The sequence below is a fragment of the Vulpes lagopus genome, chromosome X, assembly GCF_018345385.1.
Source record: "Vulpes lagopus strain Blue_001 chromosome X, ASM1834538v1, whole genome shotgun sequence".
Lineage (NCBI taxonomy): Eukaryota > Metazoa > Chordata > Mammalia > Carnivora > Canidae > Vulpes > Vulpes lagopus.
Window position 1 is genome coordinate 58,362,634 of NC_054848.1, and position 72,089 is coordinate 58,434,722.

The 72,089-nt window shown below is 39.6% G+C and overlaps 1 protein-coding gene and 1 pseudogene across 4 annotated transcripts; both read left to right on the forward strand.

The window, feature by feature from the left end:
• Positions 1–5,121: 5,121 nt before the first annotated feature.
• UPRT (uracil phosphoribosyltransferase homolog) lies at positions 5,122–44,984 on the forward strand. Of its 4 annotated transcripts, XM_041742194.1 has the most exons (8): positions 5,123–5,689; positions 13,040–13,099; positions 20,655–20,697; positions 34,873–34,942; positions 35,970–36,032; positions 39,899–40,060; positions 40,899–40,997; positions 43,648–44,984. In XM_041742194.1, exons 1-8 carry the CDS (start codon positions 5,316–5,318, stop codon positions 43,752–43,754), a joined length of 978 nt encoding a protein of 325 aa, XP_041598128.1. In that variant the 5' UTR covers positions 5,123–5,315; the 3' UTR covers positions 43,755–44,984. The 4 variants fall into 4 exon arrangements, with proteins under 4 accessions (XP_041598130.1, XP_041598128.1, XP_041598131.1 ...); XM_041742196.1 differs by lacking the exon at positions 35,970–36,032 and having other exon boundaries at positions 5,122–5,689; XM_041742195.1 differs by lacking the exon at positions 13,040–13,099 and having other exon boundaries at positions 5,126–5,689.
• On the forward strand, positions 36,954–38,544 carry LOC121483542 (annotated as a pseudogene).
• Positions 44,985–72,089: the final 27,105 nt, after the last annotated feature.

The following is a 72,089-nucleotide window of genomic DNA, read 5'->3' on the forward strand; positions in this document are numbered from 1 at the left end:
TTTATACCTGTTATACAAGGTATTTTCTTTCTTAGAACAAGTAATAGTATTTTATAAAAGATATGCCTGTTCTGCCCCATACATCCTACCAGAAATTGTTTAAGATTTACAGGAAGGTCTTTGTACTTACAAGTAAACTAACTTCAAAAGGCTGAAAATATGTATTTCAAAAGTGATTAAAAAATTCTGAAAGGTGGAGGAGTAAGTGGCAAAAAATTAAGGTATACATTTGAAAAGATATTGGAGTAGAGATTTTGAGACTATTAGAAGCCACAGAATTAAGGCATACATCTGAAAGTTGGTGTAGCTATTCATTTGGAAAGATACAAATCACAGTATTTGTTCAGAATATTGGCTATCCTTTTAAATAATTTTTTTTGTTCATAAGACATTTAAAATAATAATGCAATGGCTTAAGCATCACCAAAGTCAACTTGAATGAAAGAATTCTTGGAGCTTAGGGCCAAAGGGATTGTCAAGGAATTCATTTGAGAACTATTAACATAATTATATCAGGATTCCCCAGCTCAGTCATATAGTACAATTTTTGGTTCATAGGTTAAATCTCAAAATCTCTATTTGGATATCTTTTCAAATGTACTATGTAGATGTATGTGAAGGACTTCTATTGATACAAGCAATTGGTTTGTTGCTTCCCATAATTTTTAGGGATTAGATCAAATTTAGAGCTCACAACCTCAATTAAAGTTTACAGTCATCTCAATTGCTACAAGAGAATTTCCCAGCTTTTGCTTTATCTGGCTTCACGCCTCCACAAAAAATGTGCTTAAGAAAGCTAAATTCAGATTTGTCAATTCTGTTATTAGCATTTTGGCATAGGTTTCCATGCTGCTTAATATTGTCTTTTAGTTTTCAAAGATCCAAACTGTCTATGACCTCTATCACCATGGAGAATTTCCAGATCTTTTGTCTTTTTTCTTTGTATCTGTTTCAGCACCTAGCAACATGTATGGCAAACAGTAAGGGCTCAACTAGTATTTGTTAACTGAATGATTTCATGGTTCTGAGGGTATGTGTAAAGAAGGCTGCAATTGAAGTCAAAAGACTGGGGCTTTTGTCTTGGCTCTGCTTCTTTGTGGATGTTTGACCTTGGACAAGTCACTTTAGGAAAAGGAATCTCACAAATAGATCTATAATGGGGGTTTGGTAATCCTCAAGCTTTTTTTTTTGAAAATTAAATGAGAGAATGTATAGAAGTGTTTTGTAAATTACAAAGCACCAAATTTTAGGTGTTATTATGATTAATCATTAGTGAATTATACTTTAATAGTATCTTAAAAAACAGATATATAGATTTTCTAATGATTATGAGTTAATTACCATACATATAGGTAAGTGTATGTATGGATATTTGTGGGGAACCAGCTGCAGAGCCTATCTGAGAACTGAATCTCCTAGTCCTCAGCACATTGGGGACATGGGAGTCAGCACACTGCCTTTTTTAAAAAAAATTTTTATTGGAGTTTAATTTGCCAACATATAGCATAACACCCAGTGCTCATCCCGCGAAGTGCCCCCCTCAGTGCCCATCACCCAGTCACCTCAAACCCCCACCCACCTCCCCTTCCACTACTCCTTGTTCATTTCCCAGAGTTAGGTGTCTCTCATATTTTGTCACCCTCACTGATATTTTCACTCATTTTCTCTCCTTTCCCTTTATTCCCTTTCACTAATTTTTATATTCCCCAAATGAATGAGACCATATAATGTTTGTCCTTTTCTGATTGACTTATTTCACTCAGCATAATACGCTCCAGGTCCCTTTACGTCGAAGCAAATGGTGGGTATTTGTCGTTTCTAATGGCTGAGTAATATTCCATTGTATACATAGACCACATCTTCTTCATCCATTCGCCTTTCAATGGACACCAGGGCTACTTCCACAGTTTGGCTATTGTGGACATTGCTGCTATAAACATTCAGGTGCAGGTGTCACAGCGTTTCACTGCATCTGTATCTTTGGGGTAAATCCCCAGCAGTGAAATTGCTGGGTTGAAGGGCAGGTCTATTTTTAACTCTCTGAGGAACCTCCACAGTTTTCCAGAGTGGCTGCACCAGTTCACATTCCCACCAACAGTGCAAGAGGGCTCCCCTTTCTCCACATCCTCTCCAACATTTGTTGTTTCCTGTCTTGTTAATTTTCCCCATTCTCACTGGTGTGGGGTGGTATCTCATTGTAGTTTTGATTTGTATTTCCCTGATGGCCAGGGATGCGGAGCATTTTCTCATGTGCTTGTTGGCCATGTCTCTGTCTTCCCCTGTGAAATTTCTGTTCATTTATTTTGCCCATTTCATGATTGGATTGTTTGTTCCTTTGCTGTTGAGTTTAATAAGTTCTTCATAGATCTTGGATACTAGCCCTTTATCTGATACGTCATTTGCAAATATCTTCTCCATTCTGTAGGTTGTCTTTTAGTTTTGTGGACTGTTTCTTTGCTGTGCAAAAGCTTTTTTCTTGATGAAGTCCCAATAATTCATTTTTGCTTTTGTTTCTCTTGCCTTCATGGATGTATCTTGCAAGAAGTTACTGTGGCCAAGTTCAAAAAGGGTGTTGTCTGTGTTCTCCTCTAGGATTTTGGTGGAATCTTGTCTCACATTTAGATCTTTCATCCATTTTGAGTTGACCTTTGTGTATGGTGTAAGAGAATGGTCTAGTTTCATTCTTCTGCATGTGGATGTCCAATTTTCCCAACACCATTTATTGAAGAGACTGTCTTTCTTCCAATGGATACTCTTTCCTGCTTTGTCGAATATTAGTTGACTATAAAGTTGAGGGTCCACTTCTGGATTCTGTTCCATTGATCTATGTGTCTGTTTTTGTGCCAGTACCACAGTCTTGATGACCATAGCTTTGTAGTACAACCTGAAATCTGGCATTGTGATGGTTTTCTTTTTTAATATTCCCCTGGCTATTTGGGGTCCTTTCTGATTCCACACAAATCTTAAGATGATTCGTTCTAACTTTCTGAAGAAAGTCCATGGTATTTTGATAGGGATTGCATTAAATGGGCACACTGACTCTTGACCACATTGTTCTCTGGATACAGCTCCTCGACTCCCCCCTCCTTGAGTCAATAGAGTATTCTTTTACCTTTTGAAGTAAACATGTTTTTCTCTACTTCCCAAAGTTAATCATTCCTATAGCCAATCTGTTAGCTCTCTTAGTAAAAACTGGAGGAGACAGCCTTGGGGTCAGAGTCTGAGTCCGGTTTGAGTTGGAGTCTGAGTCTCAGTCCCCCTGTTCCCCACATTAAAATTCATCGAGACTCTGAGTCTTTCTTCATATTGTTGCCTCTGAGTATCCTGGATCTGTGTGAGATATTTCCTATAAGAGTGAAAACACAAGACACACTAGCAATTGTATAATCTTAATTCATAATCTGTGGCATTGAGAACAAAGCCACTTGCCTGATGAAAAACTAGACAAAAATGACTATAGTAGTTTTGTTCCTGGAACATCTCACAATACCATTTAAAATTCATTACTTCATTTAATTTACTGATAAACAATACTGTACTGCAGAGTTTTCCTTTAGAGCATCCATTGGCCAATTAGACAGATTTGTCTTTTAAACCCAGAGACCCTTTGAATTGTATTAAGTGTTAGGTGGAAAAATGCAAAAGCTTTTAAAAGTAACTGGGATTACAATTCCAGACCGCAATTCTTATCATCCAATCAGATTTAAACTCTCTATAATTATAGCTAATAGTGTACTGACCTCGAGGGTCAGGAACAAAGCAGAGATAATAGGAGTGAAGAAAAGGGATAAAAATACCATTAATACCAAAACCAAAACAACGAACAAAAAATTGAAAACAGAAAGCCAGATCAAGGCTTAAATCCCACTAAAGGCCTGCATATTCTTATCTGTTGCTCGTGTTACTCTGACTCTGTCATGTGTTGCTTATATGGTTCTGTGGAAAAGGGCATTTTAAGAGTTGGTTTTTTGAAAGGCAAAATAAAATTATAGAATGTTAAAATTTGAAGAACATTTAGGAGTCAAATAGGTAATGCATGTCACTTATAAATGAAGAAAGACAAGTCCAGAGAGTGAAAGGGACTTGTTAAATGCTGCTCAGTAATTTTTTAGAATTAGCAGGTTTCCGACTTTCACGTTATAGCTCTTTAGAAAGAAAGCCTGTAATTCCCTTTCTTACAGCATGACTTCGAGAAAAAAAAAAAACCCATAGGGACACCTGGGTGGCTCAGCAATCGGGCCTCTGCCTTCGGCTCAGGGCGTGATCCAAGGGTGCTGGGATTGAGTCCCACATTGGCCTCCCTGTGAGGAGCCTGCTTCTCCCTCTGCCTATGTCTGCCTCTGTGTCTCTCATGAACAAATAAATAAAATCTTTAAAAAATCAGAATTGCTAAGTTACTTGTTAAAAACAAAGATTCTTTGATCCCATCTCAGATCTAAAATCTTAATCAGAATCTTAAATGTAGGCGATGAGAGCTTACATTTTAGCAAACTCCACAATTGTTCTAATACACACTGGTTTTGAAAAGTACTGTTGCCTAGACATTCTTTCTCAAAAGAATAAAAAAAGTGTCTTCCTAAGTACTTAAAATAAACAAAGTGGTCAAGGATCTGAATTGCTGTCAGAGTCCCCATGGTAACTGTACAGTGTAGGTCCCAAAGAAAAAAGATAAGGAAAACTCTAGTGGTCAAGCACACTTGGGAAGCTGCAGTTTGTAGAAAGGTCTAGTAGAGGGCGGGCTCTTCAGCAGCTTGCTAGGCATTTCGAACTTCCCCTTTTGGTTACCCGGACAAGCTAACTGAAGATGGAGTTATTGAAGTATATAATCTCTCTGCCAAGACACAAAGTCTAAAACCAATGGGCCTTATATATGTAATCATTTTTATCAGTCTCCACCCCTAGATTTTCCTGGCTCTACCACTTACCCAAAGTTTTGCATACAGAACCCCTAAGGGCTCCCGGGAGACCCTGCAACCAACCATCCCTGGCTCCATCCCATCTGCCTGGCTAGCAACGTTCAGGAACCCACGCAGCCAGGGGACTCAAAGGGTTACCAGCAGTTCTCTGGAGAGTGACAGACAGAGAAGCCAATAGTGTCTAGGCAGGCCCTACGTCCGGTGTGGGCGGGGCAGGGACGTAGCGCGCCTAAGGAAATTTACGGAAGCCTAGGGGTGAGAGGGCCCACCTAGGTTAAGAGTTTGGAAACGTCCGGGGCGAACAGGAAGGCAAGTGAGAAGGAAGGCCACTTCTCCCCGCTCTCCTTTATCCTTAGGGGTCGGTACTTGCAGGGACAGCCCGGGGCCTGGTGTATAGCCATGGACTTACGGTATTTGGACTCCATGTCCTGTCACAACCAGAAAGTAAACTCTGTCTCTAACCCAATCATGGAGCCGCTGCGACCTGGCGACCTGATCTCAGACCCAGCCGGGGGAAACAGCGCCTCCAAGGCCAAGCCAACTCTCCTCCCAGGGCACGCTCATTCTAGCGTACCCGCTGAGCTGGATCCTCCTCAGGTGTGCAGCGTGGCCAGCCTCAACTCAGAGAGCAACGGTGGCAGTGGCAACTGTGACGCACCGACCGGCAAATTCCTCCTAGGGGACCACGAAGTCTTCCAGCAGATCGGGGCGCAGCTTAAATTGCTGCCTATGAATGATCAGATCCGGGAGCTGCAGACTATCATCCGTGACAAGTGAGCGGAGATCAGAAGGGGAAAGGGATGTGGAGGGTCTCTCAAGGCGGGGGAAGAGGGGACAGCGATTGGAAGTAAAAGAGCTAAGGGGTGTGGTTTTGGCGCGGGGAAACTAGTATGTGGAGATAGGGCGGGGCAGGGTGTCACGTGACTCAGCCCTTCAACCCAGTCTTTCCGAGTCCCTGAGTTAAACCACGCTGTGTATAAGGAAGAATACTTTTAAGCAACCCCCTGGCTCCGTCTTTGTCTCTTCTGAGCGAATTCTAATCCTCAGCCGTTCCTGGCTGTAAACGCGTCTACGTTGTCTAGTGCTGGTCTATATAAGCCAGAAATGGGTGCTACCCAAGGTTCTGTTCTAGCCCAAAGCACCTCAGGCTCACAAATTGAAATAAAGCAATTTCAAGGGAATTCTGTTGTGCTCAAATTCTCTGACCGTTTACTGTTTGCTATTGCAAATATGTCATTTTGTCTAACGTCTTTGTCTTGGAATTTGGGTTTTATTTGTCACGTGGAAATTTGTTCAACTCTGATCAGGACTGATTTTTGTAAAATTACAGAACTTCAGATGTTTTCTGTAGAGTTAATGGAGCAAAGGTAACCTAAAGAAATCTTTGGCGCCCCCTCCTAATTCCACAAACCAAGATAGCCAAAAACGTAATGTTAACATGCTATCTTGAGGAGATCTCAAGACTCATGTTGTAGATGGGGTTTTTCAAGGGAAATATGTACCATCATGAAATATAGCTGGTTTCTGTATTGGCAGCACCTTAAATGAGTAGCTACTGCATGTCAAAGCACTCGTTTTTCAGTGGATTCCTTAATCTTTTAAAATGGCTGGTGGGTCAAGATGCCATTCTTTAAATCAGACTGTAGTAACTTTTCTTCATACTATTGTTAATAGGCTCCCAATTGGTTTCCTTGCCTTCAGTTTTTCTGCCTTCCACATATTCCCACACATTACTGAACAATCTCAATATACAACTTTGCTTAGGTAACTCTCCTACTCAGCAGCCTTCCTTGGCTTCTTAGTGCCTGTCAAATAAAGTCCAGGATCCTGACCTTGACATTAAGGCCCCTCTTCATGGTTCCTGGGAACTATTATGAAACATCCCTGATTCTTTTTTCCTCTGAAATTCTTTTTTAAAAAATATTTTATTGATTTATTCATGAGAGACACAGAGAGAGAGGCAGGCTCCATGCAGGGAGCCCCATGTGGGACCCGATCCTGGGACTCCAGGATCACACCTGTGCGGAAGGCAGATGATCAACCGATGAGCCACCCAGGCGTCCCTCCTCTGAAATTCTCTTTACTCCTCCCTTTACTCCTTCTCTGCATTTTCATATCCTACCTACTTTTCAGGATCAAACCCAGCATTAAATGTCCACCTCTGTCGAGAGTTTTTCCTTTAATCATTCTTCCTTGCTGATCTTCCCTGGCTTTTTAAATGCACAACTCACCCGCTGTTTTGTATATTGTTATTGGTGTATCAGTCTTGTCTCACCTACTAGATTTTAATGAATCAATATTGAAAAGTACTGTGGTCATGTGATCTAATACATGGAAGTAGTGATCTTAAAAAGTAGGAGGCATAGGTTTGATAGTTGTGGTAGGGGAAGCTGAAATATAACTCATTTATAGAACAAAGAAAATAGGATGACGTTTCTTGTTTCTATAGATCAGGAGTTACTGACCTTGAGCCTTGGACACCACTGGGTTTCAGGGCCTTGGTGAACGAACGGTCAGAAATTATCTGGGAAATACTATTCATTATATGCATTTTTAATGGTTGTTTTTGAATAGCATCTTTATTGAGATATAATTCACATATCATAAAATACACCATTTAAGGTGCACAATTGACTGGTTTTTTTTTTTTTAATTGACTGGTTAAGTATGTTCATGGCTGTGCAGCCATTACCACAATCAATTTTAGAACATTTTCATTACCTCAGCAAGAAAGCCTGTACACAGGAACAGTCACTCCCCATTTCCCCTCAACCCATCAAACCAGTAATCTGGACAACTAATATACTTTCTATCTCTGTTAAGTTGCCTATTCTGGACATTTCACATAAATGGAGTCATATAACATATGGTCTTTTGTGTGACTAGTTTCTTTCATTTAGTGTAATGTTGTCAAGTTTCATCCACATTATATCAGTACCCCATTCCTTTTTTAGCTGAGTGATAGTCCACTGTATCGATATACCACATTGTGTTTGTCCATCTTCAGATGATGGATATTTGCATGGTTTCCACTCTTTGGCTATTAAGAATAATGCTACTATGAACATTTGCATATGTGCCTTTTTTATGGAGTGAGGATTCCTTAGCTTTCATTACATATCACAAAGGTGTCTTCGTGGGACACCTGGGTGGCTCAGTGGTTGAGCGTCTACCTTTGGCCCAGGGCGTGATCCTGGGATCCAGCATCGAGTTCCACATCAGGCTCCTTGCAGGGAGCCTGCTTCTGTCTCTGCCTCTCTCTCTCTCTCTCTCTGTCTCATGAATAAACAAATAAAATCTTAAAAAAATTAAAAAAAAAAAACAAAGGGGTCTTCGTGACAATGTAAAGGTAAGCCATTGCTGTAGGATATGGAGAGGGCGTGAAGTTCAGCACTCCTATAAGACGGTATCAATACTTGATTTTACTGCATTGTTCAGAAAATCCTGGGTTGTATAGTAAACTTGAGTGTAAGTGGAATCTTTTATTTTCTTTTGTGAGTTTGGAAAGAGACAGCAGGATCCAGAGTGATCTTAGGCAAAATCTTTAGCATCACTGTGCTTCAACTTTATCGTTTGTCAAATGAGGATGTGGTAATATCTCATGGAACTCTTGAGATGCTAAAACAAGATTCTGTCTTACATTTGTTATAAACTGTGAAGAGCTTTGCAAGCCTTCATGTTTCGATTTGTTCATCGTTCTAATTGCATTCATAAGGGCTAGTTTCTTAAACTTTCAGGAGACAGTGAACAGAATTTATACATAAAACTCACATTCTTTTTTTAAAAAGCAACATTGAGAGATCCTAGATAATTTTTAAAAAGATTTTATTTATTCATGAGAGACAGAGAGAGAGGCAGAGACATAGGCAGAGGGAAAAGCAGGCTCCTCACAGGGAGCCTGATGTGCGACTCAATCCTGGGACCCGGAATCATGGACCTGGGATCACACCCTGAGCCAAAGGCAGGCGCTCAACTGCTGAGCCACTCAGGCATCCTGATCCTAGATAATTTTTATCCTGCTGTGATAGTATAGAGGGACTCCTTAAAATTCTTGATAACTATTTGATGCTTAGTTATTTAGGCTGGAGACAGTGTTTTAGTTTTGTTTTGTTAAACAGATTTAACAAAACAGGCCTCTGTTCCTTTATCTTCAAAAATTGGAGTCTCCTCACACAAAGGAGACCTGTTTCATCTATTCCAGGGGGCTGGTATAGGAGGTCTTTGGTAAGAGGAGCTATATTTAGGTAGATTAAGTTATGGAAGTTGTCATCAGTTATCATATCCTGTCTTCCTCAGAGCTTAGGCTCTTCTCTGTTTTGATGTGACATCATATATGTGCACTGTGGAGCTGTCTGATAATAGAAACAATTGGAGTACTTGTTATTCCTTTATTGATCCTGGTCCTTAGTATATAGCTATTGAAGGAATTGCTTTCTGAATTGACTTTGCCAGTGTAGAAGTGTAGAACATGGAGCCGCGGGACTGCATGTTGTAAATATATAAAGCAGGCAAGATTGAGAACGTTGTCCTGATCTAAAATGCCTTTTTAAAAAAATGTGCAGTATTTGCAATATAATACGTTGGTTTTATTATTGAATTTCAAGTAAATGGTTTTCTCTCTCTTCAGAATGCAGTAATCTAAACATTGAAAGAGCAGATTATTTACTAAGTCACACATGGGTAACTGGTGAACCTGGAAAGAGAAATTACACCTTCATTTTCAGTTTTTGTAACAGGAAAAACATCCTTCTAAAAAAAAACAAAAACAAATCTTTCTCTTACTGTCTCCTTTATATAATAAACCTAGCAAAATCTGAGTATAGTTTACTTTTCTTTTGAACATAGTTCGTGACCTCATCTTTAAGGCAATGCAGTGTATTTAAAAGATCTCCCTTCCCCATTTTTTTTTCTGTTGTCTCCCAAAATGTTAAAGGAAAGCTGTTTCATAAGCTCTTGAGTGTTTCCTTATCCTTGTCCTTGGAAGGGCTTTGCCATGGCCTCAGCAGACAACTTGGATGAAAATTGAATATTCTCAGAGTATTTTAGTCCATGAAATAACACTAAAGAAGGAGCCAAATCAGCCTTGTGACTTTATTTATTTATTTATTTATTTATTTATTTATTTATTTATTTATTTTTTAGTCGCCTGGAGGGGATACAACCTCTGGAGTGATGAACATTCTCTTTAGCCCTAAAATGATTGCAGCCTAATGTGATTTGAGGCTTCTGACTAGGTAATTTTGATATTCCTTTTTTTAAAAAAAGATTGTATTTATTTATTCATGAGAGACACACAGAGAGAGGCAGAGACACAGGCAGAAGGAGAAGCAGACTCCCCGTGGGGAGCCTGATACAGGACTTGATCCCAGGAGCCTGGGATCATGACCAGAGCCAAAGGCAGATGCTCAACCACGGAGCCGCCCAGGTGCCCCTAATGTGCTGTTCTTAACCGAGGCTGTGCATCTGAATTGCCTGGGGAGTCTTTTCTTTTTTTCCCAAATAAAATTTTTGGTAACCTTTGGGTAGTCTTGTGTGGAACCTGAGCACCTGTAGCTTTACAAATACCACAGGTGATTATGCTGTGCTCAGGCTGGACCACTGTCCCTGGGAGAATGGCCATTCTCTCTTGCAAGGTAATTTGCCTGGCTTCGGATTTGGGATATAGGCTGAGCTAGGGATTCCAACAAAATCAGCCTAGACAGCCTAGCTTGGCATTACCCTGAGATTGGAGGAATCTAATATTTTCCCTACTTGTACAAAACCAAAATGATCACCACAGAAAAAGCCATGACCTGCAATTTGTTTAAAACATGGACATGATTTTGGTTTTACACATGAATTTTGGAACTGGCTTTTAGGCCAGGAAGGAAGAGTCACCTCTTTATGCATACCGTTGTCATCATATTTACTGGGCATATCCTAGAAATGTCTTACCAACTAGTATGTACTCCAGGGAAGCATAAAGAAGGTCTGGCCTGGCACAGTACCTGATGCATAAGGGAACTAATACTCAATCAGTATTAAAAAAATCACCTTCTAAGTGACTGCAGCCTGGGTTCTAAGGGAAAAATGATAGTTTCTTTTATTCTCCTACCTAATTTTGAATACTTATGTTAAACTCTGCTTTGAGGTGCAAGTAAATATTGACACTATTTTAATAGCTTTTTAAGAAGGTGCTATAGAGGTGTGGCCTTGCTGATGTATCTGGCAGGTAGTAAAATCAATATATATATGTATTTTCAGGTTTTCACATCAGATTAGTTTTGCTCCAAGTACTTCGTTGGGAGTTGTTTTTCTGAGGGTGAAAGGAGGCAGAAAATCATTTATAAAACATCTGCATACTATGAGAAACCTTGGAGTTATTCTTTATTCTAGTGATCACATAATAACGAAATGCCTCTGGAGTAGCGTTTATGTTTTCAGAGCTTTGACTAAGCATTAAACCTGCTGGAAAAGCTTTTATGTTCCACTTCCCTTCAATTTGTTACTTAAAAAATAAAAAAGAAACAAACACAATAGAGCTGAATTTGAGTCTATTTAGTTCTTTTTTCTTCACTTAGGTTACCAGGTAAAATACAGGACACTCAATTAAATTTGAATTCAGATAAACAATGAACTTTTTTTCCATATACCCTAAACATTGAATGGGTTATACTTCTAAAATATAAATTTAACTAGGTATCCTGTATTTTTTTAAGATTTTATTTATTTATTCATGAGAGACACACAGAGAGAGAGAGAGAGAGAGAGGGGCAGAGACACAGGTAGAGGGGAGAAGCAGGCTCCATGCAGGGAGTCTGATGTAGGACTTGATCCTGGGACTCCAGGATTACGCCCTGGGCCAAAGGCAGGCACCAAACCATTGAGCACCCAGAGATCCCCCATAGTTTTTTTTTATGCTAAATCTGGCAACCCTGTGCTAACCCTAACTTCTCCCACCCGAATGTTGAAAATAGCCTTAGTTTTTAATTTTTTTAATGTATTATTAAAATTTTTATTTAAATTCTAGTTAATTAACATATAGTGTAATACTGGTTTCAGGGGTAGAACTTAGTGATTTATCACTTGCATATAAAACCAGTGCTCATCATAACAAGTGCCCTCCTTAATACCCATCACCCATTTAGCCGATCCCCTACCCACATCCCTCCATTAAACCTCAGTTTGTTCTCTGTCTTTAAGAATCACTTATGGTTTCACTCTCTCTTTTTTGTTTTTTTTCCCCCTTGCCATATGTTCATCTGTTTTGCTTCTTAAATTCCACATATGAGTGAAATCATATGGTATTTGTCTTTCTCCAACTGACTTATTTTGCTTAGCATAATACTTTCTAGCTCCATCCACATCATTACAAATGGCAAGATTTCATTCTTCTTATGGCTGAGAAATATTCCGTTGTGTGTGTGTGTGAATATCTATATATATATCTATATATCTATATATATACACCACATCTTCTTTATCCATTCATCAGTCGATGGACATCTGGGCTCTTTCCATAGTTTGGCTATTGTTGATAGTGCTGCTATAAACATACAGGTGCACGTACCCCTTCAAATCTGTACTTTTGTATACTTTGGGTAAATACCTAGGAGTATGATTGTTGCTGAGTCATAGGGTAGCTCTATTTTTAACTTTTTGAGGAACCTCCATACTGTTTTCCAGAGTAGGTGCACCAGTTTACATTCCCAACAGTGTAAGAGAGTTCTCCTTTTTTGACATACTCACAAAATCTGTCATCCTGTGTTGTTAATTTCATCCATTCTGACAGGTGTGAGGTGGTATTTCATCAAGGTTTTGATTTGTATTTCCCTGATGATGAGTGATGTGGAACATCTTTTCATGTGTCTGTTGGCCATCTGGATGTCTTCTTTGGAAAAATGTCTATTCATGTCTTCTACCCATTTCTTAACTGGATTGTTTGTTTCTTGGGTGTTGAGTTTGATAAGTTCTTTATATATTTTGCATACTAACCCTTTATCTGGTATGTCATTTGCACTTATCTTCTCCCATCCCATAGGCTGCTTTTGTTTTGTTGATTGTTTCTTTTGCTGTGCATAAGCTTTTTATCTTGATGAAGTCCCAATAATTCATTTTTGCTTTTGTTTCCCTTGCCTTCATAGATGCATCTTGCAAGAAGTTGCTGAAGCCAAGGTCAAAGACGTTGCTGCCTGTGTTCTCCTGTAGGATTTTGATGGACTCTTGTTTCACATTTAGATTTTTCAAACATTTTGAGTTTATTTTTGTATATGGTGTAAGAGAATGGTCGGTACAGTTTCATTCTTCTGCATGTGGCTGTCCAATTTTCCCAACACTATTTACTGAAGAGACTGTCTTTTTTCAATTGGATATTCGTTCCTGCTTTGTTGAAGATGAGTTGGCCATAGTTGAAAGTCAATTTCTGGGTTTTCTATTCGGTTACAGTGATCTTTTTTTTTTTAAGTAGGCATATTTTTTTAATAAATTTATTTTTTATTGGTGTTCAATTTACCAATATACAGAATAACACCCAGTGCTCATCCTGTCAAGTGCCCCCCTCAGGGCCCGTCACCCATTCACTGCCACCCCCCACCCTCCTCCCCTTCCACCACCCCTAGTTCGTTTCCCAGAGTTAGGAGTCTTTATGTTCTGTCTCCCTTCCTGATATTTCCCACACATTACTTCTCCCTTCCCTTATATTCCCTTTCACTATTATTTATATTCCCCAAATGAATGAGAACATATAATGTTTGTCCTTCTCCGATTGACTCATTTCACTCAGTATAATACCCTCCAGTTCCATCCACGTTGAAGCAAATGGTGGGTATTTGTCGTTTCTAATGGCTGAGTAATATTCCATTGTATACATAAACCACATCTTCTTTATCCATTCATCTTTCGATGGACACCGAGGCTCCTTCCACAGTTTGGCTATTGTGGACATTGCTGCTAGAAACATTGGGGTGCAGGTATCCCGGCATTTCACTGCATCTGTATCTTTGGGGTAAATCCCCAACAGTGCAATTGCTGGGTCGTAGGGCAGGTCTATTTTTAACTCTGAGGAACCTCCACACAGTTTTCCAGAGTGGCTGTACCAGTTCACATTCCCACCAACAGTGTAAGAGGGTTCCCTTTTCTCTGCATCCTCTCCAACATTTGTTGTTTCCTGCCTTATTGATTTTCCCCATTCTCACAATGAGGTGGTATCTCATTGTGGTTTTGATTTGTATTTCCCTGATGGCAAGTGATGCCAAGCATTTTCTCATGTGCATGTTGGTCACATCTATGTCTTCCTCTGTGAGATTTCTGTTCATGTCTTTTGCCCATTTCATGATTGGATTGTTTGTTTCTTTGGTGTTGAGTTTGATAAGTTCTTTATAGATTTTGGAAACTAGCCCTTTATCTGATAGGTCATTTGCATATATCATCTCCCATTCTGTACGTTGTCTTAGTTTTGTTGACTGTATCCTTTGCTGTGCAAAAGCTTCTTATCTTGATGAAGTCCCAATAGTTCATGTTTGCTTTTGTTTCTTTTGCCTTCATGCATGTGTCTTGCAAGAAGTTGCTGTGGCCAAGTTCAAAAAGGGTGTTGCCTGTGTTCTCCTCTAGGATTTTGATGGAATCTTGTCTCACGTTTAGATCTCTCATCCATTTTGAGTTTATCTTTCTGTATGGTGCAAGAGAATGGTCTAGTTTCATTCTTCTGCATGTGGATGTCCAATTTTCCCAACACCATTTATTGAAGAGACTGTCTTTCTTCCAGTGGATAGTCTTTCCTCCTTTGTCGAATATTAGTTGACCATAAGGTTGAGGGTCCCCTTCTGGATTCTCTATTCTGTTCCATTGATGTATGTGTCTGTTTTTGTGCCAGTACCTCGCTGTCTTGATGACCACAGCTTTGTAGTACAACCTGAAATCTGGCATTGTGATGCCCCCAGCTATGGTTTTCTTTTTTAAAATTCCCCTGGCTATTCGGGGTCTTTTCTGATTCCACACAAATCTTAAAATAATTTGTTCTAACTCTCTGAAGAAAGTCCATGGTATTTTGATAGGGTTCGCATTAAACGTGTAAACTTCCCTGGGTAACATTGACATTTTCACAATATTAATTCTTCCACTCCATGAGCATGGAATATTTTTCCATCTCTTTGTGTCTTCCTCAATTTCTTTCAGAAGTGTTCTATAGTTTTTAGGGTATAGATCCTTTACCTCTTTGGTTAGGTTTATTCCTAGGTAACTTATGCTTTTGGGTGCAATTGCAAATGGGATTGACTCCTTAATTTCTCTTTCTTCAGTCTCATTGTTAGTGTACAGAAATGCCACTGACTTCTGAGCATTGATTTTGTATCCTGCCCCACTGCCGAATTGCTGTATGAGTTCTAGCAATCTTGGGATGGAGTCTTTGGGTTTTCTATGTAGAGTATCATGTCATCGGCGAAGAGGGAGAGTTTGACTTCTTCTTTTCATGGCTCTGACTTCTTTTGATTCTTTCTTTTATGGTGAATGCCTACACTTTGTCATTTTGTCTAGGTCACTGTTTTTTTTGTGTGTGATTGTAAGGAAAGCCTATTATATTCCTGCTGCTGTGAGTAATGGCTATATTAAGAAGAGGTAAAAAAAAAAAAAGAGTTAGATCCTATTTCCACTATAGCTGAAGTTTTGCAGCACTCTATGATCAGTTGACTTGGTGCCTGTGAGGAATTTGTGCTAGTCTTCTGGGGTATGGCTTGATGCATTGATTTTTAGGTGGATTTGCCCTGTTAGATATGCCCCTGCAAGGTGCAGGGTCTGGTGGGGGTCTTCACCCAGCAGTTGCAGGTATGTCTAATACTTCGTACTTTCAGCTCCATTGCTTGTGAAAACTTGCAGTAATCAGCCACTGTAGTTTTCCCAGTGAATGGTCTTGGACAAATCTCTCTCTGGTGCAGTTCTCTGCATGCTGCCTTCTCTCTCTATCTCTCTCTGTCTGTCTGTCTCTCTCTTTCCTGTCTCTGAGATTAAGGCTTCCTCCCCTCCACAGAACCCAAGATTCTTTTCTCCCCTCCCCCGTATATCACGTCTCCACACCTCCTACCTTCCACGTTGTGGCTTCTTTTTTCTCTAGTTTTCCAATTTGTTCTCTGACCACTCAAATTGATCAGATGTTTGGAATGTTTTGATATTTATCTGGGTATAATTTAGAGAGGAGGCAAGCCTAGGATTCCCCTACTGTTCCATCTTAATTCTCTCCTCAGGCCTTTTTAAAAAAATGACACCTAAATCAATGCTACTGGGATTTGATTGATTTATGTATATAATGGATTTTTAAAAAGATTTTATTTATTCATGAGAGACACACAGAGAGAGGCAGAGACATAGGCAGAGGAAGGAGAAGCAGGCTCCCTGTGGGGAGCCCAGTGTGGGACTCAATCCCAGGACCCCAGGTTCAGGACCTGAGCTGAAGGCAGACCTGAGGCGAAGGCAGACGCTCAACTACTGAGCCATCCAGGCGTCTCCTGGGACTTGATTTAAATTAAATTGTTTTAAGTTATGGGTCAGAAGTTTTGATTTAATAATTTTTGGAAAGGGTGTATTCTTCTTGTATGTGTTAACTTTTTTACAAGCCATGTTATAATGGCAGCTTTTCTCTCTTCCAAAGGCGCATTTTAATAATGTTTTATTTGCCTACCGGAGTCTATTTCATTGTTTGCATTGAGTGTCCATGCCAGTCTCGTTTGCAGGGAGAGAAATATCTTTAAAATACATTTAAAAGTGGTCACCATTAGAAAACATTGTCTTATTAGAGCAAAATAAATAATGGCTTTCCTCAGGGCCTTGGAATCAAAGAGCTTCAGGCTGGGAAGTACCTTGAAGTCCTTCACCTCTTGTAAACCTCACTGTTTTCATCACTAAAGTGGTAGTAATGGAATCTACCTCTTAAGGTTCTATGAGGAGTAGATCAGGTAATGCACAAGTGCATAATACTTGGCACCAAGGAAACTTTTACTAAATAGTGACCTGTGAGAAAGAAGGGAGTAATATGTGAGGTACCTGCTGTAACTTTCAGACCTTTTTAGAAAAGCTTTATAAATAAATTTTTGTATACTTAATGTATGTGTGTTGTTGTTAAAATGGTCTTTGTAAATAAAAGGGGGAGAGCTGTCAAGTTCATTTTGAATGGAGAGAAGTAGCAGACAGTGATCAAATGGCAATTTCTGTTATAGAAATTGAAGTTGTAATTGTCCCAGGGGAGAACATCTTCCAACACTCTATACATTCCCTCTAGTAGTAGTAGCAGTAAGGACTAGAAGGAATAGGGGAGAGGATCTCTACTTGAAGTTTTAATTTTTTAATATTATAAAAACATTCCTCTGTCATAGTTCTATATCTCATGCATGATAATTAGAGTTCAGTGAGATTCAAGAAGTTTCATCTTGGTCTGCATTTTCTGTGAGACATGAATGTTTTCCACAATTGCTGAAGCCTCTGTGGAATTTTTAAAGTGCTTTATAGACAGGCTTAAGTAGGGAAGAATCAAATATACCAAGTCCACATTAAAACAAGGATTTGACTTCCTGTATGATTCTCATTCTTTTGTTGTTTCATTGTAAAGATAACTTTTTAGAATGGCTGCCTTTGGCTTTCATTTTGTTTCTACAGATGTGTGACACATTTGTTGGGGGAAGTGTCAAGAAAAGTATATTTGCTGATATGATTAGGTCTGCACTGTTAATCCTATTTGAAGGTTGTACAATTTAAAAATGCTCAGCTTAACACTAATTAGATTTCTGTGTTCTGAATCAAAAGTGTCTGAATACCACTGTTTAAATCTTTGACATTTGATCATTTGGCTATAGTTTAGAATATTCCAGAAATGTGTGTCAGTTTTTGTTGTTTTGTGATAATTTTGCATTAGATTTTTTTACTGTTATTAGATAGAAGATGATTAAAATGACTTTCAGAACTTTGTTTTTAGTATGAGAATTTAAAAAAATGATTTTGAAGGGTACCTGGGTGGCTCAGTGGTTGAGCATCTGCCTTTGGCTCAGGGCATGATCCCAGGGTCCTGGGATTGAGTCCTGCATCAGGTTCCCCACAGGAAGCCTGCTTCTCCCTCTGCCTATGTCTCTGCCTCTCTCTGTGTGTCTCTCATGAATAAGTAAAATATTTTAAAAAATGATTTGAGACAAGTGAAAAGAGTTACAATTTGAAACAAAGTGTATGGAGTGAATAAGACCTGAGCTTACGTTGAAATTCCTTTATTAACAAACACTTTGGTGCAGTATTGAGCATAAAGTAGGGGTTCAGAGAATATGTGCAACTTGTTGATCTGACAAGTATATAACTGTTTGTGAAACTCTAGTGATAACAGTGTTAAGGGTTTAGATGTGAGTATTGAAGACCACTGTGGATTTTTTTTCAATGCAATCAACTTATTGTATTCTAGCTGTAGTTTAATTTCTAAATTGATTAAAAGTATACAGTATGGGTCTTGAACAGCAAGAGATGGGTTGGTAATTACTGTTTGTAGTGGGATGACTTGGAGCAGTAAATGCTTTAATTGGAAGTCAAATAGCTATCAAGAGATGACAGCTCTAGTGTGTATTTTTTTGGAATGTAGAGAAGGTGATTATTATGGAAAAGTTAGCAGTTGAGGCTGATATCTTGGGGGAGAACATGAAAGGTGTTAAAATGCCTGATTTCAAAGCCAAATAATAGATTTGGACAGCTCTGATCATTTAGCCTAATATGATTTTTCTGTGTAATAAATGTATGTGTACCTGTTCAGAAATTAAAAACAAATATTTCAGATGTGTTCCCAAGATATTTTACTGAGTATTTCTTATAAGGCAAATACAGATTTTTCCTCCTTATTGAAAAACTGTTCTGGCTGGCTACATTGTTTGTTTATATGGGTCTGGCAAACAGAAAGTAGGCTTCAGTATTTTTTGTAGTTCACTAACTTTTATTTCCTGACAAGTACTTTGTGAAGATTAAATCCAGAAATGAAAGGTGCTAGCGTAAAAGTGTAGTTTTATTTGAAAACCATGGTAAGAGTCTGCTTTATTAGTTAATTTATTTAATTTATTTGATGTGAGTATAGTTGACACACAATGTTATATTAGTAAAAGGTGTACAACAAGGTGATTCCACAAGTTTATATGTTATGCTATGCTCACCACAAGTGTAGCTGCTATCTGTCACCATACAGTGCTATTACAATATCATATACTATATACCTTATGCTGTGCCTTTTGTTCCCATGAATTGTTCATTCCATAAGTGGAAGCTTGTATCTTCTACTCGCTTTTACACAATTTGCCCATACCCCTATCCCCCTCCCCCTGGCAACCATTAGTTTGTTCTTTAAGTACAGCCTTTTTAAAAAATGTGTGTGTGTGTGTGTGTGTGTGTGTGTGTGTGAGTGTGTGCGTGTGTGGGTAGGTATGTGTGGGTAGTTTTCTGAGTTCAGGGAATATTTATATATAAAGAATACAGACCTGTATTTTTGCTATTGCTCAATCATGGTTCATATCTTGGAGATTTAATATCTATACATGATAGAATTGTGGTTACTCTAAGAAACCAAATATCATTTGTGTCAAGGATATTTCATTGCTTTTTCCTGTCAGAAAAAGTAAATACAGCTTGGGGAAAAAAAGGAGTAGTGGTTAATGGTATACCGAGATAATATATGCTTGCATATGCCATTTCTATGCTGTGTTGGGGGAATATTTTAGGTATGCTATGGATAGGCAGATAGGGATTTTTTAAGCACATAAACTGTAAATCAGTCTGTCAGTCAAATCATTTAACTTCTGTGGGAGAAGAGGGTAGAACAATACTAGATTTTTACACACAGAAAAAATGTAAGCCTTTTAACATTCCCTTTTGGTTGGTTAGGTGAGTAGGTGCAACCTTGGATATTTATTACTTGGGCGCCTCAGGATATGAAAGTGTTGACCAGAGGAAATGTATAGGAAAATGGCAAAATGGTCTAAGGAATAAAGCATCTGATTGGAAAAAACAGGCAAAAGGAACAAATAATTTGAGAAAGAGGTCTTGGAAATCAGGTTATGTATTCTTGCAAAGAGTGGCAAAAGTGGAAGATTTATTTGTTTGTATTGTATCATTCTCATTCCAAAAAGGATTAGAGACAAAGTAGATAGGTTACTTACCTTGGTAATGTGGGTTTTAGTTCAAGGTGAATGGATGGAGAGAATGGGAAGAACCCGGTTTTCATACTGTGAAAGTTTTTCTCTTGAGGTGTTGACTTGCTGCCATCTTGCAGGGGAAGCTTCATTCATCTCGTTGTGGAATAATATATACTTGGGCAGCTCAGTGGGATAATCATTTCAATTCCTGTCTCTAATGTTAATATCGAGTAAGCATTTTCAATAATATTTATCAAGTCATTCAAGTTCCTATATCCTAGTGAAAAATATCTTGCCTCAGTTATAGTTTATACATATAAGCTTTTAGGCTTTTAGTATGTAATAGCTCTTTTTTAAAAGGATTTTATTTATTTATTCATGAGAGATACAGAGAAAGAGGCAGAGACATAGATAGAGGGAGAAGCAGGCTCCTCAAGGGGAGCCTGATGTGAGACTCGAACCCAGAATCCTGGGATCATGCCCTGAGCCAAAGGCAGATGCTCAACCACGGAGCCACCCAGATGTCCCTGTAATAGCTCTTAATAGCATTGTTACTATATGTATTAAGTAATATTTTACCTTAAAGCTCTAATCTGGACTAAAATTTATACTATTTTCTTTCTAGGACAGCCAGTAGAGGGGACTTCATGTTTTCTGCGGATCGTTTGGTAGGTGGAGTCTTTCCTTTTTTGTTTTATTGTTCCTAGTGATATACTCATAGTAGGCCAACTGACTTTTTTGTTTTAGAGAATTCTGGGCATGAGAGAGATTGTGCCAAGTAATCGTCATCCTGGTAGACTTCTGAAGTATTGTTTCTGCTCTTTCATTAAGGCTGTGCCTCAATCCATTTAACCTCAAAGCATTGCCCATGAATTCATTCTCTATAATTCTGAGGTACTTCTACCTCTCAAGTGGATCTTGGCAACCCTTAAAGACCTCATCTTAGGGCAGTGAAGTGAAGTACGTTAAAAGAAAATCAAAGATACAAGGAGACCTAGAAGTTACCCTTGTGGTATACATTTAATACAGAAAAACTAATATCCTTCTTGTAGTTTTCATGGGAGGTTATTTATTTTGCCTTTTCTGTATTATCCTCACATGTGAAATACTAAGTTGGACTGTGTATACTTTCCGCAGGGGCTTCCTGTTAAGGACTGGTCAAGCCCAATTCAATTTGCTTATTTATTTTTTAGATTTGTGAAGGAAACCTTTTTTTAACATTTATTTTTTAATTTAAATTCAATTAGCCAACATATAGTAAGTACATCATGAGTTTCAGATGTAAAGCTCAGTAATTCATCAGTTGCATATAATACCCAGCGCTCATCCCATCAAGTGCCTTGCTTGGTGCCTGTCACCCAGTCCCCCTGTCCCCCCACACCTCCCCTTCTGCAACCCTTTGTTTTCCAGTCACGAGTCTCTCCTGGTTTGCTTCCTCTCTAATTTTTCCCCACTCATTTCCTGCCCCCTTCCTCCATGGCCCCTTTCACTATTTCTTATATTCCACACATAAGTGAGACCATATGATAATTGTCTTTCTCTAACTGACTTATTTCACCCAGCATAATACCCTCCAGTTCCATCCACATTGATGTAAATGCTCAGTATTCATCCTTTCTGATGAGCCCAATTCAGTTTAGCTAGTGTGATCTGAGAGGATCTCAGGCCGAATTGGGTTGTTTTCAGGTAAAGCATTGCATTTCCTTCTTGTGTGCTCAGTGCTTGGAATAAGGTTGACACATTTTCTACTGTGGTTATTAGTATTTATCTATTTACGAAATATTTAGTGAACTCGAGTTAGGCATTGGGCTAGGCTGTGTTGCAGGGGGAGGAGATAACAGCCGCAAAGAATATGGACATTGTTCGTGATCTCATGGAGTTTACATTCTAAATGCTGTGGTCAGTTTTTTTTTTATTTTTATTTTTATTTTTTTAAATTAATTTTTATTGGTTTTCAGTTTACCAACATACAGAAAAACACCCAGTGCTCATCCCGTCAAGGGTCCGCCTCAGTGCCCATCACCCATTCCCCTCCAACACCCGCCCTCCTCCCCTTCCACCACCCCTAGTTCGTTTCCCAGAGTTAGGAGTCTTTATGTTCTGTCTCCCTTCCTGATATTTCCCAACATTTCTTTTCCCTTCCTTTATATTCCCTTTCACTATTATTTATATTCCCCAAATGAATGAGAACATACACTGTTTGTCCTTCTCCAATTGACTTATTTCACTCAGCATAATACCCTCCAGTTCCATCCACGTTGAAGCAAATGGTGGGTATTTGTCGTTTCTAATTGCTGAGTAATATTCCATTGTATACATAAACCACATCTTCTTTATCCATTCATCTGTCAATGGACACCGAGGCTCCTTCCACAGTTTGGCTATTGTGGACATTGCTGCTAGAAACAGTGGGGTGCAGGTGTCCCGACGTTTCATTGCATCTGAATCTTTGGGGTAAATCCCCAACAGTGCAATTGCTGGGTCGTAGGGCAGATCTATTTTTAACTCTTTGAGGAACCTCCACACAGTTTTCCAGAGTGGTTGCACCAGTTCATATTCCCACGAACAGTGTAAGAGGGTTCCCTTTTCTCCGCATCCTCTCCAACATTTATTGTTTCCTGCCTTGTTAATTTTCCCCATTCTCACTGGTGTGAGGTGGTATCTCATTGTGGTTTTGATTTGTATTTCCCTGATGGCAAGTGATGAGAAGCATTTTCTCATGTGCATGTTGGCCATGTCCATGTCTTCCTCTGTGAGATTTCTCTTCATGTCTTTTGCCCATTTCATGATTGGATTGTTTGTTTCTTTGCTGTTGAGTTTAATAAGTTCTTTATAGATTTTGGAAACTACCCCTTTATCTGATATGTCATTTGCAAATATCTTCTCGCATTCTGTAGATTGTCTTTTAGTTTTGTTGACTGTATCCTTTGCTGTGCAAAAGCTTCTTATCTTGATGAAGTCCCAATAGTTCATTTTTGCTTTTGTTTCTTTTGCCTTTGTGGATGTATATTGCAAGAAGTTGCTGTGGCCAAGTTCAAAAAGGGTGTTGCCTGTGTTCTATTCTATGATTTTGATGGACTCTTGTCTCACATTTAGATCTCTCATCCATTTTGAGTTTATCTTTGTGTATGGTGAAAGAGAGTGGTCCAGTTTCATTCTTCTGCATGTGGATGTCCAATTTTCCCAACACCATTTATTGAAGAGACTCTCTTTCTTCCAATGGATAGTCTTTCCTCCTTTATCGAATATTAGATGACCATACATTTCAGGGTCCCCTTCTGGGTTCTCTATTCTGTTCCATTGATCTATGTGTCTGTTTTTGTACCAGTACCACACTGTCTTGATGACCACAGCTTTGTAGTACAACCTGAAATCTGGCATTGTGATGCCCCCAGCTATGGTTTTCTTTTTTAAAATTCCCCTGGCTATTCGGGGTCTTTTCTGATTCCACACAAATCTTAAAATAATTTGTTCTAACTCTCTGAAGAAAGTCCATGGTATTTTGATAGGGATTGCATTAAATGTGTAAATTGCCCTGGGTAACATTGACATTTTTACAATATTAATTCTTCAACTCCATGAGCATGGAATATTTTTCCATCTCTTTGTGTCTTCCTCAATTTCTTTCAGAAGTGTTCTATAGTTTTTAGGGTATAGATCTTTTACCTCTTTGGTTAGGTTTATTCCTAGGTATCTTATGCTTTTGCGTGCAATTGTCAATGGGATTGACTCCTTAATTTCTCTTTCTTCAGTCTCATTGTTAGTGTATAGAAATGCCATTGATTTCTGGGCATTGATTTTGTATCCTGCCACACTACCAAATTGCTGTATGAGTTCTAGCAATCTTGGGGTGGAGGCTTTTGGGTTTGTTTTTTTTTTTAATTAATTTTTATTGGTGTTCAATTTACCAACATACAGAAAAACACCCAGTGCTCATCCCATCAAGTGTCCACCTCAGTGCCCGTCACCCATTCCCCTCCAACACCCGCCCTCCTCCCCTTCCACCACCCCTAGTTCGTTTCCCCTAGTTAGGAGTCTTTATGTTCTGTCTCCCTTCCTGATATTTCCCAATATTTCTTTTCCCTTCCTTTATATTCCCTTTCACTATTATTCATATTCCCCAAATGAATGAGAACATACACTGTTTGTCCTTCTCCGATTGACTTATTTCACTCAGCATAATACCCTCCAGTTCCATCCACGTTGAAGCAAATGGTGGGTATTTGTCGTTTCTAATTGCTGAGTAATATTCCATTGTATACATAAACCACGTCTTCTTTATCCATTCATCTTTCGATGGACACCGAGGCTCCTTCCACAGTTTGGCTATTGTGGCCATTGCTGCTAGAAACATCGGGGTGCAGGTGTCCCGACGTTTCATTGCATCTGAATCTTTGGGGTAAATCCCCAACAGTGCAATTGCTGGGTCGTAGGGCAGGTCTATTTTTAACTCTTTGAGGAACCTCCACACAGTTTTCCAGAGTGGCTGCACCAGTTCACATTCCCACCAACAGTGTAAGAGGGTTCCCTTTTCTCCGCATCCTCTCCAACATTTGTTGTTTCCTGTCTTGTTAATTTTCCCCATTCTCACTGGTGTGAGGTGGTATCTCATTGTGGTTTTGATTTGTATTTCCCTGATGGCAAGTGATGCAGAGCATTTTCTCATGTGCTTGTTGGCCATGTCCATGTCTTCCTCTGTGAGATTTCTCTTCATGTCTTTTGCCCATTTCATGATTGGATTGTTTGTTTCTTTTGGTGTTGAGTTTAATAAGTTCTCTAGCTCCTTTAGGTGTAAGGTTAGCTTCTGTATTTGAGTTCTTTCCAGTTTTTGAATGGATGCTTGTATTGTGATATATTTCCCCCTTAGGACTGCTTTTGCTGCATCGCAAAGATTTTGAACGGTTGTGTCTTCATTCTCATTAGTTTCCATGAATCTGTTTAATTCTTCCTTAATTTCCTGGTTGACCCTTTCATCTTTTAGCAGGATGGTCCTTAACCTCCACGTGTTTGAAGTCCTTCCAAACTTCTTGTTGTGATTTAGTTCTAATTTCAAGGCATTATGGTCTGAGAATATGCAGGGGACAATCCCAATCTTTTGGTATCGGTTCAGACCCGATTTGTGACCCAGTATGTGGTCGATTCTGGAGAAAGTTCCATGTGCACTTGAGAAGAATGTGTATTTAGTTGAGTTTGGATGTAAAGTTCTGTAGATATCTGTGAAATCCATCTGGTCCAGTGTATCATTTAAAGCTCTCGTTTCTTTGGAGATGTTGTGCTTAGAAGACCTATCCAGGGTAGAAAGAGCTAGATTGAAGTCACCAAGTATAAGTGTATTATTATCAAGGTATTTCTTGAGTTTGGTTATTAATTGGTTTAAATATTTGGCAGCTCCCACATTCGGGGCATATATATTGAGGATTGTTAAGTCCTCTTGTTGGATAGATCCTTTGAGTATGAGATAGTGTCCCTCTTCATCTCTCACTATAGTCTTTGGGGTAAATTTTAACTTATCTGATATAAGGATGGCAACCCCTGCTTTCTTTTGAGGACCATTTGAGTGGTAAATGGTTCTCCAACCTTTTATTTTCAGGTTGTAGGTGTCCTTCTGTCTAAAATGAGTCTCTTGTAGACAGCAAATAGATGGGTCCTGCTTTTTTATCCAGTCTGAAACCCTGCGCCTTTTGATGGGGTCATTAAGCCCATTCACGTTCAGAGTTACTATTGATAGATATGAGTTTAGTGTCATCATATCTATTCAGTCCTTGTTTTGGTGGATTGTTCCACTGAACTTCTTCTTTTTTTTTTTTTTTTTTTATTAACTTTTATTGGTGTTTAATTTACCAACATACAGAAAAACACCCAGTGCTCATCCCGTCAAGTGTCCACCTCAGTGCCCGTCACCCATTCCCCTCCAACACCCGCCCTCCTCCCCTTCCACCACCCCTAGTTCGTTTCCCCGAGTTAGGAGTCTTTATGTTCTGTCTCCCTTCCTGATATTTCCCAACATTTCTTTTCCCTTCCTTTATATTCCCTTTCACTATTATTCATATTCCCCAAATGAATGAGAACATACACTGTTTGTCCTTCTCCGATTGACTTATTTCACTCAGCATAATACCCTCCAGTTCCATCCACGTTGAAGCAAATGGTGGGTATTTGTCGTTTCTAATTGCTGAGTAATATTCCATTGTATACATAAACCACATCTTCTTTATCCATTCATCTTTCGATGGACACCGAGGCTCCTTCCACAGTTTGGCTATTGTGGCCATTGCTGATAGAAACATCGGGGTGCAGGTGTCCCGACGTTTCATTGCATCTGAATCTTTGGGGTAAATCCCCAACAGTGCAATTGCTGGGTCGTAGGGCAGGTCTATTTTTAACTCTTTGAGGAACCTCCACACAGTTTTCCAGAGTGGCTGCACCAGTTCACATTCCCACCAACAGTGTAAGAGGGTTCCCTTTTCTCCGCATCCTCTCCAACATTTGTTGTTTCCTGCCTTGTTAATTTTCCCCATTCTCACTGGTGTGAGGTGGTATCTCATTGTGGTTTTGATTTGTATTTCCCTGATGGCAAGTGATGCAGAGCATTTTCTCATGTGCATGTTGGCCATGTCCATGTCTTCCTCTGTGAGATTTCTCTTCATGTCTTTTGCCCATTTCATGATTGGATTGTTTGTTTCTTTGGTGTTGAGTTTAATAAGTTCTTTATAGATTTTGGAAACTAGCCCTTTATCTGATATGTCATTTGCTGAACTTCTTCTTAAAGGGGAATTTTAAGAGTCCCCCTTAAAATTTCTTGCAGAGCTGGTTTGGAGGTTACATACTCTTTCAGTTCCTGCCTGTCTTGGAAGCTCTTTATCTCTCCTTCCATTTTGAATGAAAGCCTTGCTGGGTAAAGTATTCTTGGTTGCATGTTCTTCTCATTTAGGACCCTGAATATATCCTGCCAGCCCTTTCTGGCCTGCCAGGTCTCTGTGGAGAGGTCTGCTGTTACCCTAATACTCCTCCCCATAAAAGTCAGGGACTTTTTTTCTCTTGCTGCTTTAAGGATCTTCTCCTTATCTTTGGAATTTGCAAGCTTCACTATTAAATGTCGAGGTGTTGAACGGTTTTTGTTGATTTTAGGGGGGGATCTCTCTATTTCCTGGATCTGAATGCCTGTTTCCCTTCCCAGGTTGGGAAAGTTTTCAGCTAGGATTTGTTCAAATACATATTCTGGCCCTCTGGCCCTTTCGGCGCCCTCAGGAACCCCAATTAAACGTAGGTTTTTCTTCCTCAGGCTGTCATTTATTTCCCTTAATCTATCCTCATGATCTTTTAATTGCTTGTCTCTTTTTTCCTCAGTTTCCCTCTTTGCCATCAACTTGTCTTCTATGTCACTCACTCGTTCTTCCACCTCGTTAACCCTCGTCGTTAGGACTTCTAGCTTGGATTGCATCTCATTTAATTGATTTTTAATTTCTGCCTGATTGGATCTAAATTCTGCAGTCATGAAGTCTCTTGAGTCCTTTATGGTTTTTTCTAGAGCCAACAGTAGCTGTAAAATAGTGCTTCTGAATTGTCTTTCTGACATTGAATTGTAATCCATATTTTGTAACTCTGTGGGAGAGTGGGCTGTTTCTGATTCTTTTTTTTGAGGTGAGGTTTTCCTTCTAGTCATTTTGCTCAGTGCAGAGTGGCCAAAAACAAGTTTTATTGGGAAAAGGAGAAAAAGAGAGAGAAGGAAAGAAAAGAGAAAAAGAAAAAAGAGAAAGAAGAAAAAAAAGGGGAAAAAGAGAAGAAAAAGAAAGAAAAAGAAAGGAGAAAAAAGAAAAAAAAGGGGGGGTGGGGGAAGCAATCAGAAATCAAGAAGAAAGAGAGAGGAAAAAGAAAGCACAAAACAAAACAAAAACAAACAAACAAACAAACAAAAACAACACGGGGGAGTATCTTCCGATTCTGTATACTTTAAGTCCCTTGACTTCCCCTGGAACTGGTCCGTGTCGCTGGTCTTCTGGGGGAGGGGCCTGCTGTGCTGATTGTCAGGTGTTAGTACTTGGGGGAGCTGCTCTGCCCCTGCCTGGTGCAGGCCTCAGTGGGGGTTGTTCACCCCGTGAGGCCCCGGGAGGAAGCCACAGTGGCGGGGGCAGCTCTGGGACCCTGGAGTCAGCTCCCGCAGTACCTCCGGGGCTCTCCGTCTGCAGGGCCTGGGGGCTCCCGGGCGGGGCCGCTGATCTGCTCAGTTCCAGGCAGGAGCGTCCTTGCTGTCCTGGGCCCTCTCGGCCTCTGCCTGTCCCGGGGGAGGCCGGATCCTGGGCTGTGTCCCGGCGCCCTGTGATACGGGGCCTGCGCTGTTGGATTCGCGCCGCCGCCCGAGCCCCTCCGAGCTGTTCCCGGAGCCGCGCCGTCCCCTCCGCGGAGCTTCTTCCTCCGCCCGAGCCGCCGCCGAGCTGTTCCCGGAGCCCCGCAGCCCCCTCCGCGGAGCCGCCGCCCGAGCCCCTCCGAGCTGTTCCCGGAGCCGCGCCGCCCCCTCCGCGGAGCTTCTTCCTCTGCCCGAGCCGCCGCCGCTGAGCTGTTCCCGGAGCCCCGCAGCCCCCTCCGCGGAGCCGCCGCCCGAGCCCCTCCGAGCTGCTCCGGGTCCCGCCGAGCGCTGCAGCCCTTAGGGAGCTCGGCGCACTCTCCGGGGCGCAGTTCCTCTGTTACTTTCCCAGGGAGCCCGAGGGCGTCCCCGCCTTTCTGGGGATCCTGCTCCAATTCCCCGGGAGGCCTTTCCGCGGGGAAGGTCGGTGCAGCTCCTGCTCCTCCGGGACGGGGCTCTCCTGTCCTGGGGACACTCGCCCCGGCCTCAGCCCGGCTCCTCACGGGGCCCCTCCCCCTTGGAGGCCTTTTGTGTCTTTATTTCTTTTTCCCGTCTTCCTACCTTGATAGAAGCGCGAACTCTTCTCACTGTAGCGTTCCAGCTGGTCTCTCTTTAAATCTCAGGCCGAATTCGTAGATTTTCAGGATGATTGGATGGTTTTCTAGGTAATTTGTTGAGGACAGGTGACTTGGAGACCCTACTCCGCCGCCATCTTGCCCCTCCCCCCGCTTTTGGGTTTTCTATGTAGAGTATCATGTCATCGGCGAAGAGGGAGAGTTTGACTTCTTCTTTGCCAATTTGAATGCCTTTAATGTCTTTTTGTTGTCTGATTGCTGAGGCTAGGACTTCCAGAACTATGTTGAACAGCAGTGGTGAGAGTGGACATCCCTGTCTTGTTCCTGATCTTAGGGGAAAGGCTCCCAGTGCTTCCCCATTGAGAATGATATTTGCTGTGGGCTTTTCGTAGATGGCTTTTAAGATGTCGAGGAAAGTTCCCTCTATCCCAACACTCTGAAGGGTTTTGATCAGGAATGGATGCTGTATTTTGTCAAATGCTTTCTCTGCATCTAATGAGAGTATCATATGGTTCTTGGTTTTTCTCTTGCTGATATGATGAATCACATTGATGGTTTTACGAGTGTTGAACCAGCCTTGTGTCCCAGGGATAAATCCTACTTGGTCATGGTGAATAATTTTCTTAATGTGTTGTTGGATCCTATTGGCTAGTATCTTGTTGAGAATTTTTGCATCCATGTTCATCAGGGATATTGGTCTGTAATTCTCCTTTTTGGTGGGGTCTTTGTCTGGTTTTGGAATTAAGGTGATGCTGGCCTCATAGAACGAATTTGGAAGTACTCCACCTCTTTCTATCTTTCCAAACAGCTTTAGTAGAATAGGTATGATTTCTTCTTTAAACGTTTGATAGAATTCTCCTGGGAAGCCATCTGGCCCTGGACTCTTGTGTCTTGGGAGGTTTTTGATGACTGCTTCAATTTCCTCCCTGGTTATTGGCCTGTTCAGGTTTTCTATTTCTTCCTGCTCCAGTTTTGGTAGTTTGTGGCTTTCCAGGAATGGGTCCATTTCTTCTAGATTTCCTAATTTATTGGCGTACAGCTGTTCATAATATGTTTTTAAAATCGTTTGTATTTCCCTGGTGTTGGTAGTGATCTCTCCTTTCTCATTCATGATTTTATTAATTTGAGTCTTCTCTCTCTTCTTTTTAATAAGGCTGGCTAATGGTTTATCTATCTTATTAATTCTTTCAAAGAACCAACTCCTGGTTCTGTTGATCTGTTCCACAGTTCTTTTGGTCTCGATTTCATTTAGTTCTGCTCGAATTTTAATAAACTGTGTTCTTCTGCTGGGGGTGGGGTCCATTTGTTGCTTTTTCTCTAGTTCCTTTATGTGTAAGGTGAACTTTTGAATTTGAGTTCTTTCCAGTTTTTGAATGGATGCTTGTATTGCGATGTATTTCCCCCTCAGGACTGCTTTTGCTGCATCCCAAAGATTTTGAACACTTGTATCTTCATTATCATTAGTTTCCATGAATCTTTTTAATTCTTCCTTAATTTCCTGGTTGACCTTTTCATGTTTTAGCAGGATGGTCCTTAACCTCCACGTGTTTGTGGTCCTTCCAAACTTCTTGTGATTAAGTTCTAATTTCAAGGCATTATGGTCTGAGAATATGCAGGGGACTATCCCGATCTTTTGGTATCGGTTCAGACCCGATTTGTGACCCAGTATGTGGTCTATTCTGGAGAAAGTTCCATGTGCACTTGAGAAGAATGTGTATTCAGTTGAGTTTGGATGTAAAGTTCTGTAGATATCTGTGAAATCCATCTGGTCCAGTGTATCATTTAAAACTCTCGTTTCTTTGGATATGTTGTGCTTAGAAGACCTATCTAGTATAGAAAGAGCTAGATTGAAGTCACCAAGTATAAGTGTATTATTATCAAAGTATTTCTTCAGTTTGGGTATTAATTGGTTTAAATATTTGGCAGCTCCCACATTCGGGGCATATATATTGAGGATTGTTAAGTCCTCCTGTTGGATAGATCCTTTGAGTATGAGATAGTGTCCCTCTTCATCTCTCACTATAGTCTTCGGGGTAAATTTTATCTGATATAAGGATGGCTACCCCTGCTTTCTTTTGAGGACCATTTGAATGGTAAATGGTTCTCCAACCTTTTATTTTCAGGTTGTAGGTGTCCTTCTGTCTAAAATGAGTCTCTTTTAGACAGCAAATAGATGGGTCCTGCTTTTTTTTCCAGTCTGAAACCCTGCGCCTTTTGATGGGGTCATTAAGCCCGTTCACGTTCAGAGTTACTATTGATAGATATGAGTTTAGTGTCATCATATCTATTCAGTCCTTGTTTTGGTGGATTGTTCCACTGAACTTCTTCTTAAAGGGGAATTTTAAGAGTCCCCTTTAAAATTTCTTGCAGAGCTGGTTTGGAGGTAACATATTCTTTCAGTTCCTGCCTGTCTTGGAAGCTCTTTATCTCTCCTTCCATTTTGAATGAGAGTCTTGCTGGATAAAGTATTCTTGGTTGCATGTTCTTTTCATTTAGGACCCTGAATATATCCTGCCAACCCTTTCTGGCCTGTCAGGTCTCTGTGGAGAGGTCTGCTGTTATCCTAATATTCCTCCCCATAAAAGTCAGGGACTTTTTTTCTCTTGCTGCTTTAAGGATCTTCTCCTTATCTTTGGAATTTGCAAGCTTCACTATTAAATGTCGAGGTGTTGAACGGTTTTTGTTGATTTTAGGGGGGGATCTCTCTATTTCCTGGATCTGAATGCCTGTTTCCCTTCCCAGATTAGGAAAGTTTTCAGCTAGGATTTGTTCAAATACATATTCTGGCCCTCTGTCTCTTTCGGCGCCCTCAGGAACCCCAATTAAACGTAGGTTTTTCTTCCTCAGGCTGTCATTTATTTCCCTTAATCTATCCTCATGGTCTTTTAATTGCCTGTCTCTTTTTTCCTCAGTTTCCCTCTTTGCCATCAACTTGTCTTCTATGTCACTCACTCGTTCTTCCACCTCGTTAAGCCTCATCCTTAGGACTTCTAGCTTGGATTGCATCTCATTTAATTGATTTTTAATTTCTGCCTGATTGGATCTAAATTCTGCAGTCATGAAGTCTCTTGAGTCCTTTATGGTTTTTTCTAGAGCCACCAGTAGCTGTATAATAGTGCTTCTGAATTGGCTTTCTGACATTGAATTGTAATCTAGATTTTGTAACTCTGTGGGAGAGTGGGCTGTTTCTGATTCTTTTTTTTGAGGTGAGGTTTTCCTTCTAGTCATTTTGCTCAGTGCAGAGTGGCCAAAAACAAGTTGTATTGGGAAAAGGAGAAAAAGAGAGAAGGAAAGAAAAGAGAAAAAGAAAAAAGAGAAAGAAGAAAAAAAGGGAAAAAGAAAGAAAAAGAAAGAAAGGGGAAAAAAAGTGGGTGGGGTGGGGGGGGAAGCAATCAGAAATCAAGAAGAAAGAAAGAAAAAAAAGCACAAAACAAAACAAAAACAAAACAAAAACAAAAACAAAAAAAAAACACAGGGGAGTATCTTCTGATTCTGTATACTTTAAGTCCCTTGACTTCGCCTGGAACTGGTCCGTGTTGCTGGTCTTCTGGGGGAGGGGCCTGCTGTGCTGATTTTCAGGTGTTAGCACTTGGGGGAGCTGCTCTGCCCCTGCCTGGTGCAGGGCTCAGTGGGGGGTGTTCACCCCGTGAGGCCCCGGGAGGAAGCCACAGTGGCGGGGCGGAAGCTCTGGAGCCCTGGAGTCAGCCCCCGCAGTAGCTCCGGGGCTCTCCGTCTGCAGGGCCTGGGGGCTCCAGGGTGGGGCCGCTGATCTGCTCAGCTCCTGGCAGGAGCGTCCTTGCTGTCCTGGGCCCTCCCGGCCTCTGCCTGTCCCGGGGGAGGCCGGATCCTGGGCTGTGTCCCGGCGCCCTGTGATACGGGGCCTGCGCTGTTGGATTCACGCTCCCGCCCCGCAGCTCCCTCCGCGGAGCCGCCACCCGAGCCCCTCCGAGCTGTTCCCGGAGCCGCGCCGCCCCATCTGCGCGGAGCTTCTTCCTCCGCCCGAGTCGCCGCCACCGAGCTGTTCCCGGAGCCCCGCAGCCCCCTCTGCGGAGCCACCGCCCCAGCCCCTCCGAGCTGCTCCGGGCCCCGCCGTGCGTGCTGTAGCCCTTAGGGAGCTGGGCGCATCTCCCCGGGGTGCAGTTCCTCTGTTACTGTCCCAGGGAGCCCGAGGGCATCCCCGTCTTTCTGGGGATCCTGCTCCAATTCCCCGGGGGGCCTTTCCGCCCGGGAAGGTTGGTGCAGCTCCTGCTTCTCCGGGACGGGGCTCTCCTGTCCTGGGGACACTCGCCCCGGCCTTAGCCCGGCCCCTCGCGGGGCCCCTCCCCCTTGGAGGCCTTTTGTTTCTTTATTTCTTTTTCCCCGTCTTCCTACCTTGATAGAGGCGTGAACTCTTCTCACTGTAGCGTTCCAGCTGGTCTCTTTAAATCTCAGGCCGAATTCGTAGATTTTCAGGATGATTGGAAGGTTTTCTAGGTAATTTGTTGGGGACAGGTGATTTGGGGACCCTACTCTTCAGCCATCTTGCCCCTCCCCCTCCCCCCCCCCCCCCCCCCCGTTGTCAGTTTTTAGTTTGGGAAAGAAAGAAAAGTGGCTTATTAACTTCACAGGTGTAATCAGAGAATAGACAATAATTATTAAAGGGAACGTGATGGGGGAAAAGGCATGAAACTTTAGATTTTCCATGCGGAAAATCTTAATTCCCAAATACAGGCAGCTCCTCTTATGCTTTTGGATTTAAGTATTCCTGGTTCAGAGGCCACTTAATTTATAATCATTTGAGCTTCCAGGGGCAGTAATAACCCTTGGCTTGCATTAAGGTCAATGTAATTGACCCTCCTGGAGTGATAGGTCATTCGTTCTTTATGCTTTTATCAAACCAAAGGAATAGGTTCAAGGAGGAAGGAACTTGTGTCATTGGCTGTCATGGAGAAAACAGAAGTCTTGGTGTTCATTAGTAGAAAATGGTTCCTCTTCCTTTTGCTTTCTTTGCCTTCTGTCTATAGAAGGTAGGAGTTAAGTTCATGGTTATTGTAAAATGCTTACCTGAAAGGGCAGGCATTATATCTTGACCAAATAAGACAATAAGGAGCTGTGGCATAATTCACATGAGGGGATGGCAATTTGGACCTCTCTCTTCTCTGCAGTTGACTCTGAAGTTTCTGATATTGGGGATGTATGCAGAGGGTCTTTCATGGTTGTGGTTGGGACTGGAGCTATTTAGGTTTCTGGTGTTGAGGATTTCTAGTTCACTGTTCTAGCACAAGGGTTCCATTATAGTTGACATTAATTCTATCATGGATATATCAGGATTGGCTTCCCTGGCACTCAGCTCTTGAGTTCTTTATATTTAGTCACCCTTCTGGTTTTATGTTCTCCTATAAGGCACATTAATTTCTGTCCTAGAGATGCAGGAGATAGGCAGGAGGTAAGACTCTTTAGAATAGTGTTATTGGGAGGGGTGCCTGGGTGGCTCAGTCCATTAAGCATCCAACTCTTGATTTCGCTTCAGGTCATGATCTCAGGGTTGTGAGATTGAGTCCCAGGTTAGGCTCTGCGCTCAGTGGGAAGTCTGCTTGAGACTCCCTCTCCACCTGCCCCTCCCCTACCTCATGCTCTCTCTCCAAGGATGACTCTTGTCACTTGTAGTTTTGCATCTCTCATAATAATATCGGCTGGACTAACTGAATGAGAATCAGAAGGCATACTTGAGCCTTTTGGTGGCAATCATGTGCCTTCCCAAGGTTGGATCCCTAGCAGCAAGAAGCCAAACATTTGGGTCTATTTCTGCATCTAACCTATGATAGGTGCCCCCTTCCTACCTCCATAATCTAAACCCTTGCCTGTTGTGCCTAGTGTTCAGCTCCTGAAGCTAACAGCTAACAGTAGACCTAGCAGGTTCTCAACTTACTCTTCTTTTAACTCTGTAGATCAGACTTGTTGTGGAAGAGGGATTGAATCAGCTGCCATACAAAGAATGCATGGTGACCACCCCAACAGGTAACTAGGACTGTTACTCTCAGATTTTCATCATGAAAACTCTGAGAATTAGGGGGGAAATGGAAAACAGCAGTCTGAGTAAATCAGTATGCAAAATGAGGAGTCTAGGTGGAGCTGTTCTTTTAAATAACTTAATAAACTCAGAGACATTTAGTAAAAAATCTATGTGGGTGACTTTTTGTTAATGAATTGCTTGTCAATTCAAGTTAAAGGTTAATAAATATGCTTTAGCATGCAAGTGTTGCCTTTGATGACAGCCCATTGGGACCAGAGTTAAGAATTGCTGGCAGCTTATCTTCAACTCTGTGGGAGAAGCTACCAGTATTAATAAATGGGTGGGTTGGTTTGGCATTGAAACTCCAGGTAAAAGAGTGAGAAGTGAAAAAGACAAACTAGATATGATGAGATTTGAAGAGAATATTTTGTTTTACTCTAATAGAACACAGCTGAAGATCCTTATTTCAGGGATTTGAAATTCTGATTTTCTCCTTTAGTAAATAATGGAAGCTGTTCTATTCAAAGGTTAACTTTAGGAAAATTAGGGTCTCGAGCTTGTTGCATCATAATTGATACAAATTCAGGATGACACTAAGGGTTGAACATGTCTCGGTAACTACTTCAACCTCTGTCTCATGCTTTTTAAGGCAGAATGGAAGCTCATAAAAAGGGTTGGAATGAGGAGGCTCTCTGCTGTAGCTCACAGTGAGTTCCCCAGTTTGAATTGATGGGGTTTATAGCACTTCTGAGTGCAATGATTCCCCTCTGAATTCAAATTGAGGAATGTGTATGTGAATATCAGTCCTATTCCTAGTTGGTGAAGTCCACATCTCCCAATTCTCCCCACAGGTTTCTTATGAGGGATTAAGAAATAACTGAAAAATCATGACTTCTCATTACCTAAGAGGTTATACAGAATGTCTAGACAATGGTTGCTCTGTACCCACTGGCTTTAAGCTATAGACACTTTTAAAATATGTGGATTTCTCTAGTAATGAAAGATAAATTATTTGATTTTATTCCCCAATAGGATACAAGTATGAAGGAGTGAAATTTGAGAAGGGAAATTGTGGTGTCAGCATAATGAGAAGCGGTAGGTTTGCATATATGTGATTCTTGTCTCTTCGCACACATAGAAACAGTTGTCTAGGAAAGAGGTGGGCTTGTCTGCCATAATTACATCCCGCCTTCACAAAAATCTCACCACCTGTGTTGTCTGTCCTCATGGTGGCCTGTGTGTTGCTGAGCTTGACTAATTTTAACTATAAAGCATCTACTCTACTGGCCTGCCCCCATGGGTAAGCCACTTTCAGAGAGCTTCAGGGTGGGATAGGAGGATAAGATGGTGCTGTCTTGGGGAGAACAGGGGAGCTTAAAAACTGATAGAATATGGCACAAATTCAGGCCTGCAGAACTCTGAATACCTGACTGGAGAAATAATTTGTTTTGTTTTAATTTCTTTTGTAGGGAACAGAATAATCCTACCCCTAGTAGGAGCTGGAGTGAATGGCTTATTCAGTGTTTTTAGTTTTATAGTTGCTGTGTATGTGACCATATGGCAAAAGCACTTAACTGTTATTAACTCTAGGTATTTCCAATTGTTTGTCTTATAAATGTTGTATTTGTATTTGAGTCCAACTGATTATTCTTTTATTTTTTTTAATTAATTTTTATTGGTGTTCAATTTACCAACATACAGAAAAACACCCAGTGCTCATCCCGTCAAGTGTCCACCTCAGTGCCTGTCACCCATTCCCCTCCAACACCCGCCCTCCTCCCCCCTTCCACCACCCCTAGTTCGTTTCCCCGAGTTAGGAGTCTTTATGTTCTGTCTCCCTTCCTGATATTTCCCAACATTTCTTCTCCCTTCCTTTATATTCCCTTTCACTATTATTTATATTCCCCAAATGAATGAGAACATACACTGCTTGTCCTTCTCCGATTGACTTATTTCACTCAGCATAATACCCTCCAGTTCCATCCACGTTGAAGCAAATGGTGGGTATTTGTCGTTTCTAATTGCTGAGTAATATTCCATTGTATACATAAACCACATCTTCTTTATCCATTCATCTTTCGATGGACACCGAGGCTCCTTCCACAGTTTGATTATTCTTTTAAACCAGACTTTGTGCAACAAAATTATGTGCCGCTTTTTTGCAACGGGTTTGCCGCCAGAACACAGGTGTCGTGAAAACCACCACTAAACCTAAACCAAAATGGGAAAGGAAAAGACTCACATCAACATCATCGTCATTGGACTGGTAAATTTGGGCAGGTCTACCACTACTGGCCATCTGATCTACAAATGTGGTGGGATCGACAAAAGAACTATCGAAAAATTTGAGAAGGAGGCTGCTGAGATGGGAAAAGGCTCCTTCAAGTATGCCTGGGTCTTGGATAAACTGAAAGCTGAACGTGAACGTGGTATCACCATTGATATCTCCCTGTGGAAATTCGAGACCAGCAAGTATTGTGTGACCATCATTGATGCCCCAGGACACAGAGACTTTATCAAAAACATGATTACAGGCACATCTCAGGCTGACTGTGCTGTCCTGATTGTTGTTGCTGGTGTTGGTGAATTTGAAGCAGGTATCTCCAAGAATGGGCAGACCCGTGAGCATGCCCTTCTGGCTTACACACTTTGTGTAAAACAACTAATTGTTGGTGTTAACAAAATGGATTCCACTGAACTGCCCTACAGCCAGAAGAGATACGAGGAAATCGTTAAGGAAGTCAGCACCTACATTAAGAAAATTGGCTACAACCCCAACATAGTAGCATTTATGCCAATTTCTGGTTGGAATGGTGACAACATGCTGGAGCCAAGTGCTAACATGCCTTGGTTCAAGGGATGGAAAGTCACCCGTAAAGATGGGAATGCCAGCGGAACCACACTGCTTGAAGCCCTGGATTGCATTCTGCCACCAACTCGTCCAACTGATAAGCCCTTGTGTCTGCCTCTCCAAGACGTCTACAAAATTGGTGGTACTGGTACTGTACCAGTGGGTCGAGTGGAGACTGGTGTTCTTAAGCCTGGTATGGTGGTCACCTTTGCTCCAGTCAATGTTACAACTGAAGTAAAGTCTGTTTAAATGCACCATGAAGCTTTGAGTGAGGCTCTTCCTGGGGACAATGTTGGCTTCAATGTCAAGAATGTATCTGTCAAAGATGTTCGTCGTGGCAACGTGGCTGGTGACAGCAAAAATGACCCACCAATGGAAGCAGCTGGCTTCACAGCTCAGGTGATTATCCTGAACCATCCAGGCCAAATCAGTGCTGGATATGCACCTGTGCTAGATTGTCACACAGCTCACATTACTTGCAAGTTTGCTGAGCTGAAGGAAAAGATAGATCGTCGTTCCAGAAAGAAGCTGGAAGATGGTCCCAAGTTCTTGAAATCTGGGGATGCTGCCATTGTTGATATGGTTCCTGGCAAACCTATGTGTGTTAAGAGCTTCTCTGACTATCCTCCTCTGGGCCATTTTGCTGTTCGTGACATGAGACAGATGGTTGCTGTGGGTGTCATCAAAGCAGTGGACAAGAAGGCAACTGGAGCTGGCAAAGTCACCAAGTCTGCCCAGAAAGCTCAGAAGGCTTAATGAATATTATCCCAAATACCTGCCACCCCAGTCTTAATCAGTGGTGGAAGAACGGTCTCAGAACTGTTTGTGTCAATTGGCCATTTAAGTTTAATAGTAAAAGACTGGTTAATGATAACAATAAAACCTTCAGAAGGAGAATGTTTTGTGAACCATTTGTTTTTTTTTCTTTTTGTGCGTGTGTGGCAGTTTTAAGTTATTAGTTTTTAAAATCAGTACTTTTTAATGGAAACAACTTGACCAAAAATCTGTCACAGAATTTTGAGACCCATTAAAACAAAAGTTTAATGAGAAAGAAAAAATTATGTGCCTGTAATTAGAATGTCTACTTGTTGTATGGGGATGGTTACTTCCATTCAGCAACTTAATAAATACATAAATAAATTAATTAACAAATTAATTCATTAATTTTTTTAATTAATTATTTTTTTTACAAGATCCAAGCTTCAGTGGAAGCCTCATTTGCTTGCACTGGAGACGATGGATATTTTCACATATAAGCATTGCCTTTTCTCTGGCTGTGTATTTCTGTTGGTGAACAATTGAAGGCCTCAAAATAGGAGCTTTAAGCTCCTTTTTTAAAAAAATAGAAGATAGCTTTTAAGCAATGATAGGATTTTCAGGACAATGTTATTTAACTTTTTAAAAACTGGTGAAGACAATGGAGATGGGCTTTTAAGGCATTTTTTCTTCTATTTCAGTCCAGTTCCTGCTATAAAGGTAACAGCATCCTCACAGCCCTAGTATATAGCAGATGACCTTGGGGTAATGCATAGACAGGGTTATTTTTTAATCTTATTAGCTATTGGTTGATTTTCATATATTTTAGAAACTGTTTTTATGTTTACAACAGTGATAGAAAGTTTCCTCTTAAAATAAATGTAAATGAAAATAGTTAATTTAAAGAAAAATATTAAGTAAATAACAGTACAGATCGAATTCTGATATAGCCTAAAATCTTGAGGATGGTGTGAGAGTGATTCACTTTTGGCAAACACTTCCTTAAAGGAATTTAGACTAAAAATAACTGTGTTCAGAAACCAAGAGGGTAGTACTAGTGTTTGTTATGTTTCTTGGGGGAGGAGAAGGAAGGAACTTGAAAGCCAGCAATAAAACTAGCTTATCCTATTTTCATTGACCAGCCCTTAATCTGGTTTACTTGACCTGCACTAAGTATAAAATAAGAGCATATCAGAAATAAAAGTTCTTAGCTTAAGAAGAATTGCTCCCATCTTGACAATGTCCTTTTTGTATTAATAATAGCCACACACACTCTGCTTTGGTCTATTTTGGGACTTCAGTTCTGTCAACTCTTTTTTTTTTTTTTTTCTTTTTAAAAATTTTTGTCTTCAAGGTGAGGCAATGGAACAAGGTTTACGAGACTGCTGTCGATCCATACGAATTGGGAAGATCCTGATTCAGAGTGATGAAGAGACACAAAGAGCCAAAGTATATTATGCTAAGTTCCCCCCAGACATTTACCGGAGAAAAGTCCTTCTGATGTATCCAATTCTCAGTGAGTGGCTGGAGTTTAATTTGTATACTTTGTTTATGGTTTAAATCAATTCGACTTAGTGACTGCCTTTTAGATACCCTTATATAAAGGCAAAACTGATTCTAAATGTATTTTTCTCAGTTGGATTTGGAGTTGCCCTGGGCAGTTAACTGGGGAATTTTTATTGTGTAATAAGAGAATATACATTGTCTAAACTTTATTAGCTCCAAAGAACTTTTGTTTTAAAATGAATGAAAGCTCTAAAGCAAAGGATCTGAGGCAAAATATATAGAACACAGAAAATTTATTGAAATATGTCCCTTCTCTAGCCCAATTAATATAGCAATGAATTTCTCAAGGATTTATCCTCTCTAAAAGTAATTTTTTTCTCCCATTCTGTTTTATGAGCTTATTCAGATCACAAACAGCATTGTCTCCCAGGGTTGGTAGTGGAGGGTGGGTATCAAATTTGATATCTCAAATATCGAATAAATTTGGGGTTTGTTGTGTATTTGAAAGCTGAAAAGTGTGTGTATGATGTCCATTATTGAAAATAACACCATGGATTGGGCATCTGGGGTTAGGCATCCAACTCTTGGTTTTGGTTCAGAATCGTGAAATCAAGCCCAGCATCAGGCTCCGCCCCCTACTCTCTCGAATTAAGGAATGAATGAATGAGTAAATAAATAAAATCGTTAAGAAAAGAATGTCATTGATAAAGACCACGCACCTTCAAATGAAGCTTTGCCTCGTGTTTTATGTCAGATTTCTAAATTGCCTTTATTTAACAATAAACTTCAAATATGTTTTGAGATAAATGTTAAAGTTGCTAATGCATTTGGTTGTCTTTTGATTTCAGGTACTGGAAATACTGTAATTGAAGCTGTAAAGGTTCTTATAGAACATGGAGTTCAACCCAGTGTTATCATCCTACTCAGTCTGTTCTCTACTCCTCATGGTGAGTTCAGCATGAGGTGGTTACTGGGGCTCCAGATGGTCATGGGTTGGGTGAGTGTATATCTGTCCAGACTCTCATCATGAAGAAAAGTTCATTTGCTTCCTCCACATTAAATCTATATCTAATTTTGGTAGTTCATAACTTGTGTTTATCATCTCTAAGCTTAGTGATAACAGTATTTTTGTACCATTCTAATGTTCAAATTCGTATGGAAAAGTATGAACTAACCCCTTTGAGGGGGATTGCAGTTGTTTTCCTGGTATTTTTGTATGGGTAGAGCCTGCAAATGGCTGAAATGTCCCTGTTTCTCCTGACTTCTCACCTGAGCCTGAGAACTGCTTCCAAACAGTAAGAAACTTGAGGTTCTGTTTAGCCTTGTGGTCTTGTTACATAAACTTTCCAGCATGAAGCAAAGAACAGAAGTTTTCTAAGTTCTACTTCTGCCCAAAGGGCATAACAGTAGAACTGTGTGTTCTCCATTTCCTCAGGAAAGTCAGCCTAATATAAGGTCCTAGATTTTTGCTATACAATTGAGGACATATGTGAAAGTATCCTAAGAAAATAATCAGACATACATATAGAAATTTAGCCTTTGGGGTATTCACTGCAGAGTTATATTTAGTGTAAAAAAAATTAGAGGGACGCCTGGGTGGCTCAGCAGTTGAGCATCTGCTTTTGGCTCAGGGCATGATCCTGAGATTCGAGATTGAGTCCCACATCAGGCTCCTTGCAGGGGGCCTGCTTCTCCCTCTGCCTGTGTCTGCCTCTCATGAATAAATAAATAAAATCTTTAAAAAGAAGTGAAAGTTGACTTACAATAAAGAAGTGTTTAAATAAATATAGATTCAAAGGATGTAATATAATGTAACTGTTAACTCATATTTTCAAATAATATTTAATAACATTGAAAAATCTCCATGTAAATGTAAAAGAGCATGTTTAAAACATAACAGCATTAGAATAACGTAAAATATTATCACCAAGTTTAGAGAGGACTAATACATATTATGACTGTTATGACTACCAAAATCAGATTTGGACTTAACATAGAAGCTAATAAGTCTTTCCTTAGCATGAGAGGCTAGACAGATGCATAATCTATTTCAATTTTCATTTTAAAATACACACTATATCAATGGTGGTTATCTTAAGATGGTGAGACTCTAAGCAATTCATTTTATTTTTTAAGGTTTTTCTTTGTATTTTACAAATATTTGACAAGGAATTTGTATTTGTTTCATAATTGAAAAGAAAGAGAAATATATAGCTTCTAGCTAGGGTGTTTCCTCATTTCCAAAAGTTCCCAGTCTCAGCCAACCTTGAAGAGGCTGTAGTGTATCCAATCGGGAGAGCTGCTTTCAGTAGACCATTGATTATTTTGTTGTTTCATAATAAAAATTTACCTGTAGTTCAAATGTTGATGGTGACAAAGGGCAATTTGCTTTGTCATCTATCTATCTATCTATCTATCTATCTATCTATCTATCATCTATCTATCTATCATCTATCTATCTATCTACTATCTATACAGCAGAGGTAGCACTGTAAACATTGAGATAATCAAATAATTACTGGGTTTTCTGCCTTTGGAAGTTGAAAAGTAACTATTAGTTCTAAGAGTATACATTAGAATAATATACTATTCTTTGACATTACAGATGAAAAAAGTCTTATTCTGTGGCAGCATTGCTATGGTTTTTTAGTTTGTTGAGGCTACTAGCTAGTCCTTTTTCCTGCAACCCCAAAGCTAAAGTCTAACTTCTAAAAGCTAGCTCACTCTGACATACCAAGGAAGTTTTTACACTTGTTTTGCAGGGTTGCAGTTGAGAAACCATCATCTTATATATGATCCTGTTTCTGGAAAGGGTTGTATTCTTTCTATTCCATCTGCCTTTAATTTTTTTCTGGTTTTATTTATTTTTATTTTTTGTATATTTTTTTATTGGAGTTCAATTTGCCAACATATAACACCCAGTGCTCATCCCATCCAGTGCCCCTCCCCTCTCAGTGCCTGTCACCCACTCACCCCATCCACCTGCCCACCTCCCCTTCTACTACCCCTTGTTCATTTCCCAGAGTTAGGAGTCTCTCATGTTCTGTCACCCTCTCTGATTTTCCCACTCATTTTCTCTCCTTTCCCCTATAATCCCTTTCACTATTCTTTATATTCCCCACATGAGTGAAACCATAGAATGTTTGTCCTTCTCTGATTGACTTACTTCACTCAGCATAGTACCCTCCAGTTCCATCCAAGTTGAAACAAATGGTGGGTATTCATCTTTTCTAATGCCTGAGTAATACAATGGGATATTACGCATCCATCTGCCTTTAAAATGAAACAAAACAAAGCAAAGACTCTCCAGGGAGAAAGTTGCTATAACTGTATGTATTTTAAAAATCTTGGTTAGAAAACAATTTGATTCGAGAAATTTATCAGTGAATGGGTGGAGGCATAGTGTGATGATCGTCAAAGTTTTTCAGATATCAGACATGTAAACTAAGAGATTAGTCAAATCTGAGTAGGTATTTAAAGGTCATTGCTTTCTGTCTTCTGTCTATATTATACCTAGTGACTATAAAATTCCTGAATTCCAGTGACTGTTACCAAAAAGTTATACCATAACAGCAATTTTCCTTTTATTTTTTGAAGGTGCCAAATCAATCATTCAGGAGTTTCCCGAGATCACAATTTTAACTACTGAAGTTCATCCTGTTGCGCCTACACATTTTGGACAGAAATACTTTGGGACAGACTGAGTTACCAAAGGAAAATTAATTATCTTGTATAATATTACATTTAATGTTTGAGTTTCTACTTGTTTTATTAATTCACTTGAGGAATGGCAGAGAAAATTTTGCTTTGTAATTTTTGAGAGTGAGTATAGTAAAGAGGAACTATTTGAGGTTTATTTAATTTATTTGGTTATTTCTTTATTGTTGGTACCAAATTCAATAGGGAAGTATAAACAACTCTTAGAAAATATTTTAATAGTATTCTTATGCAAGTTGATGATCCCTCAGGGCATAGAAACTATTTCCTAATATATTTTTAAGTAGGCTCCACACCCAGCATGGAGCCCAGTGCGGGGGCTTGAACCCACAACCCTGAGATCAAGACCTGTGCTGAGATCAAGAGTCGGATATTTAATTGACCGAGCCACCCAGGTGCCCCAAAACTGTTTCATAATTTTTCAACCTCTCAGTTTGGAAATTGTTTGCTGCCACAGTAAAAGCCCAAGTGAAAGTCCATTCTTTGGTCCACATTTTGTTTAGTTTCCTTTTAGTTCCAGGGAAATTTCATGTTTATGGCTGTTGTCACCTGCTTCTCCTCTTTATTCCCAGTACTGTACATGCTGGTTACTTGGAGAGGATGAAAAAAAGAATGCTTCCTGGAATTTTACATTTCCATTAATATCCTCACTCAATTAGCAGACCCAGGTTATATGGTTACCTCTTCAGTCAAGCCATTATGTTTTTCATGGCTCAATTCCTATCCTGTGCATGGTTGGTAGATGCTTTGCCAAGTATAATGCAGTGAAGAAGATGGTGAGCATTTTCAACAACTGAAACTGTAACATTAATTTACATAGATAGATTGAATCAGGGATATCTGGATGCTGACAAGGGTGGGCTAAGTACTGTTAATGCCATCAGTGCCCTAGAAAGGAATTTGTGGTAGTTTTTTGAGGTATGGGGGAAAGAACAGTTTCTTGCTGAGTTTTATGACCAATAAGTACATTAAACTGCTACATTTTTAATTTGGATATTTCATTCAATTTGGAAATGAGTTCTTTTGCATGCTTGTCAACTGTAGCTGTATTAATGTTAAAAAACCATGATATTTTTTAAATCCTTAAGATTTATGTGTGTTTATATTTAGGCCTCTGAAAGGAAGACAAACTGTTGTAGAAATCAGTGTTTGTGTGCTGAAACTTGTTTGTGAAATCCTGATCTTATTTTACATTGATATTAAACATTTTAACAGTAGCTCTGACTGATGACCTGAATAATTATACTCTCATAGCCCCCTAAGCAGCTGTTGTGGGCCTGTGTTCCAAAAAATTCAGAAAGAGCATCAGGGAGTTTCTTAGAACCAAAGCTGAGGAAAGTCAGCAACAATTAGGGAAGAGGAAGGAAAGCTGGTGTACAATGGAATGCATTTTCCCTATAGAGCCTAGGAATGCTACAAAGGCTTTACTATATTTTTTCGCTTTATTTTCAGTTTTTTTAGTTTTTATTTAAATTCATTGTATGTTAGTTAACATATGGTGTAATATTAGTTTCTGGTGTTGAATTTAGTGATTCAGCACTTACGTGCAATACCCAGTGCTCATCACAAGTGCAGTCTTTAATCCCCACCATCTATTTAACCCATCTCCCACCCCCTGTCCCCTCTAGTCACCATCAGTTTGTTTTCTATAGTTAAGAGTCTGTTTCCTAAAAAAAAATAAAAATAAAAAAACAAGTCTGTTACCTTGTTTACCTTACTCTCCCCCATCATGGTCATTTCTTTTATTTCTTAAATTCCACATATGAATGAAATTGTACTGTATTTGTCTTTCTCTGACTTATTTCATTTGGCATAATACTCTCTAGCTCTGTCCATATCATTTCAAATGGCAAGATTTCATTATTTTTATGTCTGAGTAATATTCCATTATACAAATATATTCCACAACTTTATCTAATCATCAGTCCATGGAGATTAGGGATTTTCAAATAATTTGGCTATTGTTGATAATGTTGCTGTAAACATCAAGGTACATGTATCCCTTTGAATCTGTATTTTTATATCCTTTGGGTAAATACCTAGGATTAATTCCTGGGTCTTAGTGTAGTTCTATTATTAACATTTTAAGGAACCTCCACACTGTTTTCCACAGTGGTTGTACCAGTTTGCATCCCTACCAATGGTGCATGAGGCTTCCTTTTTCCTCCACATCCTCACCAACACCTTTTGTTTCTTGTGTTGTTGATTTTAGCCATTCTGAGAGATGTGAGGTGATACCTTATTGTAGTTATGATTGGTATTTCCCTGATGGTGAGTGATGTTGAGCATCTTTTCATGTCTATTAGGCATCCGTAGTTCTTCTTTGGAAAAATATCTATTCATGTCTCCTGCCCATTTCTTAACTGGATTATTTGTTTTTTGGCGGTGTTGAGTTTGCTAAGTTCTTTATACATATTGAATACTAACCCTTTATCAAATAGTAATTTGCAAATTTCTTCTCCTATAATGTAGGTAGCCTTTTAGTATTGTTGATTGTTTCTTTCACTGTGCAGAAAAGCTTTTTATTTTTGTGAAGTACCAATAGTTTATTTTTGCCTTTGTTTCCCTTGCCTCGGGAGACATATCTAGAAAGAAGTTCCTTCAGCTGATGTCAAAGAGGTTACTGCCTATGTTCTTTAGGATTTTAATGGTTTATTGTCTCACATTTAGGTCTTTAATGCATTTTGAATTCATTTTTTGTGTATGATGTAAGAACGTACTCCAGTTTTATTCTTTCACATGTTGCTGTCCAATTTTCCCAACAGTTAGACTGTCTTTTTTCTGTTGGATATTCTTTCCTGCTTCATTGAAGATTAGTTCACCATATAGTTATGGGTCCATTTCTGAGTCTTCTGCTCTATTGATCTATGTGTCTACTTTTGTACCACTACCATACTACCTCAGTCACTACAGCTTTGTAATATAACTTGAAGTCTGGAATTGTGATTCCTCCAGCTTTTCTTTTGTTTTTCAAAGTTGCTTTGGCTATTTGGGATCTTTTGTGGTTCCATACAAATTTTAGAATGGTTTGTTCTAGCTCTGTGAAAAATGCTGGTAGTATTTTTAAAAATTTTTTTATTGGAGTTCAATTTGCCAACAGATAGCATAACACCCAGTGCTCCTCCTATCAAGTGCCCCCCTCAGTGCCCATCACTGAGTCACCCCAACCCCCCGCCCACCTCCCCTTCCACTACCCCTTGTTCATTTCCCAGAGTTAGGTGTCTCTCATGTTTTGTCACCCTCACTGATATTTTCACTCATTTTCTCTCCTTTCCCTTTATTTCCTTTCACTAATTTTTATATTCCCCAAATGAATGAGAACATACACTGTTTGTCCTTTTCCTGTTGACTTATTTCACTCAGCATAATACCCTCCAGGTCCATCCACGTCGAAGCAAATGGTGGGTATTTGTCGTTTCTGATGACTGAGTGATATTCCACTGTATACATAGACCACATCTTTATCCATTCGTCTTTCGATGGACACCAAGGCTCCTTCCACAGGTTGGCTATTGTGGACATTGCTGCTATAAACATTGGGGTGCAGGTTTCCCGGCGTTTCACTGCATCTGTATCTTTGGGGTAAATCCCCAGCAGTGCAATTGTTGGGTCATAGGGCAGATCTATTTTTGACTCTTTGAGGAACCTCCACACAGTTTTCCAGAGTGGCTGCACCAGTTCACATTCCCACCAACAGTGCAGGAGGGTTCCCCTTTCTCCACATCCTCTCCAACATTTGTTGTTTCCTTCCTTGTTAATTTTCCCCATTCTCACTGGTGTGAGGTGGTATCTCATTGTGGTTTTGATTTGTATTTCCCTGATGGCCAGTGATGCGGAGTAGTATTTTGATAGGGATGCATTAAACATGTAGTTTGCTTTGGGCAGTATAGACATTCCAGCAATATTTGTTCTTTTGTTCCATGAGCATGGACTGTCTGTTTCTTTGTGGCATCTTCAGTTTGTTTCATCAGTGTTTTATACTTCTCATAGTACAGATTTTACCTCTTTGGTTAGGTGTATTCCTAGGTATCTTATGCTTCTTGGTGTAATTGTAAATAGGATTGAGTCCTTGATTTGTCCTTCTGCTGCTTCATTATTGGTGTATAGAAATGCAAAAGATTTCTATATGTTTATTTTGTGTCCTGCGGCTTGACTGAATTTGTTTATTTTGTTATCTAGCAATTTTTTTGTAGAATCTTGGGTTTTCTATGTAGAGCATCAAGTTGTCTGAAAACAGTGCAAGCTTGACTTCTTCCTTGCTGATTTGGATGCTTTTTGTTTCTTTTTCTTGTCTGTTTGCTGAGGCTACAATTTCCAGTACTATCTTAAATAATAGTGGTGAGAACGGACATCCCTATCTTGTTCCTGATCATAGAGGAAAAACTGTCAGTTATTTCTCATTGAGGATGATATTAACTGTCAGCTTTTTTGTATATGGCCTTTATTATGTTGAGGTATGTTCCCTCAGTCTCTAGTTTGTTGAGGGTTTTTATTAAAAATGAACACTGTATTTTGTCAAATGATTTTTCTGCATCTACTGAGAGATCATATGGTTTTTATCCTTTCTTTTATTAGTGTGGTGTATCATCTTGATTGGTTTGAGAATACTGAAACATCCTTACAACCTAGGAATAAACTACATTTGATAGTGATGAATGGTTCTTTTAATGTTCAGTTGGATTTGATTCCCTAGTATTTTTTTTAAAAGATTTTGAGGGCAGCCCTGGTGGCGCAGCTGTTTAGCGCCACCTGCAGCCCAGGGTGTGATCCTGGAGACCCTGGATCGAGTCCCAAGTCAGGCTCTGCAGGGTGCCTGCTTCTCCCTCTGCCTGTGTCTCTGCCTCTCTCTCTCTGTCTGTCTCTATGAATAAATAAATAAAATCTTTTAAAAATAAATAAATCTTCTTATATTAAAAAAAAAGATTTTATTTGAGAGGGAGATAGAGTGTACACGAGCAGGCGGAGAGGTGCAGAAGAAGAGAGGGAGAAGCAGACTCCCCACTGAGGAGGGAGCCTGATGGGCTCAGTCTCAGGACCCTGAGATCATGACCTGAGCTATCCAGGTGCCTCTATATTTCCTAGTATTTTACTGAGAATTTTTGCATCCATGTTCATTAAGGATTTTGGCCTGTAATTTTCTTTTTTACTGGGGTCTTTATCTGGTTTTGGTATCAGGGTAATGCTGGCCTCAAGAATGAGTTTAGAAGTTTTCCTTCCAATTCTGTTTTTTGAAATAATTTGAAAAGAATAAGTATTTTTATTTTTATTTTATTTTATTTATTTTTATAAATTTATTTTTTATTGGTGTTCAATTTGCCAACATATAGACTAACACCCAGTCCTCATCCCGTCAAGTGCCCACCTCAGTAGCCATCACCCAGTCACCCCCACCCCCTGCCCACCTCCCCTTCCAGCACCCCCAGTTCATTTCCCAGAGTTAGGAGTCTTTATGTTCTGTCTCCCTTTCTGATATTTCCCACTCATTTTTTTTCTCCTTTCCCCTTTATTCCCTTTCACTATTTTTTATATTCCCCAAATGAATGAGACCATATAATGTTTGTCCTTCTCCGATTGACTTATTTCAGTCAGCATAATACCTTCCAGTTCCATCCACGTCGAAGCAAATGGTGGGTATTTATCGTTTCTGATGACTGAGTAATATTCCATTGTATACATAGACCATATCTTCTTTATCCATTCATCTTTCAATGGACACCGAGGCTCCTTCCACAGTTTGGCTATTGTAGACATTGCTGCTATAAACATCGGGGTGCTGGTGTCCCGCTGTTTCATTGCATCTGTATCTTTGGGGTAAATCCCCAACAGTGCAATTACTGGGTCGTAGGGCAGGTCTATTTTTAACTCTTTGAGGAACCTCCACACAGTTTTCCAGAGTGGCTGCACAAGTTCACATTCCCACCAACAGTGTAAGAGGGTTCACTTTTCTCCTCATCCTCTCCAACATTTGTGCTTTCCTGCCTGGTTAATTTTCCCCATTCTCACTGGTGTGAGGCGGTATCTCATTGTGGTTTGGATTTGTATTTCCCTGATGGCAAGTGATGCAGAGCATTTTCTCCTGTGCATGTTGGCCATGTCTATGTCTTCCTCTGTGAGATTTCTCTTCATGTCTTTTGCCCATTTCATGATTGGATTGTTTGTTTCTTCGCTGTTGAGTTTAATAAGTTCTTTATACATCTTGGAAACTAGCCCTTCATCTGATAGGTCATTTGCAAATATCTTCTCCCATTCTGTAGGTTGTCTTTGAGTTATGTTGACTGTCTCTTTTGCTGTGCAAAAGCTTCTTATCTTGATGAAGTCCTAATAGGTCATTTTTGCTTTTGTTTCATTTGCCTTCATGGATGTATCTTGCAAGAAGTTACTGTGGCCGAGTTCAAAAGGGTGTTGCCTGTGTTCTCGAGAAGAATAGGTATTAACTGTTCTTCAAATGTTTGGTAGAATATATATAATATATAATATATATATTATATATTTATTGATTCATAAAAGACACACAGAGAGAGGCAGAGATAGGCAGAGGGAAAAGCAGACCCTTTGCAGGGAGCTTCATGCGGGATTCGATCCTAGGACCCCGGGATCACGAGCTGAGCTGAAGGCAAATGCTCAACCACTGAACCACCCAGGGGCCCCTTTGCCATATATTTTTTCATAATATGATGTTACAATTGTTTATATTTCTGTGGTGTTGGTTGTGATTTCTCCTCTTTCATTTGTGATTTTATTAGTTTGGGTCTTTTTTCTTTTTGGTAAGTCTGCCTAAGGGGTTTATCAATTTTTATTTTCTTTTATGAAGCAGCTCCTGGTTGCATTGCTCCATGCTATTGTTTTTTCATTGCTATATTATTTCTTTCTATTTTGAATCTTATTTCCCTCCTTCTGATGGCTTTAGGTAACATTTTTTGTTCTTTTTGTAGATCCTTTAGGTGTAAGGTTAGGTCCTTTCTTTTCTCAAGCCCAGCATGTATCCTTATGATTGTTGCTTGAAATTCTCCCTCAACCATGTTACTTTTATATCTGTTCTACTTAGGTATCTGGCTGCGACCTTACCTTGTTCTTTCATTTGGGATGAATTCCTCCTTCTTGGCATTTTGTCCATGTCTCTAACTTCTCTGTGTTAAAAAAAGGCAGTTATGTTTCCTTTTCCTGAGAGTAATAACTTTATGAAGAAAGGATCATACAGGGTCCAGGGCCTGGCACTTTAGGGATTATGTCTGGTGTGTGCTTGTATACTCTGCTGTTTTGTTTGGGCTGGTCTATCCTTCGGGCCAGTTATCTGCAAAGGCTCTCCTTACCTGCAGTGGACACTGTTTGGTCTTTGGCCAAAATGTGGTGAGTTTTAACTAGGTTTACTCTGGTATGCTTGTTAAATAAGACCTGATACTATGTCCACTAGAGCTAGAGACCTCTCTGGTCAGGAGACATGGTGTTGCAGGGCTTTCTGCTGATCTTCTGGAGAGGGGCCTGTCACCCGGGGACTGAGGCAGGCTTCACCAGGAAGGACAGTGTTGCCAGAACCCAGGGATTTGGGATCCAGCGTAAGCAATTTAGGCTACTGGTGTTGCTTTATGCAGATGGCTCTGTGTTTATGCTGAGGGGCTAGGGATGGAAATGGCCCCAGCCAACTCTCTTGTTACTAGAGAGGCATCCCCCTGAACTTTGCTTCTCAGGGACTCACTCCAAGAAGAGCCAAATAATCTCCTCCCATGTGCCCCAAGAATTTTTTATATCACTATTTCCGTGCCATCTGCCCCTGGGTTGCAAGAACTCATGAAAATCAGCCCCTTTCATTTTCCTAGTCAATGGCTTTGGGGAAATGGTCTCCTTGTGCATTCTACTGTGTGCTTCTTTCTCCTTTAGCTTTCTCCATGACCACAGCTCCTAACCCTCTGTAGTACCCTCGATCTGTTTCTTCCCTTAACCACACTCTATACTTCCTATCTTTGATGTGGCTTCTTTTCCCCCATTTAGATGTGGAGTTTGTTCCATCAGTCTTCAGGTTGATTTCTGGGGCATTTAAAATGGTTTGTTAGTTATATAGTTGTAGTTGAGGAACAAGATGAGCCTTGAGTCCTCCTAGTATGCCATCAGCTTAGCTCTACCCTATCTCCCTTTATTTTTTAAAACTGCCATAATATTGAAAACTGAGATTAATCGATAGATTATCCATTTTATAATTCTTTCATGGCAAATGTTGCTCTCATGTTCTTACTGCAATTATCATTTATACTTACCAGTTAAGTATTTTGATACAATTTGGAATTTGTTTATTCCTGATTAGCAGAAGCTGTAACTGAAGTCCAGTAAATCCCAAATCTTTAACTCAGTGTCCTAGGAAAAATCTGAGGAGAAAATTTAGATAGCAACCAGTTTTGGCGTAGATAGATGCATTGGATTAGTTGGAAAGGTGATGTCTACCATTATAGGAGTCAGTGCTTCTGAGTTAGTACTTATGTTAGGGTTTCAATATTTTGAAGTAACAACATCAGACAAGTTCATACTCAAGTGCAGGTATAAAATGATATTGCAAGCAAATTATTTTTATATCATCAGCCATTTAGATTTAATGTGTCTTATTTTTTCATCACTGAACATGATTGAGATTCGATTATATTTGGTTCCCATATGGAGGGAATTCCTACTGTAAATAATAGCAATTATTCGGTGGGATCATATTTCCCAGCAGTCTTTTTCCTCTACTCCACTTCAGATCTTAAGAAAAATTGTAACCATGTCTTCTGAAATTTGGACTTTTTAGAAGATTTTATTTATTTATTCATGAGAGACACAAATAGAGGCAGAGACATAGGCCGAGGGAGAAGCAGGCACCCTGTGGGGAGCCTGATATAGGACTCGATCCCAGGACCCCAGGATCATGACCCAAGCCAAAGGCAGAGCCACTGAACCACCCAAGTGTCCCTGAAATTTGGACGTTTTTACCAAGTGAGGGATTATTTGTAAGGTTAGTTACTTATACAACCAGGGCCTAGGAAATTTTCTAAATGATATAAAATTAGTCTATATAATATAAGATTGTTTTTAATGAGGTGAGCTTCAGAGCAGTTTAAACTGTGTAGATTCCTTATTGAAGAAAGAATCCTTAACACCACAAAAATGATACTCAAATAGTATACAATAGTGTTTCTCAAATGTTAATGTGTATCAGAATCACCTGGACCTCACCACTAGAGTTTCTGATTTGGTAGGGTCTGGAGTAGGGCCTGAGGACTTTAGTTTCTAAGTTCCCAAGTAATGCTAATGTTGCTGTTCTGGTAGCCATACTTTGATTTCAGGTACTGCTTTTATAATACCAGACTTTCATGATGTAAATTTCCTTATAAATACTGATTTAGGGCAGCCCAGCTGGCTTAGCAGTTTACTGCCGCATTCAGCCCAGGGCCTGATCCTGGAGACCTGGGATCAAATCCCATGTCAGGCTCCCTGCATGGAGCCTGCTTCTCCCTCTGCCTGTGTCTCTGCCTCTCTCTCTCTCTCTCTCTCTCTCTCTCTCTGTCTCATGAATAAATAAATAAAATCTTTAAAAAATACTGATTTAGCTATACCTCAAAAATTTTGATATGTTGTGTTTTCATTTTGGGCAAAATACATTCTCACTTCTGTTTTTGTTTTAAGATTTTATTTATTTATTTATTCATGAGAAACACAGAGAGAGGTAGAGACACAGGGAGAGGGAGAGAAGCGGGCTCTGCAAGGAGCCCAATGTGGGACTCCATCCTGGATCCTGGGATCATGCCCTGAGCCAAAGCAGATGCTCAATCGCTGAGCCACAAAGGCATCCAATGTCCTCTTGATAAATTGAAACTTTATCATTATAAAAATGTGTCCTTTTACTCCTGGTAATGTCCTTTCTTATGAAATCTGCTTTGTCTGACATTAATATAAACATTTCAGTTTGCTGTTGATATATTAGTATGGTATATCTTTTTCCATCCTTTGGCTTTTAACCTGTTTGTGTTTTTATATTTAATTTGAGTTTCTTGTAGGTAGCTTGGAGTTGGGTCTTGCTTTTTTATCCAATTCAACAGTTTCTACTTTTTAATTGGGGTATGTGGACCATGTTCATTTAATGGGATTATTGATATGACTAGTTTTAAATCTACCATCTTAATATTTGCTGTTAGTCCCATTTGTTTATTTGGTTTTTACTGGTTCCTTATGCCTTATAATATATACCTTTAACTTACCACAGTCCATTTTACTTATAAGAATTGAAACAATATACTTCAGCCTTTGTACTATTATTGTTCTTTTGTATAATTTTTTATTGCAGTTCGACTTGCCAACATATAGTGTAACACCCGGTGCTCATCCTGTCAAGTGCCGCCCTCAGTGCCCATCACCCAGGCACCCCATCCACCCACCTCCCTTCCACTACCCCTTGTTCATTTCCCAGAGTTAGGAGCCTCTCATGTTCTGTCACCCTCTCTGATTTTCTCACTCATTTTCTCTACTTTACCCTATAATCAATTTCACTGTTTTTTATATTCCCCATATGAATGAAACCATGTTTGACCTTCTCCAATTGACTTACTTCACTCAGCATCATACCCTCCAGTTCTATCCATGATGAAGCAAATGTTGGGTATTTGTTGCTTCTAATGGCTGAATAATATTCCATTATATATATAGACCATATCTTTATCCATTCATCTTTCGGTGGACACCAAGACTCCTTCCACAGTTTGGCTATTGTAGACATTGCTGCTATAAACATTGGGGTGCAGGTTTCCTGCCACTTCACTTCATCTGTTTCTTTGGGGTAAATCCCCAGCAATGCAATTGCTGGGTCATAGGGTAGCTCTATTTTTAACTCTTTCAGGAACTTCCACACTGTTTTCCAGAGTGGCTGTACCAGTTCACATTCCCACCAACAGTGCAAGAGGGTTCCCCTTTCTCCACATCCTCTCCAACATTTGTTGTTTCCTGTCTTGTTAATTTTCCCCATTCTCACTGGTGTGAGGTGGTATCTCATTGTAGTTTTGATTTGTATTTCCCTGATGACAAGTGATGTGGAGCATTTTCTTATGTGCTTGTTGGCCATGTGTATGCCTTCTTTGGTGAAACTTCTGTTCATGTATTTTGCCCATTTCATTATTGGATTGTTTCTTTGCTGTTGAGTTTAATAAGTTCTTTATAGACCTTGGATACTAGCCCTTTATCTGATATGTTATTTGAAAATATCTTCTCCCATTCTGTAGGTTGTCTTTTAGTTTTGTTGAGTGTTTCTTTTGCTGTGCAGAAGCTTTTTATCTTGATTAAGTGCCAGTAGTTCATTTTTGCTTTTGTTTCTCTTGCCTTCATGGATGTATCTTGCAAGAATCTGCTGTGGCCATGTACAAAAACGGTGTTGCCTATGTTCTACTCTAGGACTTTGAGGGATTCCTATCTCACATCTAGATCTTTCATCCATTTTGAGTTGGTCTTTGTGTATGGTGTAAGAGAATGGTCCAGTTTCTTTTTTCTGCATGTGGATGTCCAATTTTCCCAGCACCATTTATTGAATAGGCTGTCCTTTTCCCAGTGCATAGTCTTTCCGGCTTTGTCGAATATTAGTTGACCATGGAGTTGAGGGTCCATTTCTGGGTTCTCTATTCTGTTCCATTGATCTATGTGTCTGTTTTGTTCCAGTACCACACTGTCTTGATGACTACAACTTTGTAGCACAACTTGAAATCTGGCCTTGTGATGCCTCTGGCTCTGGTTTTCTTTTACAATATTCCCCTGCCTATTCAAGGTCTTTTCTGATTCCACACAAATCTTAAGATGATTTGTTCCAACTCTCTGAAGAAAGTCCATGGTATTTTGAGAGGGATTGGATCCAATGTGTAAATTGCCTTGGGGAGCATAGGCATTTTCAGAATATTAATTATTCCAATCATGAGCATGGAATAATTTTCCATCTCTTTGTGTCTTCCTCAATTTCTTTCAGAAGTATTCTGTAGTTTTTAAGGTATAGATCCTCTATCTCTTTGGTTAGGTTTATTCCTAGGTATCTTATGCTTTTGGGTGCAATTGTAAATGGGATTGACTCCTTAATTTCTCTTTCTTCAGTCTCATTGTTAGTGTATAGAAATGCCACTGACTTCTGGGCATTGATTTTGTATCCTGCCACACTGCCAAATTGCTGTATGAGTTATAGCAATTTTTGGAGTGGAGTCTTTGGGTTTTCTGTATACAGTATAATGTCATCTGCGAATAGGGTGAGTTTGACTTCTTCTTTGCCAATTTGAATGGTTTTTGTTTCTTTTCTTGTCTGATTGCTGCTTCTAGGACTTCTAGTACTATGTTAAATAGCAGTGGTGAGAGTAGACATCCCTGTCTTGTTCCTGATCTTAGGGGGAAGGCTCCCAGTGTTTCCACATTGAGAATGATATTTGCTGTGGGCTTTTCGTAGATGGCTTTTAAGATGCTGAGGAATGTTCCCTGTATCCCTACACTCTGAAGAGTTTTGATCAGGAATGGATGCTGTATTTTGTCAAACGCTTTCTCTGCAGCTATTGATCAGATCTCATATGGTTCCTGTTTTTTCTCTTGTTGATGTGATCCATTATGTTGATTGTTTTACGAGTGTTGAACCAACCTTGCATCCCAGGGATAAATTCTACTTGGTCATGGTGAATAATCTTTTTTTTTTTTTAAAGATTTACTTATTCATGAAAGACACGCACACACACAAAGAGAGAGAGAGGGAGAGAGAGAGAGAGAGAGAGGCAGAGATGCAGGCAGAGGGAGAAGCAGGCCCCGTGCAAGGAGCCTGATGCAGGACTTGGTTCTTGAACCTGGGATCAGGCCCTGAGCCGAAGGCAGACACTCAACCACTTAGCCACCTGGGCATCTCTGTGAATAATCTTCTTAATGTACTGTTGGATCCTATTGGCTAGTATCTTGTTAGAACTTTTGCCTCTGTGTTCCTCAGGGACATTGGCCTATAATTCTTGTTTTTGGTGGAGTCTTTGTTTGGTTTTGGAATTAAGGTGATGCTGGCCTCATAAAACGAGTTTGGAAGTATTCCATTCCTTTCTATCCTTTGGAACAGCTTTAGCAGAATGGGTATTATTTCTTCTTTAAACGTTTGATAGAATTCCCCTGGGATGCCATCTGGCCCTGGACTTTTGTGTCTTGGGAGGTTTTTGATGACTGCTTCCATTTCCTCCCTGGTTATCGGCCTGTTCAGGTTTTCTATTTCTTCCTGTTCCAGTTTTGGTAGTTTGTGTTTTTTCAGAAATGCATCCATTTCTTCTAGATTGCCTAATTTATTGGCGTATAGCTGCTCATAATAAGTTTTTAAAATCGTTTGTATTTCCTTGGTATTGGTTGTGATCTCTCCTTCATTCATGATTTTATTAATTTGAGTCTTTTATCTTTTCTTTTTCTTTTTTTTTAAATTTTATTTATTTATGATAGTCAGAGAGAGAGAGAGAGAGAGAGAGAGAGAGAGAGAGAGAGGCAGAGACATAGGCAGAGGGAGAAGCAGGCTCCATGCACCGGGAGCCCGACGTGGGATTTGATCCCGGGTCTCCAGGATCGTGCCCTGGGCCAAAGGCAGGCGCCAAACCGCTGCGCCACCCAGGGATCCCTCTTTTCTTTTTAATAAGGCTGGCTAATGGTTTATCTGTCTTATTAAGATTTTCAAAGAACCAACTCCTGGTTTTTGTTGATATTTCTACAGTTCTTCTGGTCTCTATTTCATTGATTTCTGGGCAAATCTTTATTAACTCGCTTCTTCTGCTTGGTGTAGGTTTTATTTGCTGTTCTCTCTTCAGTTCCTTTAGGTGCAAGGTTAGCTTGTGTTTTTGAGTTTTTTCCAACTCTTTGAGGGATGCATGTATTTAATTGTATTGTAGTCCCTCTTAGGACTGCTTTTGCTGTGTCCCAAAGATTTTGAATGATTGTATCTTCACTTTCATTAGTTTCCATGAATCTTTTTAATTCTTCTCTAATTTCCTGGCTGACCCATTTATCTTTTAGTAGGATGCTCTTTAGCCTCTATGTTTTTGAGTTTCTTCCAAATCTCTTCTTGTGATTGAGTTCTAGTTTCAAAGCATTGTGGTCTGAAAATATGCAGGGGACTATCCCAATCTTGTGCTTTCAGTTGAGACCTGATTTTTGACCCAGCATGTGGTCAATTCTGGAGAAAGTTCCATGTGCACTTGAGAAGAATGTGTATTCAGTTGCGTTCAGATGGAAAGTTCTGTATATATCTGTGAAATCCATCTGGTGCAGTGTATCATTTAAATCTCTTGTTTCTTTGGTTGTGTTGTGCTTAGAATATATGTCATTTGCAGAAGTCTGTGTTGAAGTCTCCTACTATTAGTGTATTATCATCGAAGTATCTCTTTAGTTTGGTTATTAATTGATTGATATACTTGGCAGCTCCCACATTAGGGGCATAAATATTCATTATTGTTAGGTCTTTTTGTTTGATAGACACTTTAAGTATGATATAGCGTCCCTCTTCATGTCTTACTACAGTCTTTGGGATAAACTTTAGTTTATATGACATAAGGATTGCTACCCTAGCTTTCTTTTAAGGAGCATTTGAATGGTAAATGATTTTCCAACCTTTCATTTTCAGGCTGGCAGTGTCCTTAGGTCTATAATGAGTCTCTTGTAGACAGCAAATAGATGGGTCTTGCTTTTTTATCCAGTCTGGAATCCTGTGTCTTTTGATGGGATCATTTAGCCCATTCACATTCAGAGTAACTATTGAAAGATATGAATTTAGTGTCATCATAATACCTGTTCAGTCCTTGTTTTTGTGGATTATTTCTTCGGACTTCCTATTTGACAGGGTTCCCCCTTCATATTTCTTGCAGAGCTGGTTTGGTGGCCACATATTCTTTCAGTTTCTGCCTATCTTGAAAGCTCTTTATCTCTCCTTCTATTCTGAATGAGAACCTTGCTGGACATAGTATTCTTGGCTGCATGTTCTTCTCATTTAGGACCCTGAATATATTCTGCGAGCCCTTTCTGGCCTGCCAGGTCTCTGTGGAGATGTCTGCTGATAATCTAATATTTCTCCTCATATAAGTTAAGAATCTCTTGTCTCTTTCTGCTTTCAGGATCTTCTCTTTATCTTTGAAATTTGCAGGTTTCACTATTAAATGTCAGTGTGTTGAAAGGTTTTCATTGATTTTTTTTTTCAGGGGGGGAACCTCTCTATCTCCTGGATCTGAATGCCTGTTTCCTTCCCCAAATTAGGGAAGTTCTCAGCTATGTTTTGTTCAGATATGCTTTCTGGCCCTCTGGCCCTCTTGGCATTTTCTGGAACTCCAATTATATGTAGATTCCCCCTTCTCAGGCTAACACTTGTTTCCTTTAACCTTTCCTTATGGTCTTTTCTCTCTTTTTTTCCTCAGCTTCCTTCCTTGGCATCAACTTGTCTTCTGTGTAGCTCACTCTTTCTTCCTCCTCATTAACTCTCATCGTTAGGACCTCCAGGTTGGATTGCATCTCATTTAATTGATTTTTAATTTTGGCATAATTAGATCTAAATTCTGCAGTCATGAAGTCTCTAGAATCCTTTATGATTTTTCCAGAGCCACCAGTAGCTTTGTAATTGTGCTTTTTTTTTTTTAATAATTGTGCTTTTGAATTGGCTTTCTGACATCGAATATGAATCCATATTCTATAACTCTGTGGCAGAAAGTACTGTTTCTAATTCTTTCTTTTGTGGTGAATTTTTCCTTCTAGACATTTTGCTCGGTGCAGAGGGGCTGTGTGAACAGGCTGAATCAAGAATATCAACCACAACCTAAGTAAATTTCACCCTAGATGATTCTGACAAGGTCAGAGACCAGAAAATACAAAGACTGGAACAAAATAAAAGGACCAGCAAAGTGAAAAACAAATTTTAATACAAAGTAGTAAAAACTAAAAAGCAAGAATCTCAAAGAAGAAGAAAAAAAGAAAAGGGAGGACAGAGAAAAAAGCAAAAGTAAAGAGGAAAAATGAAAAAAAAGAAGAAAGAAATGGTTGGGGGCTACTGGGAGATGGTGGTGGTGAAGAAGTTGTAGTGGAGGGAGAATGTAGTCTACCTGAAGTGTCCTAGAGGGTCATCCTCTTGGTTCTGGTGTATTTTGTTCTGTATGTTAGAAGATGCTCAATCCCAAATTTATATAAACCCCCAATACTTATAGAAAGCCCCAACCTTGACCACCAAAACATAAACAAGATAAAATCGGGGGCTGAATGGGAAGGAAGAGAGAATATAATCACAATAATTAACCAGCATGGTATTTCCCTTGGTTCTGGGTGTATGCTGGTCATGTTTTAGAAGGTATTAACTTTCACCATTGTAGAACAAAACGAGTCAGAGAAAAGAGTAAACACAAAACAAAAACCCGTATTTCATATATCTCCCCAAATTAAATTGAATACATTGCAGAGAATGCAGAAGTGAAAAATGTATCTAAGACATGTAATTGTAGAAATATGAAAGTCAAAAAGACAAAAAGGGATCCCTGGGTGGCGCAGCGGTTTGGCGCCTGCCTTTGGCCCAGGGCGCGATCCTGGAGACCCAGGATCGAATCCCACATCGGGCTCCCAGTGCATGGAGCCTGCTTCTCCCTCTGCCTGTGTCTCTGCCTCTCTCTCTCTCTCTCTCTCTCTCTCTCTGTGACTATCATAAATAAATAAATAAATAAATTTAAAAAAAAAACAAAAAGACAAAAGTACTTAAAAATGAGCTGGTAAAATATTGTAGTTAAGGTGGGAAAGGAGAAAAAATAGTGGAAATTTTTAGTCTGGTATAAAAATGATTTGTAATGGAAAAAGGGAGGAAAAAAAGGGAGACCCTCTAGTTCTTTATACTATTTTTCCCTCAATTTTCCCTTGGTCCTGGAGCTTTCCAGCATTGCTTGGTTAAAAATTTCTTCTTCCCTTGTACTTCGAGCTGGTTCTGGGGGAGGGGTCTGCTCTGTTGATTATCAGGTGCCTGTACCTGGGTGGAGATGCCCTGCCCCTCACCAGGTGCTGGGTTCTGTTGGAGCTGTCTATCCTGTGAGGCCTGTGTTCCCTAACAACCCTGCCTCCTCCAAGCACAAGGTGAAAACAAAGAGGAAAAACAGCAATGGTGCCGGCCAGATTTCAAGATCTGGAGTTGAGCTCCCCACGAGTAACTAATGCAGTCTTCTAATCCTCACTGGCCTAGATGCTCCCAGGGCTGGCGCAGATTCACTGATCTGCACAGCTTGAGGGCGTCCAGCAGCAGAAGAGTTCTCGGTGTCTTGTGCCCCGCCCCCCGCCTGTCCTGGGGGAACCCAGGATCTCCATCTTTGTCCTCTTGGATGCCATGGGATCTGGGGTCCTGTGCTGCTGGACCCACACTTCCCTGGGGGGGAGGGTCACCTCTTCCAAAGGGAATGGGGCAGAGCCACCTTCATCTGGAGCCAGCCCGCCTAACCGACTGGCTTCTCCCAAATGTTCCGGAGAGCTGCGGCCCTCCAGCCCTTCACTGATATTGGACTGTAGTTTGTGGTACGCTTTCCCCAGGTGCCCCTCCTCTTGTAGTGACTCCCAGAATCTTGAGGTTTCACTGCCCCTCCAGGGATTTTGCCTGATTTCCCTGCTAAGCACTTTACCGTCCCTGAAAATTCCGGTACAGATTTTTAAAGTTCCCGCTTCTCCAGGGCTGGGCTTTCATATCCCAGAGTCTTTTGGGGCTCCACTTTAGCAGGGCTACTCGTGGTGCCCCTACCCCACTTTATTCTTTTTTATTTATTTTTTTCTGCCTTCCTACCTTGTTAGAAGTGAAAACTTTTTTCTCTGTAGCATTCCAACTGTTCTCTCTTTAAATCTCAGGTTGAATTCATAGGTATTCAGGATGTTTTGAAAGTTATCTAGGTAGATTTGTGGGACCAGGTGAGTTGAGGACCCCTACTCTCTACCATCTTGCCCCTCCCTCCCTCGTATTTATCCTTTCCTATGGCTGAGTAATATTCAATTGGTATGTATATATATATATGTATATATATATATATATACACATACGCACACATATATACATATATATACACATATATACACACAATACACACACATATGTGTGCATATATACACTATGTGTGTGTGTGTATATATATATATATATACACATACCAATGGATATATATACCAATTGATATATATATATATATGTATATATATGTGTATATATTTTTTCATAGTTTTAAGAATTTTTTATTGGAGTTCAATTTGCCAACATATAGCATATCATCCAGTGCTCACCCTGTCAAGTGCCCCCCTCAGTGCCCATCACCCAGTCACCCCAACCCCCCGCCCACCTCCCTTTCCACTACATCTTGTTCATTTCTCAGAGTTAGGAGTCTTTCATGTTCTGTCATCCTCACTGATATTTTCACTCATTTTCTCTCCTTCCCCCTTTATTCCCTTTTAATAGTTTTTATATTCCCCAAATGAATGAGATCATATAATGTTTGTCCTTCTCTGATTGACTTATTTCACTCAGCATCATACCCTCCAGTTCCATCCACGTCAAAGCAAATGGTGGGTATTTGTCGTTTCTAATGGCTGAGTAATATTCCATTGTATATATATACCACATCTTCTTTTTTTTTAATTTTATTTATTTATGATAGTCACACACAGAGAGAGAGAGAGAGAAAGAGGCAGAGACACAGGCAGAGGGAGAAGCAGGCTCCATGCACCGGGAGCCCGACATGGGATTCGATCCCGGGTCTCCAGGATCACGCCCTGGGCCAAAGGCAGGCGCTAAACCACTGCGCTACCCAGGGATCCCTATACCACATCTTCTTAACCCATTCATCTTTCGATGGACACTGAGGCTCCTTCCACAGTTTGGCTATTGTATATCACATATTGTTTATCCATTCATCTGTTGAAGAACATCTTGGCTCTTTCCACAAGTTGGCTATTATCAACATTTCTGCTATAAACATTGGAGTGCAGGTGCCCCTTCAGATTACTACATTTGTGTCTTTGGGGTAAATATCTAGTAGTGCAGTTAAGGTCATAAAATAGCTCTGTTTTTAACTTCTTGAGGAACTTCCATACTGTTTTTCCAGAGTGGCTATAGCCACTTGCATTCCCACTAACAGTGTAAGAGGGTTCCCCTTTCTCTGCATCCTCACCAATATTTGTTATTTCTTGGCTTGTTGATTTTAGCCATTCTGACTAGTGTGAGGTGATATCTCATTGTGATTTTGACTTGTATTCCCTAATGCTGAGTGATATGGAGCATTTTTCTTTTCTTTTTTTTTTTTTATGGAGCATTTTTCATGTGTCTGCTGACCATTTGTGTATCTTCTTTGGAGAAATGTCTGTTCCTGTCTTCTGCCCATTTCTTGATTGGATTCTTTGTTTCTTGGGTGTTGAGTTTGATAAGTCCTTATGCACCTTAGATTGCTAGCCTTTATCTGATATGTCATTTGCATATATCTTCTCCCATTCCATAGATAGCCTTTTAGTTTTGTTGACTGTTTCCTTTGCTGTGCAGAAGCTTTTTATCTTGATGAAGTCCCAATAGTTCATTATTGCTTTTGTTTCCCTTGCCTTTAGAGATATGTCTAGTGAGGAGTCGCTGCAGCTGAGGTGAAAGAATTTGTTGCCTGTTTGTTCCTGTAGGATTTTGATGGATTCCTGTCTCACATTTAGATATTTTATCTGTTTTGAGTTTATTTTTGTGTAGGATGTAAGAAAAAGATCCAGTTTCAGTTTTCTACATGGCAACCACTAATTTACCTACTGTTTCTATGGATTTGCCTATTCTGAACATTTGGCTTAAATGTTGGTGGAGTAGGAAGACCCTAAACTCATGTCATCCTGTGGACACAATTAGATGATATTTCCATCAGAGCAGACAACCCAGAAAAGTGCCCAAACAAACTTCACAACTAAATGTAGGGAAGAGGCCACATCAAAGAGGATAGGAAGGTAAGGGCTTAGTGGCTACCTAAACCCTGTGGGTCTCACCAGCAGAAGGAGGCTTCTGTGGGCACAGAGAATGGTAAGAAAGAAACTAGTACACCAGGGAGCCTACAAAGGGAAGATAAATCCCCATATCATTTACCTTTTAAAATCAGAGGGGCTAACGTGGGCACTGAGGGGGGCACTTGACAGGATGAGCACTGAGTGTTATACTCTATGTTTATATTCATTCAGAGGGGCTGAATTTAGTGAATGTTTACAACTAGTGGGACTTAAAGCCTGAAATTTAAAAAATCAGGGGGCTTGCTTATGAAAGAGACCAGAGGACTATAGGAAACTGAGTCCTTGCCAGTAACAAGACAGCATAGCTGGGAAACAACAGTTTGAAAAGTAGCTGGGGCTTGTGGGATGGAGAGTTAGTTACTAACCTCAGAGTTTTCTCAGGAACTTCACCAGGAACAAAAGAGGTGGCAGATGCCATTTCTCTCCCTCACCCGACACTATAAACACACAGCCACCTGCAGGAACCATTGCAGCCCCCAACTTACTACCTAACTTGCTTACACTGTTCTCTGTCACCATCAGCCAGACCTGGATCAGTCCCAGTGCTTTGGGTACCCTCCCCAAGAAGACTCATGCAAACTTTAAAAAGCACTGCTTCTACTGAACTCCTGTGGAGAAGTAGCACACCTTTGTTAAAAGTGCACACCTTGATGAAGGGAAGGAAAAATAAAACAAGATGAAAATTGAGAGGGAGACAAACTATAAGAGACTCTAAAGTCTAAGAAACAAACTGAGGATTGCTGGAGGGGAGAGGGTGGGGGGAGAGATAGTTGGGTGATGGGCATTAAGGAGGGCACTTGATGTAATGAGCACTGGGTGTTATTTGCAACTGATGAATGACTAAATTCTACCTCTGAAACAAACAAATAAAAATAGATAATAAAAAGAAAGTGCATCCGTTGCCTGCACATACTTTGTCAAGCAGCCCAGGCTGGCCTGGGTCTATAGGGTGGCAGCAGGTTCCCTGTGGGAGAGGACCAATGCCCACAGCTTGTGTAACTGTGCCCCTTTCCAAATGTACACACTTTATGAAGTGCCCCTGTCACCTGTGCAAGCTTTGTGGAGCTCCACCTCCTGCTAGAGGATGACCAGTTCTACCTGGTTAAAAGTTTGGCCCAATACTTTCAAGAGCAAGAGACATATTTGACTTTCCTAACACAAATAGAGAGGCAAGATGAGGAGACTGAAGAATATATTACAAATGAAATAACAGAACAAAACTACAGATAAAGACCTAAGTGAAAAAGATATAAGTAAAATGCCTGATAGAGAATGTAAAGTGATGATAATAAGATATTTACTGTGTTTAAGAAAAGAGTGGAGGAAATCAGTGAGACCTTAAGAAAGAGGTAGAAATCATAAAAAAAGAACCAGAGATAACACAATAAATGAAATTAAGAATAGAGTTGATAGAATAAATAGCAGGATGGAAGAAACAGAAGGAATTAATGAACTAGAATCCAGAGTAATGTAAAGTAATAAAGCTGAACAAATGACAGAAAAATGAATTATGCAAAATGAGAATAGACTTAGGGAATGTGGTGACTGCATCAAGCATAATAACATTTGCATTATGGAGATCCTAGAAGAAGAGAAAAAAAAAGCAGGAAGAAAATTTATTTGAAGAATTAATATCCGGAAACATCCATAATCTAGTGAAGAAAACAGATATCCAGATCCATGAGGCACAGAAATCCCCCCAAAAAATCAATCAAAGGAGGTCCATATTAAGATACATAGTAATCAAAATGGCAAAAAGTAGTGATAAAGAATGAGTTTTAAAAGAAGCAAGAGAGGGGCACCTGGGTGGCTCAGTGGTTGAGCATCTGCCTTCAGCTCAGGTCATGATACTAGTGTCCTGGGATCCAGTCCTGCATCAGGCTCTCTGCAGCGAGCCTCTCTCTCTCTGTGTCTCTCATGAATAAATAAATAAAATCTTAAATAAATAAATAAAATCAGCAAGAGAAAAGACAGCTGCATACAAGGGAAACCACATAATAAAGTCATAAGCAGATTTTTCAGCAGAAACTTTGCAGGCCAGGAGAGAGTGACATGATATATTTAAAGTTCTGAAAGGAAAAATCTGCAGTCAAGAATACTCTATCCAGTAAGGCTGTCATTCAGAACAAACTGAGAAATAGCTTCCCAGACAAACAAAAGCTAAGAATTCATGACCACTAAACCAGCCCTAAAAGAAATATTAAAGGGAAATCTTTGAGTGGAAGGGAAAGACCAAAAGTGACAGTATGAAAAGTAGGAAACAAAAAAGCAGTAAAAATAAATATTTTTATTAAAAAATCAGTCAAGGCATTACCAAAATAAAAGGATGTAAAATATGACACCATATGCCTAAAATGTGTATGAGGAGGAAGAAATAAAGAATGGGTTCAAACTTAAGTGACCATCAACTTAATATAGACTGCTATATGCTGAAAAGACATTATATATCTTTCTATTTAATTTATTTCTGCTTAATATTTATTATTTCCTTCCTTCCACTGGTTTTTAGTTTTGTTTTTCCTTCTTTTTAAGCTCTTTTATGTGTAAGGTTTGGTTGTTTATTTGAGATTTTCCTTATTTCTTGAGGTAGGCTTGTATTGCTAAGATTCCATCTTAGAACAGCCTTTGTTTCATCCTACTTTTTTTTTTTATTTTTTTGGCGCTGCTTTCTGTTTGCGGGTGTTTCAACTAACCGTGCTGGGGAGGTCGGCTGCTCTACCCTGGTTAGTTACCGGGGGTGTGGTGGGTGTCAGCAGATCGCCTGCAGCTGCCGACCACCTGGCCATGGGGATCTGCCGGGTGCTCAGGTGTGGTTGCTTCGGACCTGTGATGTTGAGCTGCCCTCACTGTCTCTACGGGAGTTTATTCTGCCAGGTCGCATGTGCCCTGGGCAGGGAGAGATCGGCTCGAGACCCAAGAGCCCGTTGCGGTGGTGGTAGATCTCAGAACTAACTAGAAGTCAAAAACCACTGGTTGCTAAAGAGACATTATTTTTCCCAATGGATATTCTTTCCTGCTTTGTTGAAGTATATTTTACCATATAGTTGTATTTTCATTTCTGGGTTTTCTCTTCTGTTCTGTTGTGTGTCTATTTTTGTGCCAGACCCACATTGTTTTGATCATTATACCTTTGTAATATAACTTGAAGTCTGGAATTGTGATGCCTCTAGCTTTGTATTTTTTTTCAAGATTGCTTTGGCTATTCAGAGTCTCTTGAGCTTCCAGGGAAATTTTAGGATTGTTTGTTCTAGCTCTGTGAAAAATTATGTTGGTATTTTGACAGAGATTGCATTAAATGTGTAGACTGCTTTGGATAGAATAGACATTTTCACAATATTTGTTCTTCTAATCATCATGGAATGTCTTTCCATTTCTTTGTGTCCTCTTCAATATCTTTCATTAGAGTTTTATAGTTTTCAGAGAATAGATCTTTCACCTCTTTGGTTAGGTTTATTCCTAGGTATCTTATGGTTTTTGGTGCAATTGATTCCTTGATTTCCCTTTCTCCTGCTTCATTATTGGTGTATAAGAATTGCAACAGATTTCTGTATGTTGATCTTGTTATTATGTGACTTTACTGAATTTGTGTTCTTGCAATTTTTTGGTGGAATTTTATAGATTTTCTATAGAGAATATCATGTCATCTGCAAATAGTGTAAGTTTTACTTATTTGCTGATTTGGATGCCTTTTATTCCTTTTTCTTGTATGATTGCTGTGGCTAGGACTTTTAGTACTATGTTGAATCAAAGCGGTGAGAGTGGATATCCTTTTCTTGTTCCTGACCTTCGGGAGAAAGCTTTCAGTTTTCATCATTGAGTGTGATGTTAGCTGTGGGTGTTCATATACGGACTTTATTATGTTGATGTATGTTCCTTCTAAACAAACTTTGTTGTGGGTTTTTATCAAGAATGAATGTTATACTTTGTCAAAAGCCTTTTCTGTGTCTATTGAAATGATCATATGTTTTTTATCCTTTCTCTTATTGATTTGATGTATCACAGTGATTGATATGCAACTATTGCAACCTGGGAATAAATCCAACTTGATCATGGTGAATGATTTTTTTAATGTATTGTTAGATTCAGTTTGGTAATATGTTGTTGAAGATTTTTTGCATGTATGTTCATCAGAGATATTGGCCTGTAGTTTTCTTTTTTTATAGTGTCTTTATCTGATTTTGGTATCAGTGTAATACAGGCCTCATAGAATAAATTTGCAAGTTATACTTCCTCTTCTATTATTTGGAATATTTTGAGAAGAATAGTAATAGCCCCTCAGTGTTTGGTAGAATTCACCTGTGAAGCTGTCTGATCCTGCACATTTTTTTGTTGGGAGTTTTTTGATTACTGATTCAAGTCCATTGCTGATAATAGTTCTGTTCAAATTTTCTTTCTTACTGATGCAATTTTTGGAGGTTATATGTTTCCAGGAATTAACCATTTTTTCTAGGTTGTCTGCTTTATTGGCATATGATTTTTCTTACAATTGTATTTCTGTGGTGTCAGTTTGAGTATTATTTATTTTATTTATTTGAGTCTTCTCTCTCTCTCTCCTTTTTTTCTGATGAATCTGGCTACACATTTATCAATTTTGTTCATCTTTTCAAAGAACCAGCTCCTGATTTCGTTGTAGTTTTCTTTTCTATTTAATTTATTTCTGCTTAATATTTATTATTTCCTTCCTTCCACAGTTTTTAGTTTTGTTTTTCCTTCTTTTTTAGCTCTTTTATGTGTAAGGTTTGGTTGTTTATTTGAGATTTTCCTTATTTCTTGAGGTAGGCTTGTATTGCTAAGATTCCATCTTAGGACAGCCTTTGTTTCGTCCTATTAATTTTGGACCATTGTTTCTTTCCTTTTCTTTTCTCTCCATGTATTTTTAAATTTTCTCTTTGATTCTTCATTGGCCAATTTATGTTTAGTAGCATGTTATTTAACCCACATATTTGTGCTCTTTACAGGTTTTTTTCTTATGTGGTTGATTTCAAGTTTCATAGCTTTGTGGTCAGGAAAGATGCAAGGAATGAATTTGATCTTTTTGAAATTTATTGATACTTGTTTTGTGATTTATTCTGGAGAATATTTCATAAGCACTTTTAAGGAATATAGATTCTACTGTTTTAGGATGGAAAGTTCTGAAAATATCTGTTAAATCTATCGAATCCAATGTGTCATTCAAAGTTACTGTTTCTTTGTTGATATTCTGTTTGGATGATCTCTCCATTGATGTAAGTGGGTATAAGTCCCCTGCATTATTGTATTACTACCAATCATTTCCTTTATGCTTGTTATTGACTGCTTTAAGAATTTGGATGCTCCCATGTTGGGTGCATAAATATTTACAATTGTTATGTCTTGTTGGATTGTCCCCTGCATGGTTAAATAGTGTCCTTTTTTGTCTTTTGAGATAGCATTTGTTTTAAGCTCTGTTTTATCTGATATAAATGTTGTTACCCTGGCTTCCTTTTCACATCCATTTGTATGGTAGAAGTTTCTCCATCCCCTCACTTTCAATCTGTGGTGTATTTAGGTCTGAAATGAGTCTCTTGTAGGCAGAATACACATGGGTCCTGTTTTTTATTCATGCAGTCACTCTATGTCTTTTCTTTCTTTGTAGTTTCAAGTTTTTATTTAAATTCCAGGTAGTTAACATACAGTGTAAGAGTAGTTTCAGTAGTAGAATTTAGTGATACATCAAACATAACACCCAGTACTCATCACAAGTGTGATCCTTAATATCTATTACCCATTTAACGCATCCCCTTGCCTGTCTCTCCAACACCACTCAGGTCATTCTCTATAGTTAAGAGTCTGTTTAGGAGTGTCTGGGTGGCTCAGTTGGTTGAGTGTCCAACTCTTGGTTTTGGCTCAGGTCATAATCTCAGGGTCATAGGATTGAGCTCTGCATTGGGCTCCATGCTCAGCAGGGAGTCTGCTTCAGATTCTCTTCCTCTACCCCTCCCCCTTCAAATAAATAAATAAATAAATAAATAAATAAACACTATTTATTTATTTATTTAGACAAAAAGAGTCTCGGGGCACCTGGGTGACTCAGTAGTTGAATGTCTGCCTTTGGCTCAGGTTGTGATCCCAGGGCCCTGGGATCGAATCCTGAATTTAGTTCCCCACAAGGAGCCTGCTTTTCCCTCTGCCTATGTCTCTGCCTCTCTCTCTGTGTCTCTCATGAATTAATAAAATCTTCTTTAAAAAAAGAGTCTGTTTTATGGTTTGTCTCTTTTTTTTCTCCATATGTTCATCTGTTTTGTTTCTTAAATTCCACATGAGTGAAATCACATGGTATTTCGCTTTCTCTGAGTTAATTTACTTTGCATAATACAGGATATCTCCATGCACGTTGTTACAAATGGCAAGATTTCATTCCTTTTTAAGGCCAAGTACTATTCCGTTATATATATATGATATATATATATATATATATATATATATCATATATATATATACATATATATACACACCACGTCTTCTTTATCCATTTATCAGTTGACGGATATTTGTTTTTTTTCCATAATTTGGCTATTGTTGATAATACTGGTATAAACATTAGGGTTCATGTTTCACTTTGAATCAGTATTTTTGTATCACTTGTATATATACCTAGTAGTGCAATTGATGAATCATAGGGTAGTTCTATTTTTAATTTTTTGAGAACCTTCATACTGTCTTCCAGAGTGGCTGCACCAGTTTGCTTTATCACCAACCCTGAGAGTTCGTCTTTGTACATGTTATGCCAAATCTTTTGTTTCCTGTGTTGTTAATTATAGCCATTCTGACAGGTGTGGGGTGATATCTCATTGTAGTTTGATTTATATTTCCCTGAGGATGCATGATATTGAGCATCTTCTCCCTTGTGTATTAGCCATAGGTAGGTTTTCTTTGGAAAAATGTCTGTTCATGTCTTCTGCCCATTTTTTAACTGGATTATTTGATTTTGGGTGTTGAGTTTGATAAGTTATTTATATATTTTGGATACTAACCCTTTATCAAATAGGTCATTTGCAAATATCTTCTCCCATTCCTTAGGCTGCCTTTTGATTTTGTTGACTGTTTCCTTTGCTATGCAGAAGCTTTTTATCTTGGTGAAGTCCCAATAGTACATTTTGCTTTTGTTTCCCTTGCCTCCAGAGATGTATCTAGTAAGAAGTTGTTACTGCCAATCTTGCAGTGGTTACTGCCTGTGTTCTTCTCTAGGATTTTAATAGTTTCTTTTCTCATATTTAGGTTTTTCATGCATTTTGAATTTATTTTTGTGTTTTGTGTAAGAGTCCCAGTTTCATTCTTTCACATGTTGCTGTCTAGTTTTCCCAACACCGTTAGTTAAAGAGACTTTTTCCCCCACTGGATACTCTTTCCTGCTTTGTTGAAGATTACTTGACCATATAGTTGTGGGTCCATTTTTGGGTGTTATGTTTGTTCCATTAATGTGTGTGTCTATTTTTGTGGCAGTACTATATGGTTTGGTCCACTACAGCTTTGTAATATACATTGAAGTCCAGAATTGTGATGCCTCCAGCTTAGATTTTCTTTTTGAAGGTTGCTATGTTTCTTCAGGGTCTTTTGTGGTTGCATACAAATTTTAGGGTTGTTTGTTCTAGCTCTGTGAAAAATGCTGGTGGCATTTTGATAGGGATTGCATTGAATGTGTAGATTGATTGCTTTAGTAGTATAGACATTTTAACAATGTTTGTTCTTCCATTACATGAGCATGGAATATCTATTTCTTTGTTTCATTTTCAATTTCTTTCATCAGTGTTTTCTAGTTTTCAGAGTACAGATCTTTTACCTTTTTGATTAGTTTTATTCCTAGATATCTTATGTATTTGGTGTGATTGTAAAAGGAATTGATTCCTTGATTTCTCTTTCTTCTGCTTCAGTATTGGTGTGGAGAAATGCACCAGATTTCTACACATGGATTTTGTTACCTGCAGCTTGACTGAATTCATATATCAGTTCTAGCAATTTCTTTGTGGAGTCTTTTAGATTTCCTACATAGAGTATCATGTCTGCAAACAGTGAAAGTTTGAATCCTTCCTTGCCTATTTGGATGCCTTTTACTCCTTTTTGTTATCTGACTGCTGAGGCTAGGACATTCAGTACTATATTAAGTAGCAGTGGTGAGATTGGATATACCTATCTTAATCCTGACCATAGAGGAAAAGCTCTCCATTTTTCCCCATTAAGGAGCTGTGGGTTTTTTTGTATTTGGCCTTTATGATGTTAAGTCATGTTCCCTCTATCCCTACTTTGGTGAGGGTTTCCATCAAAAATGGATGTTATACTTGGTCAAATGCTTTTTCTGC

Excerpts from the sequence above, each read along its gene's own strand:
- UPRT (XM_041742194.1), top strand. The coding sequence starts at position 5,316 with ATGGACTTACGGTATTTGGACTCCATGTCCTGTCACAACCAGAAAGTA. Across the intron at positions 36,033-39,898 it reads TGTCAGCATAATGAGAAGCG|GTGAGGCAATGGAACAAGGT; the intron begins GTAGGTTTGCAT and ends TTTGTCTTCAAG. Across the intron at positions 40,061-40,898 it reads TCTGATGTATCCAATTCTCA|GTACTGGAAATACTGTAATT; the intron begins GTGAGTGGCTGG and ends TTTTGATTTCAG.